At 44.0% G+C, this 58,821-nt stretch overlaps 2 protein-coding genes across 3 annotated transcripts; one reads left to right on the top strand and one right to left on the bottom strand.

The window, feature by feature from the left end:
* Window positions 1–4,451: 4,451 nt before the first annotated feature.
* Window positions 4,452–18,838, top strand: LOC114592748 (serine protease inhibitor Kazal-type 10-like). The gene is made up of 8 exons (XM_077923492.1): window positions 4,452–4,635; window positions 5,462–5,487; window positions 6,096–6,214; window positions 12,937–12,988; window positions 13,699–13,834; window positions 16,104–16,129; window positions 17,224–17,354; window positions 18,704–18,838. Exons 1-8 carry the CDS (start codon window positions 4,578–4,580, stop codon window positions 18,747–18,749), a joined length of 594 nt encoding a protein of 197 aa, XP_077779618.1. The 5' UTR covers window positions 4,452–4,577; the 3' UTR covers window positions 18,750–18,838.
* A 15,442-nt stretch (window positions 18,839–34,280) lies between these two features.
* Window positions 34,281–50,729, bottom strand: UBLCP1 (ubiquitin like domain containing CTD phosphatase 1). 2 transcript variants are annotated; one of them, XM_028718383.2, is made up of 11 exons: window positions 50,628–50,729; window positions 49,363–49,542; window positions 48,311–48,402; window positions 47,236–47,321; window positions 47,036–47,151; window positions 46,679–46,777; window positions 45,530–45,567; window positions 45,125–45,223; window positions 44,128–44,244; window positions 39,570–39,697; window positions 34,281–35,342 (listed from the first exon to the last, which is right to left on the bottom strand). In XM_028718383.2, the coding sequence occupies exons 2-11, from the start codon at window positions 49,514–49,516 to the stop codon at window positions 35,315–35,317; spliced, it is 957 nt and encodes a 318-aa protein (XP_028574216.1). In that variant the 5' UTR covers window positions 49,517–49,542; window positions 50,628–50,729; the 3' UTR covers window positions 34,281–35,314. The 2 variants fall into 2 exon arrangements, with proteins under 2 accessions (XP_028574216.1, XP_077780762.1); XM_077924636.1 differs by lacking the exon at window positions 50,628–50,729 and adding an exon at window positions 50,055–50,073.
* Window positions 50,730–58,821: the final 8,092 nt, after the last annotated feature.

Raw genomic sequence — 58,821 nt, 5'->3', positions numbered from 1 at the left:
GGGGCACAGACAGGGGCCTGCTGGACTTAGACTGTCATGCCAAGAATGCCTTGTGCCTCCAAACCGACTGGGGACTCCCACCCCGGGAATCAGACAAGCTCTGCATGGGTCTGCATCTACACAGCCAAGCATCCGGGTCCTGCACAGCATTCCTTGGTAATATATATTTCATCTGTTAACAATTCTCTTGCATTGTGCTTCAATCAGGGGCCAGTAACCTTTTTCAGCCATGGGCCAGTCCACCGTCCCTCAGACCATGTGGTGGGCCAGACTATATTGGGGGGGGGGGAGGGAATGAACAAATTCCTATGCCCCACAAATAACCCAGAGGTGCATTTTAAATAAAAGCACACATTCTACTCATGTAAAAACATGCTGATTCCCGGACCGTCTGTGGGCCGGAGTGAGAAGGCGATTGGGCCGCATCCGGCCCACGGGCCTTAGGTTGCCTACCCCTGTGCTTCATCTTCTGTTCTCCTCTCCTGAGGGCTTCCTAAAGACACACAGGAAAATTATTTTGAATTTTACAATCTACTCTGATTGGCTCAGATTTGATGGGATTTTTTATCATAAAAGTCTTGGTCCTAAGTTTCTTCTGAGCATCACAGCATCTCACCAAATGTTTTAAGAGACATTTTGCCCAGCAGCAATAATTACCGTATTTTTTGCTCTATAAGACTCACTTTTTCCCTCCTAAAAAGTAAGGGGAAATGTGTGAGCATCTTATGGAGCGAATGCAGGCTGCGCAGCTATCCCAGAAGCCAGAAGAGCAAGAGGGATTGCTGCTTTCACTGTGCAGCGATCCCTCTTGCTGTTCTGGCTTCTGAGATTCAGAATATTTTTTTTCTTGTTTTCCTCCTCCAAAAACTAGGTGCGTCTTGTGGTCTGGTGCGTCTTATAGAGCGAAAAATACGGTACATTTCAGAGAGGACAGGGGAGGACATTTCCCCCCTCTCATCCCTTGAAACCAACTGGGTGTGTATATATATGTGTGTGTGTGTTTTATATATACACAAGCTGTACATACATACACATGATGACATTTAAATCAGCCTATAGCTCCTTTCTTTCATCTTGTCCAGTTTGGGAACATGTCACTCATGAAGTGCTTGTTGCACATCAAACTGAATGACTGGATGTCTATTGTTCTCTTCTAAGATCATTGTTTTCCTTCAAAGTACTTAAAAAGTAGCATCAAAGCCACACCCTTCCCACACCTAACAACAGAAAGGTTAGATTTTCATCCAAAAGTAAGCAAGGCCATTTTGGGTGCTGAGATCTCACACAATTTCATGTTGATCTCTCTCTCCAGCCCCTGGTGCTTTTTCCGGGGCCATGATTTTGGTGTCTTGGTGGACCACAAGCTTAACATGAATCAACAGTGTGATGCAGCACCAAAGAAAGCTAACACTATTCTAGGCTGCGTCAACAAAATTATAGTGTCCAGATCAACGGACACTTGGAATACTGTGTCCAGTTCTGGGCACCACAATTTAAGAAGGATGTTGACAAGCTGTAATGTGTACAGAGGAGGGCAACCAAAATGATCAAGGGTCTGGAAACTAAGCCTTATGAGGAGTGCTTGAAGGAGCTGGGTATGTTTAGCCTGGAAAATAGGAGACTGAGAGGAGATATGATAGCCATCTTCAAATTTTGAAGGGCTGTCACATGGAAGAGCGAACATGCTTGTTTTCTCCTGCTCTGGAGGGTAGGACTTGAACCAATGTCTTCAAGCTGCAAGAAAGGAGATTCCGACTAAACATTCGAAACTTTCTGACAGTAAGAGCTGTTCAGCAGTGGAACAGACTCCCTTGGGAGATTGTGGACTCTCCTTCCTTGGAGGTTTTAAGCAGAGGTTGGATGGCCATTTGTCATGGATGCTTTAGTTGAGATTTCAACATTATGGGGGGTTGGATTAGATGACCCTTGGGGTCCTTTCCAACTCTAAGATTCTATGATCTCGTGTGTTGCCCCCAAATGCACTTTTTTTGGGCAACATGTGAGCACAGCTCTGGAAAAGCGTGTCTTTGGGCTCTGTGATCTCACGTGGGTCATGTGACACATGCGGGAATACAGGCAGGAAGTCATGCCTCCCTGTTTTTGGGACTCAGGATGTTGGAGTGTTTGCAATGGTCAGCCAGATATACTCAGAAAACCCACAGGTTCTACTTTGGCTGGGGGGGCAGTGTCCAGTGACAGAGCACGTTCTCCTTTCACAAGTTAATAAAAAGTGGGGATAGAGTGGCTGAACACACTCTGGAATTTCCGTGTTCATCTATGCAGAGTCCCTGAGTGAACAACTCTGAGATGATAAGAACTCAGCCTTACTCTTCTGAGCAAGCCATATTACCAATCGTAACAGTACTGAGTTGAATTAATTAAGCCTTTGGAAGTCAGATTTGTTCATTTAGGTGGCCCTCTTTGGCTTCTAGGCTCCTTGAAACATTACCCTAATATCAAGAAGATATTTTACCAATGAATTAAAACTGGCGTGGACACTATGAGCACAACAGGCTAGTAGTTCAGTGAATCTGATATGGGACAATTCGTTCTAGGTAACAGATCCTCCAAGGATCCCTATCTTCCAGGGACAGTCCCATATTTAGAGAAGCTGTTCCGGTTTCTGATTTGATCCCAGAATGTCCCACTTTTCCTTAGGATGTCCCTATTTTCAATGAAGAAATATTGGAAGGTATGAGGTAATGGTGGACACAGCGATGGTTTCCCTGCACAGTTCCAGCTGAAATGAATGGGAGATGAGGAAGGAGGCAGTAATGTTCTAGCACAGTTCCCATTCATTGCAGTGGAACTCAAGCAAGAGAAACTCCCAGTGGATTGTCCTCAGTGCCGGATTACCAAATAAGCGAGTTACCTATGGCTCCCACACCTTTTAGGGGTCCTACGACAATGGATCAAAATAACATTGATTTGATCTCAAAAGAAATTTACAAACACATATTAGGAGATAATTTGCAAAGGGCCCCCCAAGATTTCAACTGCCTAGGGGCCGCCACAGGGTTTAATCCTGCACTGATTGTCCTGCTTATGTACATGTTTTGCAACCTAGATTGTTTGTACATTTGCTTTTGAGCTAGGTAAGGTGAGCCTTACTTTGCAGACTGATCTTGCCGTCTAAGAACCACATAAAACACCTTCAGTGTCCTTGCTGTAATCCAGCTTCATTCATTTCAGTGTCAGTATAATGTATGTTATATGCAAAGTGTGCACTGCTCGACATCTGAGTCTCAGCATGAGTCTTCTGATCTGCCACAAGCATTACAATGGATATTCTTTGTTGAACAGGAAGGATCCATGTTAAAATTCACCCTGACAATATTTATTGAAAGGTTCGATTTTAAACAACCCTTCAAAAATAGAAGTCACCTTCAAATGTAGTAATCTCCCCCAAATATCTGCTGAAACCATCTTCCCAGGAGTGAAGATGAATCAGCCTTCCAAGTGCAGGGCAGTCCTCCGTAAAATAGGCCACCCTACACCTGACATAAGTCACACATCAAGATAACAAAAATGTGTAAGGGGAGTAAGGAGAGAGGTATTCCTTAAGTACCATCATGTATTCTTACACAACCTGGAGTCCTCCAGATGTTCTGGACTTCCCTCCCATCAGCAATGGTGCCTAGTGCTGATGAAAGTTGTAGTTTAGAACATTTGGAGAACACCAGGCCAGTGAAGGTTGCTGTGCCATTCTAGCCAGTGAGGATGCTGAGCTTCAGAATTTTATTTTATTTTAAACAACCCTACACTGTGACCATCCAAAGCATGAGTAGCAAATCTGGGTCTACAACTTACCATTTGTGGTTCCTTCTGAGGTTCCCTGCTGGACCACAGGGACTCCCTGTTTAGGAACAAACCTATAACGTCCTTTCATCTCTTTGTAGAATTGAAAAAACAAAACTGACATTCATAGTCTAAATAGTCCAAAGGAGTGTCAGCAGCAGCAGCAGCACATGTAACCTATGAGACTCCACAAGCAGCAATGAAGTCGTGCTCTTTTATGTTGCCTTCTCCCAACACTTCTCGTGAACAAATTTAGACTCTGCTTCCAAAATAGAAAGCTGTGTTGGAGCCATTATGTCCTCCAAATCTCAATCCTTCTATTATTATCTTTCCTGTGCCCATTAAGAAACAACTCATAACACGTTGAATCTACACTGCAAGGACTTGGTAAGAATCTCATGTCACCAGTGCTGTTGCCCTGCTGGGTGACTGGCTGGGAAGTTCCAAGCTGTGAGAAGGCTATGATTAGGGAGGAAATGGAAAGTAGCAATTGATGGATAAATTACAAGCTCCAAGGAGTGCCTCGCATAATTATTGTTGTAGTCTGGGCTTGTTGTGGATATAGCAGCATGCCTAAAGGATGTGACAACCCCATAAACATCTGCTGGTGTCTTGGGCCAATGGTTGCTCTTAAAAGAAGGTAAAGATGTTTTCTCACCAGGTGGGGCCTACTGTGCTGGGCATATAAATAAATGGAGAGTTTGATGGGTCAGAGCTTCCCCTGAGTTTCAGCACTGACAACCCATCCGCTTGACTTGAACCCAACTTATAGGAGCATTATGAAAACTGCAGGTGTCTTTGTGCTGCTGAGCCTGGCTGTATTCTGCTTCTTCTCAGGTAAGTGAGAAAAAAGGAGGACTCCAGTGTTTAAAAAACAGCCTCAGTCTCCATAAAAGACTGCTCCCAAGAGGGAGAGGTGCTATCCCAGAGTGTACCAGAATATTTTCCTTCTACCGCTTGTTGTAAAATGAATTGTGCTTCTGTTGACAACACCAGTTGGGATATTAAAAGATAAGACAATTCTTGCTTGAAAGCATCATCACCTGAGCATTTCACCTATATAAGACTGTAAGCTGTGTAAACTTCAGCTATCCAGATTCTGGTGTCCATATCTGACATAACTGCTGTTCCTCATTGTTTTCTTTTACAATACCCAATGAGTTGATCAGACAGATTGACATCCACGCACTCTTGGGAATACAAGTATGATTTATGCAGATCTGTACAACTTGGCACACACCAAGCCAAGTACGGTTTAGTGGTCACGTACGACAACATGATCAAACAGTTTTACTGATTGTACTTTTATATGGCTGTTTTAAATGGATTGTTGTTGTTTTAATGTTTATACCACCCTGGGCTCCTTTGGAAGTAAGGAGAGGATAAAATCTTAATAAAGCAAATAAATACATTTTTGTATAATATTATGTGTACCTAATAATGACAGTCTTTCTAACTTGAGGGAAACTTTGAGCAGCAATTGCAGTATTCTTTTCTTGCTCCTCTTGCAATTTTGTATGGTGTACACTGCCCTGTCATATTTTCATGAAAGTGAAGTTTATAAAGTGCAGTTTATAAATACATACAATATTCTGATTCTATTACTCCTTCGGTATTAGTTCTATAATATGTTAGTAAGCCTTGCTGTTCCTTTCTGTTACAGATGTTACCAGTCAACGTGAGGGAGAGGTCAGTGCAGCTGTTTTTATTTCCTCCTGGGATGTTGCTTGTATATGGCCCCATTTCACATCTAGACTTACTATTAGGTTGCTGTGAAGAGAAGAGGTCCTATCTTGACCCTGAAAGGGATTGTTCGCCAGTCCCATGGTCCTACACACCTGTCCTCTCCCTTTGTGTTAGCATCTGGGGAAGGGGCAAATAGAACATAGCTCTGCCAAGTTTTCTGATCAAGGCAAGCAATTTTAAGGGGCATGCACAACATTGGTTAGGCTATCCTGATTCAAAATTGGCTGTTATAAAACTGTTTAAGCTGGTATGTGGAATGGCCCGTGTTTCTGTCATGAGTACAAAATGGCAGGACTAATAGGACCATGGGCACAGATTCCTAGGGATCAAGGCAGTTTCAGGGGGGGGCGACTATTTTTTTTTTTTTAGGAAGCTGGCCCCCTCAGTGTTCAGATGGGAGTTGGCTCTGCCCCTAGCTCCATGCAACATTACATACGCGGCATCAGGACATCATGCGACATCCTGTCAGGCCCCCTCAGTCATCTTGAGAATCTGGCGCCTCTGAACTATAAAGAAAACTATCACTTAATGGCTGTTTCTTGTCCCTTTAGGCTATTGACTGCAGTGAGTTTGATAACAATGAACCATACTGCACCAGGGAATCTAACCCTCACTGCGGCACAGATGGCCAGACCTACGGAAACAAGTGTGCTTTTTGCAAGGCAGTTGAGTAAGTATATTGAAGAGAGCTCTATACGCACAGCGGATGAAAGTATAACTGTTATGTTGCTTTCATGGTCAGCTCCAGGCTTGGGGACTGAAAAAATGTCCACTGACTGATGTATGTTCTCTGTTGTAAGTTGGCTACCCCTATGCTACAGTTAGTGAAACTTATTTTCAAGATTTGCATGTCCTCTCCTTTTATGGAAGTTATGTTTCCACCAACTTTCTGCCCAGAGACCCCCAATGAATCCAGCCTTGCTAGGAATTAGTTTCTTGTTGAAGTCAGGAAGAAATTTGCCTCTATACGGTGTTGGAATAGGGTTTGCACATTTAAGCATTCAACAAGTGAATGTACCTGTGATCTTCTGAGACTATATTAGAGCCAAATCAGAGAGATTCCCACTGGTATTAAAAAACAACAACCAACCAACCTGGCTTTACAAGAGATTGCTGTTCTATGAGTTAAGACTTTACGAGGATGTATAACTATGCAAACAAGGTAGGGGAGTTTTCCCAGCATGATGCATCAGCTACAAGAGGATTAAAAGAGGGAGTTGTTTGGCTCCTTCCAAGCTGTTGGTGACAACTCTCCCTATCGTAGCAGGACTGAGAGACAGTCAGTGTATGATGTGATACAGCTTTCTGGCCCTTGAATGCACAGTTAAGATGAGGTGAAATGGGAGTCAAGAAGGCTTTCCAGTCATGATAAGGTGAGGCTCGGTGCCTTGCGGAGTTCTTTGCCCCTCACCAGAATTGGCAGACAAAATAATGCCCATTTCTACTATTGGTATCATTTTTGCACGAGTCAGAGTTTAGCTTTGGCACACAAAATGTGTTGCTGTGATGTAGAGAAAAAATAGATATGTGAAAGATGCATCTTTCAGATTGTGCACTGTTTGACTGGCATCCCTAAAAATGTCGCTGCCCTTAACAGTTGCTTGAGTTGCCTGTGGTATTGGGCCTGCACTGGTCCTTATTGACAGTCAAGGGGGTCTCCTGCTGTTAAATGGACTGGTCTGTTTTTACTTACTGCTATTCCTCTCAATAAACATATAGCAATTAAATCAGGACATCCCATTTTTGGGTGCCCTGCTCTCAGTAGGGCGCCCAAAAACGCACATTATTGTGATGTCACATGGACCATGCAGGAATGCAGCCGGGAAGATGCCCGTCCCAGTTTTTGGCCTCAACATGTTGGAGGGTATGACATAGGTACAAAATAAGACTATTTCAGCATCTCACAATCAGGATCCCTACAAATCAAACATGAGAAGTGAAGGAAAATTAAGTCAGGAATTTTCTCTTCCTTAAAAGTTCTGAACTTGGCCTTCCATAAGTAGACTGGTATGTCTACTTATCAGTTCCTGCCATGTATAATCCTGTTTCTTCACAGACTAATGGCTTTAATTTACATATGTAAATCCTATTTTTCTAGGAAAAGTAATGGGAGTCTCGGTCTCCTGCACATGGGAAGATGCTCTTGAAGGTTTCACTGTTGCAGCTGAACACTAAGATGTCATATTCTACGCTGTACTGGTGAACGCTTAGAGAAGCTCTATGTAGGGGTGTGAGCTGTCATTGCTGCTGTCCTCCCCTCCCCGCTTTGGGCTCCTGGTGATGCTACTGTCTCCAGCACACATCTTCAATAAAGCAAAACTCAGCAGAATGTTTTGGCTCTTCTTTGTACAATGAGAAGCCTCAGAATGATGCAAAGGATACGTTCCACTTAATATTCACTAGGGGGCTCCATTGACTGGTGAGTCCACATTCTTCCCTGTTTCCAATCTCTCTCGCTCTCATAAAATGTCTGTTGGAAAGGAGCAAACACTCTCCGTGCAAAAAGTTTCAGAGAGTATTATGTTGGGTGCAAGATAAAACTATGAATACTTTCTGTTATTTGGAAATTCAGGAGCATGGGGTTAATTGGGAGTGGGGCATGTTGTTCAGGAGACCATGGCTCGACACAGGTCTGCACATAATTCAGCGTCTGTGTTGCCTCTTTTTTCCTTTTCCTAATACACAGCCAGAATGATGATAGTGGCAGCAACATAGTTAAGACCCAAAAGAAAATGAGAGAGAGAGCGAGAGAGAGAGAGCGAGAGAGAGAGAGAGAGAGAGAGAGAGAGAGAGAGAGAGAGTTGTTGGAGCCAGGGGCCATCTTAATATCAGAGCTTGCTTTTTGAGCAGATCTGAAGATCCAAATCTGCCAGTCTAAACTAGTTTGAAGCTCCTTTTCCACTTCTTCTTCTTCTTGTTTAGTCGTGTCCGACTCTTCGTGACCCCATGGACCAGAGCACACCAGACACTCCTGTCTTCCACTGCCTCCCGCAGTTTGGTCAAACTCATGTTCGTAGCTTCGAGTTTTCACTATATATTACACACACACACACACACACACACACACACACACACTGTTCCGGATTCAAAGTGTGCTCACAGCCAAAACAAAACTATTTCTAAATAGCTTTTCTCTAGCACAAAAGTTCCTTTTCAGGTTTTCAACATCAACTGAAAATTCCAAAGTCCTCAATTTTGCAATCTCGCCCTGTAGGTGTGTTTCATATCCGTGGCATTAAACCCTCTTTGGTGACCCATTGAGCAAAGAAACTGCCCTATTAATCCTGCAGGCAAGATGACCCAGCACCATCGAACACAATCCTGATATTCAGATCTGAAAAGCAGATCAACAAGTCTTTCTCAGCAAATGTCAGAGACAGATTTATTATCTATTCGTTTAAAAGATTCACACACACCCTTTCCACAGCTGCTCAAGATGAAATTATATGAAATTATATGAGCTTCCAGCACATATAAAAAGACAATAAAACCCCTTGTAAGCATATATACAGCACCAGATTTTGCATTAATATATATCCCATGTCATGCATAGCTCATCTATGCTGATAATACCAAGGTTGCAGGTTTGATCCCCATATGAGACAGCTTCACATTCCTGCATTGCAGGGGGCTGGACTAGATGGTCCTCAGGGTCCCTTCCAACTCTCCAGTTCTATGATTCTATGCATATGATTGTACATATGCATGTTTCTCAGATAGCCCTATTTTATTTTTATTTTTTAAAACTGACTTTGGGCTAGATTGGATAGCTCCCATTGAGTCCAGCCCACTCCATGGAAAGAGAGAAAGCTGACTCCAGCTCCCCACTTCTCTTGCGTATCTGCCCTACTCTAGATGTCTCCCGATGCCCATGTGGGGTTGAAATACACCTTGTGCATGTAAAATCCAAAGGGCATAGGCAAAATAAAGTTGGTCTCCATAAAACAAATCCCAGTAACTGGCCATTGGATATTTGGCATGTTTGCTCTCAATTTTATATACACCCACACACACCCAAAGATGTGTAAGGACAATTGTAGACAAGTTGGGTGGGCAAGGAGAGCAAGCACTTTCTTGCACACTTCCAAGCCTATTGGGCTAGACCAGGGGACAAACCTCACCCAGTCCTGCTCATAACTTGAAGGCAAAGAGAATACAAGTAAAACCATTTAAACAATGCTTTCAATCGGAAGACTGGAGGTTGTGTTGTTTTAGTTGCCAGACGCACTGAAAACAATGCATAGTTTGGGCAACACGGGCAATAAATGTATGCAAAGCACTTGTTAAAGGAGAATTTTCGCCACAGGGTTCTCTGCAGTTCAGGTCCCACTGATATTAATTACATCAAGGGGGGGAAGAAAAGAAGCAGAAGCAGCTGGCTTGAAGTTCAAAAATCTTTTTGTGACTTTCCACTGCATCACTCTGCCAGAGAGGTGCCTTATTTATCATTTTCATCTCCCAGCTTCAGGCAACACTGGTTATATTATTGTAATTACAAGGGCATTTAGAAGATATCCTGGTGCCATTGATCTGAAGCCATGCACTCTGCCTCCATTCCCTTCTAATAAAGAAAGGAGCAGAAAAGACTTCAGACAGCAGTAACATTTTTAGGAATGTTAGTAATATTTCCCCCCCCCCCTAAAATGGGGACCACACAATGTGCAGCTGAATGTATGGTTGCATCCCAAATCTGAACACTTTTTTTAACGGTATGTATTCAAACATGCAAAATGTCAATGCTTGGTTCACCGTAATTTCTGCTTTAAACCAACTACCTGCTAGATGAGGAGGACGTTCTTGTTGTTACATTTCATTCTTCCTGGGGCAAAATATGCTTGGGATGGAAGTAGGTAGGATTATTATGTGGCTATCATGGGAAAGAAATTAATAATAATGTTATAATAATTTATTATTTATACCCTACCCCACTGGCAGAGGAAGAAGGGCGTGGGGGGAGTGCACCACCCCTGGCAGCGCGATCCCAGTAGGGTTCCATTGCAGCTGCCCCCCCCACGCGCGCGCTGGGCGCCTTGCCCTCAGAACGCACACCACGCCCCCAGGATGTGCACCACACTCCTGCGGGTGACACCCCCCCCAGGACGCGCGCCAGCCCCACCCCCACCTGCTCTTCGCTCCCAGTGCCAGAGCATTATGCTACGCCACTGCCCCACCCATCTGGCTGGGTTCCCCCAGCCACTCTGGGCAGCTCCCAACAGAATATTAATAATATTTTTTTTAAGCGATAAAACATCAAACATTAAAAACTTCCCTAAACAGAGCTGCCTTCAGATGTCTTCTAAAAGTCAGATAGTTGTTTATTTCCTTGACATCTGACGGGAGGGCGTTCTACAGGGCGGGCACCACTACCAAGAAGGCCCTCTGCCTGGTCCACTGTAACCTCACTTCTTGCAATGGGGGTACCGCCAGAAGGCCCTTGGAGCTGGACCACAGTGTCTGGGCTGAACGATGGGGATGGAGACACTCCTTCAGCAAAGAGTCAGGCACAGGACTCAAACACACCCAAATGTCACTGAAGGGAAGAGCTATAGCTCAGTTGCAGAGCATCTGCTTTGCATCAGAATGTCCCAGCTTCAACCCCAGCATCTCCAGGGAGGGTTGGGAGAGACCCCCCTCTGAACCCCCCTGGAAAGCTGCTGCTAGATGAATCAATGGTCTGATAAGGAAACTTCCTGTGCTAAATATGCTTAACTGGGATGATGCCCCATTGAACAGAATGAGAGTGAATTTTGAGTTAGCATGTATTGTAAATATTCAAAGGGGGGGGGAACCATATGGTACTGCCCATGTAGGTATGAAATCTCATGTTTTGGAGCACTTACACAAAAAAGACTTTTGCTTGGTGCTTTTTCTCCTGCATTCCAAGCCCACAGGCAAGGGAGCATTTGTGATGAAGCACTCGGTTTTTTAATTCCCCTCCTGCACTCTCAGCTGATTAGAGAAAGCTGTGCCTCCTTCTTTTCACGAACCACATGCTTTCTTGTTACTGCTAGTTTGCACACATGTTCAAAACACTACATATTTCTTAAGAAGTATGGAACCTGTTTTCTAGCAAGGTACACCATGCATGTTCTTTACCTAAACAGATTAGAAAATGTATGGGGAACTTTTGATCCACTAGATCAGAAGTTTTCAACCTTTTCGAGTCCACGGCTCCCATGACCAACTACCTTCTTTCTGCAGCACCCCTGTGGGGCTCAGGAGCCCAGTTATGTCACCCCTTGCCTGCTGAGCTGGCAGCCTCTTACCCTGTTTCAAATACCCTCCCTTGTGGAGTGTGCCCTCAGCCTCCTCTCCTCTCTTATTGGGAGTCCTCTGGCCAGCCACTGCTGCCGCTCCTGGTCTCTGAGCTTCCCCCCCCCCCAAAGAGATGGTCTTCCTCACACTGCCCAACAGGGGGCCTGGGAAGAGGACCCCCCCCCCAGCCTTAGTGGCCCAATGGAGACTGGCAGAGATGAACGTGAGGCCAGCAACTTACCTTGGGAGGCAGCAGTGGCAGCAGCGGGCACCACCAGGCCTGCATGGGGAAAGGCTCCCCTTTGGTCTGGTGGACTGGCTGGCTGGCTTGCTTACTCCAAGGCCGCCTCAGCTCCTGACAACCAGCATCCCACTGCCTCAGGGGCACCATTTGCCTGAGGAGCTTGTAGCCAGGGATGCTTCAATGAACAGCTGTGCAAGCCTTTGGGAAGCAGAGACACAAGAGGGCATCAGAGGAGGAAGGGAAGGAAGGAAAGAGGGATGGATGCCAGTGTTGCCCATGGCACCCCTGACCATCATTCAAGGCACCCCAAGGTGCCACGGCTCACTGGTTGAAAACCACTGCACTAGATTATGATGATGATATGTTTATTTATGCTTCACCTTTCCTCTGACGGGACAGAGGAAAACAAGTATAGCTAAAAACATAGACTATAAATTCATTACAAAACAATTAAACATTAATACAATTAAAACTATCTACAATACATTTAAAATATGCAAGTAATTACAATCAGTGCTTTTTTTTCTAGAAAAATAGGTGCTGGTTACTCACCATAAAGTTGTTATAGTAAGTGCCACACTTTTTAACAACAAAAAAGAGGTGTCGGTACTGCATACCATTGAGTACCTCCTGGGAAAAAGGACTGAATTCACCTAATGTTTTGCCGTGGCCCTTCCATCCAGCCACTTCATGATGTTACTGTGTCCTGACGTCCACACGTACCTTCTCCATGGGGGCAACAAGTCAGATGGTTTGTTTGCCCTGTGGGAACAGTACTCCCACAAGCAGGACAAAAGAAAGTGGCAGGCCTTCCCACCCCAACTTGGAAGGACAGGCATGTGCTTCACTCTCAGGCTAGGTGAGGTGAGAGTTCATGTTTTTTCCCCACTTAGCAGATTGGTTATCCATCTCCATATATGGCGGAAGCCCTCAAAAACACCTATGGTGAGCTCATTGCATCTGACAGGTGATTGCAAAAGAATGACGTGCAAGCGAATGTGGAGCAAACCAACACACTTTCTTTGCAGCATTTCTATGAAAAGCAGAGCCACTGTATTGGTGCAGTGGGGTGTGTGTGTGTGTGTGTGTGTGTGTGTGTGTGTAACGCAAAGTCAAGTGTCAGCATTGGGCCACTGTTCCAAGAGTAGACACAGCACCAGCCTTTAGAACTAATGCTCAGCTTGCTCTGCAACAGGCTTCCTAGGCAGGTTATTAGGTCGTTACTTTTCATTTATGGACATAGCACCGGGGAGGTATCTCTGACGCATGAAGCTGAGAGGAATGCATCTGTATAGCTTTCAGTCTTAATCAGTGTGTGTGTTTATGGTTCCTGCAGTCAAATGCTGTTTTGACAGGCCACAGCCTACGTGGCTGTAACTACTGTCAAGCAGTTGTTTCTTTCTGGTCTCCCTGCTGCGCAACATGGGAAGTGGCCAAGTTATCTCAGTTATGAGTTTCAGATGTTTACAAAGCAGCACATAATTGCCCCACTTGTTCCTACAAATTGGTCTGCAGCCAAACCTCTTTAGAAATATCTAAAAAGGCCGGGACCTTTGGAGTTCTACTATTTACTACAAATCATTAAGGCAGGGGGAGAAGATGTCATCATTGCAAGTGTGCATGGATTGAGACTTCTTGGATATATATAAATACAGGGATTCCATCGCTGGGGAGCATTGGGAGACTGGACACCACTAAAAGCATCAGCACCAAATCACACTGTCTGCATGATGAAGGCTGCAGCTGTGCTGTTCCTCCTCCTAGGACTCTATTGCTGCTTCTTTGCTTCAGGTGAGTATAATTTTTTTTTTTTTACTTCATGCTCAATGAAGATGTTGACCCAGTGTGCAGCAGCTATGAAAAGGGTAGTTGCTATATTATTTTCTGTATAATTATTAAGATTTCTTACCCACTTTTTGCCATAAGATCCCAGGGTAGGTTATAACAGTCTTTAAAAATACATTCTTAAAATCAGTTAAAACAATTTAAAATCAGAAGAGTAGAGTGGGTTACATATATATTTTCGCATGCATGCATGTATGTACGTACACACACACTGGATTAAATGTGCCTTTTGCCTGTTCTGGGAGGATCAGGGAGTAAATAGAGTTAAGCAGTCCAATGGGAATGCCTTTGCTCAGTGCCAGAGCACATGCATTGCATGCGAAAGGTTTCAGGTTTAATCCTAAAACCCTGGGGAGACACTGCCTGTCAGTGCAGACAATACTAAACTAGATAGATCAGTGGTCTCTTTCAGTTTAAGGTAGCTTCCTATGTCCTGAAGGACAACACAACTCACACTCACCTTGACTGTGATACACCCAGCTCTCTGAATGTCACCTGTCTTGAAAAGAATGATTCATGTCATTAATGGATATATTTTAAAATGCAGATTAATGGCAGATTAAATTGATGGATTATACCAAAATGGCAAAAATAACCAGAAGAATCAGAAATCAGGAAAACCAAAATTTAAAAAAAGAATGAAGTAAATTTATAATTTATCTTAAAAACCATTGTAAACAGTTAAAACTGTTAGCAGGATTGGAATAACACTTGTAGTTTAATGGTGAATTTTGGATATAATGGAGATGTAAAAGATCTGGATTATTATAAAAGATGCAGGAGGAATTTATATTAACAATAGGACCCACAAAGGGGAGGAGGGAAGTTCAGGAAATTCTATGGAATCTTGTCTTTATGTTGTATGTTGGATATGTGATTGTAAAACTGTAATTTGAAAAACCAAATAAATAAATTAAAAAGAAAATGCAGCCCGAAAGGTAACATTTATTTTTAGGTCTCAGGGCCAAAGGAGATAGCCTAGGGCTTCCTTTTTGCACAATAGGCCCATTGGGATGCGGGTGGCGCTGTGGTCTAAATCACAGAGCCTTGGGCTTGCCGACTGGAAGGTTGGTGGTTTGAATCCCGAGGGGTGAGCTCCCGTTCTCTGTCCCAGCTCCTACCAACTTAACAGTTCGAAAGCACCTCAAAGTGCAAGTAGATAAATAGGTACCTCTCTGGCGGGAAGGTAAACGGCGTTTCCGTGCGCTGCTCTGGTTCGCCAGAAGCGGGTAGTCATGCTGGCCACATGACCCGGAAGCTGTACGCTGGCTCCCTCGGCCAATAAAGCGAGATGAGCACCGCAACCCCAGAGTCGTTCACGACTGGACCTAATGGTCAGGGGTCCTTTACCTTTAATGCACATAAGCAATGTGAGCGTGCTAAACTTTTCTCATTACAAGAGATGTGCATTTGCTTCTTATACCAGTAGCCCCTTGAAAGGCCCGTGAGGGATGTCAGTATTCTCATCTCCATTTTGCAGATAAGGAACTGAGTATGACTGGTAGTGGCTACCCTGAGACCACCCAGTGAAGACATAACAAAAGTAAAATTTGAAACCTGAAATCCGCAGGTCATCATCCTAGCATCAACAAACCAAATGAACATAAAAGAGTGGTGACCAGTGGCAAAGGGCTGCCTGGACCACTGTGCAGTTGCCACCTGGGAGGGATCCTAGTTGTTTTAATTGGTGCAGCTAGGTGGCTATGGCCAAGAGAGTGTGATCACAGGAGTCTTTACAGAGCAGCAGAGGTATCAGCAAAGTTACACCATCTCCCTACACTGGCCTTCAAAGACCTCTACATAGGCACCTCCACACACAGTGGCCTTTTTGTGCTCTCCATCCCTCCCAGGCTTGCCACTGGCCAGGGTGACGTAAGGACCACGCACACAAACAATCACATAAGGCTGGTGTTGTGCAAATTTTGTGAACACTGACTTTTAGCACAGTGCTCTGAGTGGTTTGCCAAAGGTGTGCCAAAGGTGAATGCGTGGGTAGTTCCGCTCATTCATATTATTATCATAAGTTCCAGCATTTCATGTATCTTGATGAATTTGCATGTGTATTCCCAAGGGCAATGAGGATCAGGTTGTTTTATTTTTGCTTTCACACACTGTAAAAGAAAATATAAAATTAAGAAGCTTTTACACAATAAGCTTTAATTCGCTTTTTTAAAAATGGTTTTCATCTCTGTTGTTTCTTTGCTTTCTCTTGCAGATGCTCATCATTCCTATGAGCCACAGGTGAGTCCATCTGTTGATTGCTTCTTGTGGATATCTAGATAGCAATAACATTTTTGAGCAAGATCCCTTGTGTGGAAACTAAATAAAAAGCCCGTCATTACACCACCATGAGAAATGGAGATCCTGAAACAAATCTTACCATATTCTCTTAGTACAAGTCTCATAATGCATGTTCCAGACATGTGATGATCCCTTGCCTGAATTCACATCCATTGGACCTCAGTGAACAGACAGGAGGAGTGGGGGCAGCTTTAAGTATTCTGGCCTCAAGTCCTGCACCTCAAGTCACATTTCTTTGTGAATCCACAAAATATGCTTGTATGATTACGTATCCATCCAGACACTGGTCACAGGAGACATACTGTCTCTCAAAACATAATGAAATTCTTTCTGCTGAGAGCATAGTTCTGGGAGTCTGAAAAGTCAAAGTTCTGTTCATTAGGAAATAAATGATATCAAAGATGAAACTTCCAATACCATAATGCTGTACTCCTTAGAGTACTCCTCAGAATAGATCCATTGAAATGAATAAACATGACTAGCTTAGGTCCATTTATTTTAATGGCTCTACTGTACTTTGAGTTGAACTTCATTGGAGGCAACACATGACTATAACTTGGAATTCTGTGTTTACATGCTTGGCAAAAAAATTAAATAAATAAATAAATAAAAAGGAGGCAGTCATCCTGGGGGTATGGTGGGGGGACTTTGACAACCACCAATGCACCCAATGTGTTTTGATTATATATGATTTTGGCTTTATGTGCTATCCATGGAACACGTTGCTGGTCTACTGTATAGTTCTGCCACTTCCACTCCTTAAACTGAATACTGAAATAGGTGCAGAAGAGGGCAGCCAAAATGATCAAGGGTCTGATTTGACAAAACAGGACATTCTGGGGTTATGTGCTGTCTTTGCTCACAAACCTACTTGAGCTGATTCCATTTTCTGTAACCAGGAAAAGCACATATGCTTTGGAGTTTGCATAATTTCCCCAAGGCTAAAAAGGCGAAGAGAGCAATTCAGTCAGGATTTAAATTCAGCAGTGCCAAAGTGGTCATGGTTTTAAGAAGAGAAACTTTCCCTTTTCCAGGTTGACTGCAGTGCTTATATGAAGCTTTCCGACAGGACCAAACCTAAAGGATGCACCCTGGAGTACTTCCCAGTATGTGGTTCCAATGGCCAAACGTACACCAACAAATGTCTCTTTTGCAGAGCAGCCATGTAAGTTAGAAAATATCACTCCTGAATAAGTGAAGCAGAGATAAGCTACTTTTGTGAAGGGGGCACATGACTCCTATAATGTGATAGACTCATTCAGACATTAATGCTAGCGTTGTTGTATTTACAGCTGTACATAATAGTGCTCTCTCATGCCCATATAAGTAAATGCACAGAGTACAATAACACATTTCAAGGCAGTCATCCTCTGAGCCAATGCCAGCAAGCCTTTCCTCATATCCTCAAGGTTAGTGGGTGGTGTCAACACAAGGGATGAGAAATGATTTCAATTTTGCTTGCATTTTAATGAGAAATTACCTAATTTATACTTCTTAAACCAATATGTAAACTGAAACAACAATCCTTTGAAATTCATGCTTCTCTGAATTTTGCAACGTCATTAGAAGCATAGGCAGCTGCCAGATGCAGAATCGGTCCATTGGTCCACCTAGCTCAGTATAGTCTACACACCAACTGGCATCAGCTGTCCAGGATTTCAGGCAAAGGTCTCTCCCAGGCCAGCCCTACCTGCAAATGCCAGGGATTGGAACTAAAATCTTCTGTATGCAAAACAGGTTCCCTACCACCGAGCTGCACCCATTCTGCTAGCAGGCAATGCATATATTAGGGTGAAGTGTGCATTAAAATGTATACATTTATGAAAGTAACATACAGAAATGCATTCTGTTCAGGGAAATTGCTTGTAAAAAAGGAATGCACGTTATTCAAAACTGCATGCTAAATGCACACATTAGCGGAGATTCACATTAATATGCTGGCAGAAATGTGGAAAACTGAAATTAAGATGGGGAAAACAAGAAGCTGAGAGAAACCAAAATGGACATGTTTGTCCATCCCTAAAACCACAGAAATTTCATTTCTGGAACATGGGGGATCATCAAAGGCACTGAATCAAGGTTTTTCTCTAAGGCTATCCACTTAGGGCACTAGAGCTAGTGCAGCTGAACTCCAAATCAAGGTTCCTGGTTTGAAGGTTGTCTCTACTGTGAACTCACTAGGTGGCAATAAGCAAGCCACTCTCTGTCAGCTTCTATTCCACCCCATCTGCAGCATTTGGCCTAATAATGCTGACCTATCTGACCGCAAGGCTGGGGAACCTGTGCCCCTCCAGATCTTTTTGGACTCCCATCTGACCCAGTCAGTATGGCCAAAGGTCAGGGGTGATGTGAGCTGTAGTCCAGCAACATCTGGAGGGCCACAGGCTTCACATCTGTGTCCGATCAGATTGTTGTATGGATTGCAACCAAGTGCATATGTCAGACACTTAAAAACACTGTGCAAATGTTAAGTATTATTATTAGTTTTGTTTTATTTTCTTGTTTTCACCCTAGAGCAAGTCAAGGGAAGATCCATTTTAAGCATTATGGGAAATGCTGAGTCATTGCCGCACACGGTCTATGGAGGCGTGTTCCGTTCATCTCTGGCAGCTCTGCCTTGCTCTTTTCAACTCATCCTGCCACATCCTAATCCACTCAAGCTTTTGTTCTTTTCAAGTTTCTCCTGATCTGTTGATTTAAAATAAAGACCTCCCAGTCTTATGTGGAATGATTAATTTTTAAGAAACATTTGCAGTAGCACACTAAACCAGGACCTATGCTCAGTGTTAAGTGCTTTCACTGCTACTTGACACGCCCAGAATCTCCAGGGTCATATGGAGAGGTTCTACACCAGCAGCAGAGGCCTCCAGGAAATCTAGCACAGACATGGATACTCTTCTCATAAACTGGGGGAGATCTATGTGACAAGCTATGCTGAAGGTTGCATCTGTGGTGTAATGATCTCTGGCAGGCAACCAAGCCCCGATAAGAAGTAATAACTCTCCGGCAGTTTTATGTAAGTTTATTTACAAAAAAATACACATCCACAGCACGGCTTCTCGCCTGCTCGTATTTACAATAGTTGGTCAGTCTGAAATTTTGCCCCTCCCATAGCAGGAAGGACGCCAAACTCCCGCCTTCCCCCTCTTGCCCTTCCATTACCGTCTGATCTTATCCAGACTCCTAGCACAAGGACTGAGAGGCTGGCCTCCTCACTGCTACTCGACCCAGACTCAGACCTCTGCTTATCTGCTGCGCTCTGGCTACATTCAAACTCTTCTTCATCTCGAGAGCTAACAGAGTTTTCCCCAGGAAAGGGAGTCAAACTGCCCTTTCTCAACTGACAGCCAACTCTGATCTGCAGAGGCTGCCCCTCGTTCATTTAGTTCAATTTCTGAGTCTAAATCTCCTGCGCTCTGGGGGGGGGGGGGAGCGGACATTCCTGACATCTGGGAAGAATTCGCACATATACGTGCTTCTTGCCAAAGGGAAGGCTGACAGCTTATGCTCACAAAGTAGGAGCCATATAATAAAGGATCAGGGGCGTAGGAAGTGAGGGGCAGAGGGGGTGGTCAGACCTGGGTGCCACTTTGGGGGGGTGACAAGATGGCCCCTACCTCCCCCCAACTGTAGAGCAGCCCAGGGCGCATGCAGTCCATATGGGCGCTGCTCTCACGGCGTCCGTACGAGCTGCCACACGAGTGGCATCCCGTATAGACTGCACATGTGCAGCATCCCGTATGGACTGCGCATGCGCACTCCGTACGAGATGCTGCACATGTGCACTCCATATGGGCTGCCCCACCCCCATGGTTCCTCCGCCACTGTATATGATTTATAGTCGTGTAAGAACAAATTCAGATCAAGCACCACTAATTAAACATGTGGCACTCCAGTGTCAATCCACAAAATCCACGGCCACTCGCCCCATTTTTTGACATTGGAATTGTTCTCTGTTGCCTGACAGGGCAATATTTAATTGAATAGGGTTAAAAGAAAAGATGGTTTCAGCTGAACATTAGGAGAAACAACTTAGCTCTAGTAGCAGCTAGTTCCCTACATGAGCAGTGTTGGTTTCTCCTTAAGCGAAGGTCTTGAAGCAGAGGCTGAGACAGCCACCTCTAAGTTTCTTGCCTCAAGCAAGGGGCTGGAGTAGAGGGCCTACAATATCCATTTCAAGTCTGTGCCTTACCTAGGCTATTACTGTGTCATTCGGATCAGTACACACACACACACACACACACACACACACACACACACACACACACACCTCTAGTTCTAGTTTGTGCTGAATTTCCAAGAAATTACAAAATATGGATGTTTTTGTAGGGAGGGAAGAAATGTAATAAATATTAAAACTCATCCTTTTCCATCTCTGTCCAATGAAATCCAGTTTTGCAGAAGGGGGAGTTTCACACCAAGTTGGGCAACACTTAGATCTGGGCTTTGCTGCATCGCCACAGAAGGAAATTGTATCATTGAGGGACAGCGGTGGAAAAAAACCCTTCATGCTTCTAATCGCTCTTCAATATAATATTCAACATGGATGGTAATTTTTTTTAAATGTGGGGGGGTTGGTACTCTCAGAAATAGGACCTAGGGAAGGATACGGTCTGTGAGATTTGTGGAGTCCATGTATTTCCAGGCTTTACATATCATAACCACCACCTTGGGATTGAGCCTAAAATATACCGGTAATAGGGAGGCAGTATAAATACTAGAACAGAGGTATAATGAACTTATAACTATTATTGTTAATTATTCATTTGTTGCTCGCCACAGAAAAAAGTCTCTAAATTCTTTTTTTCAAGAACTTTCTAAAAAATTTAAAACATAAAGTCCAAGGTGCAGGAGGTTTAGCAATGCATTACAATAAAATTCATACAAAAATCCAAGGGCTCGGAAAAATTACAGCAAAATGTATAACTCATCAAAATCATCATAATCTGTCAAATGCTTACAAAACATTATCAAGGGCAACCCTGTGTAGAACACAGTAAAAGTCTCCAGCAATTGAGTAATGGTGGCCAGACACAAATTTGACAGAAGGGATCAGTCTTCTTAGCCTTTAGCTGCAGGTGTAACTTGGGCTTACTGGTGCAGCTTCAGATTCAGAAGCACCTCAAAGTTTTGATGCTGCACAAATAGAAGAGGATGAATCATATTGTTGATGGCAGCCCCTGTCATCTCTGTAGCTCACAAGACCTGCCAGATTACTTGCCGTTCCCCAGAAGGTCTCAGGGCAGGTCACAGGAATGTTAAATACAACATTAAAACAATTTAAAACAAATTACAGTTGCAGCTAAAGTCGGTCCTAAAATCTCTCTCTCAAGTGTCAAAAGGTAAAGAGGTCATATTCAGTACACAATGAAAGCTGTATAATGAAGGTGCCAGACACACTGGGCATGGAGTCCCACAATTTACGGGTTTCATGAAGAATGCCCTTTCCTAGGTTGTCCTCCCCTCTGAACCTCTGAGGGTGATAGAACTACCACAAGGGCTTCCTCTGCTGATCTTAACAGCCAAGAGGGAAGGAGGTGGTCTTTCAGTTATTTGGGGCCTAAGTTGTTAAGGGCAATAAACACTAGAGTGAGCACCTAAAATTGAGCCCAGAAACAAACTGATAACCACTGCAGCTGTTTTAAAACAGGAGTTGTATGAGTTCTAAATAGAACCCAATCAGAAATCTAACCACTGCATTTTGGACCAGCAGAAGTTTCCAAGTTGTCTTCAAGTCATCTTGGTCTACACCATAACCAAATCCTACACTAAGCAAGGACTGAAACCAAAAGAAACCCAATTTATTCCATCGCCCATGTACTCAGCACAACTGGAGGGTTCCCATGTCAGCTTTTTCTAAGGCAGTTTTTATTAGAGATAAACCTGCTGATCCCTTGTAGCGGAGATTTCCACTGTAAATCCAGGAGCAAAATATCATGAACAAATATTGTGACACTGACATTACATCTGTTCATCCTTTGGTTTAGCCATTACTTCATTATTCTGCCATCAGTTTAGCAGGGAAAGTTGAGCAACTAGTGTTTGCAGGAAGGGCTTTAGGGTAGCCTTTGATTAACTCTAACTTGAAATCACGGGACAAATTGCTAATTACAAAACACAGCTAGCAACCTTGCAGAAAAAGATGTAAAGGTGAACAGGACAAAAGGCAAGTCTGTTCCTCATTCTTCAGGCATCAGTACTTCTGCTTGGGTAACCTGCTTCTAGTGTTCACTGAGGATGATTCTGAGAAGAGGGTGATTTTTTCCATCAGGGTGGAGCTTCTGCCCCCAAGCATGTTGTCAAAGGCCTTCCTCTTGTCAGAAGACTTTAAAGGAAAACGTTCCTTAAGGCTGGACGGGGCAGTCTGGACAGCTTCCCCGACCATGAAGATGGCAGCAAGCCTCTCTCTGGTTCTTGTGGTGGCTATTTCCTGCCACATTTCAGGTAAGCAGCTTTCATCAAACTTCTCCATTGCAAGGCACGACTGCCTCCTCTGAAGAGGTAGGAAATAATGAATAGGCAGTCAAAGGCATAGAAAGGATTAAGAACATGGCTGTCCAGGAACTTAATGGTCCTGGAACAATTTGGGCCACAACCTGATTACTAGGCCTGTAGCCCTATTTAGGGAGGTTTTTAATGTTTTATTGCGTTTTTTAATACTTTGTCCAGAGTGGCTGGGGCAACCCAGTCAGATGGGCAGATGATGAAGATGATAACTACCACACTGGGCATAAAAGCCTTTCTAAGCATGGCCCTTCTAATGTATAGTTTAAGTGAAGGAGTGTTAGCAATCTATCTATGTTACCAAGTTTTCATTGTTGGAGAACAAGCCAAATATACAGTGGCACCTTGGTTTTCAAACGTAATCAGTTCCGGAAGACTGTTCAGCTTCCGAAACATTAGAAAACCAGGGTGCAAAGGGCAGTCTGCAAATGCAAAGGAGAAAATGGAAAGAAAGAAAAACTCAGTGGGAGCCGTTTGACTTCCAAGGCACATTTGAAAACGGAAGCATTTACTTCCGGGTTTGCGGCGTTCGTCAACGGAGTCATTCGAAAACTGAGATACCACTGTACTAAATTCAAAGAAACTAGTGAACTCTCCTCTTGCCAAACCATACACGCAGAGAGACACAAATAGATCTATAGATATACAACTCTAAAGATCTGTTCTCTAAAACATGATACATGGTGAGGAATCGGGCAGCAAAACTGCAAAAGATGCAATAAATTCCTCCCCCACCTCAATATCAATTAGCAAAACTTACTCCTAGTCCAGTTCATATAACAGAGTTGAAAGAGACTTCAGAAGGCAACTAGTCCACCCAACCCCACTGATGCAAGGAATGTGCAGCATCCCTGGTAGGTGGCCATCCTGTCTCTGCTTAAGAACCTCTGATGAAAGGGAGTCCAAGGCAGTCTGTTTCATGGTTAAATAGCTCAGGCCATCAAGACATTTGCCCTAAAATGTAGTCAAAATCTCCTCTCCTGTAATTTGGGTCCATTGGTTCAGAACCCAGCTTCCAGAGCATGCATGATACCAATTTGCTCCATTTGTTACAGAAAATTGACCTGATATTAAGGTGCCCCATTCGAGAGAGGTTTTCTCTCACCATACCTTGTATGTCTCCTTCTTATTCCAGGAGTCGCAGGACAGGGCAAACCACCGGTAAGTTCTTCTTTCCTATTTTCCCTTGGCTTTTCCCCCACCCCTTATGTCGCCCCATTGTTGCCTATCGTGTTTCATGTTTAGGAACGTGTGTGTGTGTGTGTGTCATGCATGATTCCCAAAACTCACAAGACGTGGGAACTCAGTAAAAACCTAGCGCTGTTCAGAAAATGTGTTTTAAAAGTTTCATCATGCCATACCAAAGTTTCTTTGGACACTTGAAAGTCTCATCCATTTATTATGTATTTTTAAAAATACTGAGAAATTGATCATGAGGATGCAGCATAAACATGAAACGACAGGTGCAATATTTTAACCCACTCATTCCTAGTCTAAAGAAGTAAGAGACCCTAAACTTCAACAGAAATGAAGTAGTGGAGTTATGAAACTCCTGGAAAATAGAGAGATTCCAAAGGTTTTGAATTGTGTTCCTGAAGAAGTTCTTACAGCTCTTAATGATATTATATATTGTATAAAGGTGTAATGTTGGGCATAGTAGGGTAAGGTGCAAGAGTGTGTGTGTGTGTGTGTGTGTGTGTGTGAGAGAGAGAGAGAGAGAGAGAGAGAGAGAGAGAGAGAGAGAGAAATTGGGGGTTCACCAAAGGTTAGCATCAGGAGTTTCAATGCTCAAGCCTCCTCTTAAAACTCATCAGCTGTGCCGAAAACTGAGTTACTCTTAGGTTTTAGGATGGAAAGAGGAAAACACCTTTAGGATTTTAGGAGGAAAACTCAGCAACAGAAATTCCTTACCTCTCGGCCTCTCAGTCTCGTGGGCACTGCTTCTAATAATAATGATGACTATAAAGATGATTGACTGAATGGACTTCCCACATAACCATGAAGACAACCATGCAGCATAGGCACATCTGGTAGAAAAGTTACATATTTTCATGTCAGAAGACCTTTCCTCGTTCTCTTTTTCATGTCAGCATTGGCCTGCTTCTTTTCATACACACTAATGAGACTAAAATATTATAAAGGGGACAGTTTTTAAGATGCTTGGTGTAAATTCCTGCATTTAGAGCAAACAATCTGTGTTTTACTAATTCTAATGTCTCATAAATTATTTTGGTTGACACCAGTGTCTGTCTGGAGGAAACAGAAAATTTAAAAATTACCAGTTTGTGAGCTTTCCCAGTATCGCCAAAGAATGCTTGCCTTCTTGCAGTTTCTGGAGACAGGAAGTCTGTTGCTGCATTCTGTGTCACACGCTAAGGCTACAGACAGGGGCCTGTCATCTTTCAAAGGGGGGGGGGCATCTCTGACAGATTTCCTCAGTAATTTTAATCTTTATGGCATTTCACATTCTCTGAGCTGAATATTTACATTGTGGTAAAGAGGATACAGTAGTAGGTGATAAATAGATTTCTGGCTCCCTTTCTTCTGCTTTTTGATTGAGCAAATAAATTGCATCTCATGTAAGAAGGGCTTGTCTTAAAAATGTAATAGGAGGAAATGATAAAATAAAGAGTATTTTTACATAAATAATATAGTGAAAAGCAGTGTGATAGAGATCGACCATTTCACATCTCTTGATGTTCAAATAGGCACAGCATCACATTACTGAGCATATTCTTAGGAAAGTAAAATTATTTTTAGGGGGAAAAGTTAGAAATGATCAAGGAGAAGGCTGTATCAGTCATGTGCTGTGTAAGTTGGGAGAGCATAGAAGCATGGCATGAAATGCACACCTGATTTTTCCTACATAAAATAAGCAAAGTTTGAGCATAAAGAACCAGCTGAGGAAGAAAAAGCAACTCCCGACACTGATTTGGAGCCTTGTTCTGTGACATCATTTCTCCCACAGGACTGTGCTAAGATTCTGAGAGAAGCTGTGGCCAATCCCTACACCTGCAGCGCAGAGACTGGTCCCATCTGTGGCACAGATGGCTAGCTATACCGCAACAAATGTGACTTGTGCACAGAAGCATCGTGAGTGGACTCAGCAAGAGATGTTTGAGATGGCAGTCTAATGATTAGGAGCTGGGAATGTAAACCCTTGGAAGTTTGGAAAGCTTGGGAGAGAAATGGCTCCTAAAGCAGGAATGAACAACATCTGCCCATGTTGTTAAATTGTTTCTGTGGGATCTCTCCTGGATGGGTTCACATGACCACCCACAAGAAGTAATTAGTCAGCATAGACTTAGTGAGGGATGTGAGTTGATGTTATACAAGGAGCAATGTACCATATTTTTTCATCTATAATACGCCCCCATTTATAAGATGCCCCCTACTTTGGGGGACTGTAATTTAAGAAAAAATTGTGTATTTTACTATCCGTGTATAAGACGCCCCCAAATTTTTGACATTTTTTAAAGGGAAAAAACCTAGTCTTATACTCGGAAAAATACGGTATATCATGCATGTTCCCTATCCAGAGGAAGAAATGGTGAAGAAGGTCATCAAGACACCTGCTGTAAATCCACCAGCATTAAGGGAAAATGCATATCACCACAGAAGAGCAGCTGCTTTTATTTATTTAGATATGGTCATCACAGCAAAGGCACCATCTGACTTGTTCACCGAGAGTGGTAGTATGCAGATTGAATGCCACCATTATAATTTGCAGCAATGGAAATATAAGAAAGTCTCCCTTCCCAACATCTAGGGACAACATCTAGGTCAGGTGCAGCCAACTGGACTACAACTCTCATCATCCCTTGGTGGCTGGGGCTGATGGGAGTTGGAGTCCAACAACAGGGATGTGTCTGGCTCCATCGTTGGTGAGGATGCACCTCCTTACTCTGATCTTTGACAATGTTGGTATGTTTATGGGAATCACCTTTTCTGGTTTTGTTTAACCTATACTGTGCTGCTTTTGTCTGGGATTATTTTACTTGTTTTTATAAGTATGGAACTGCATGTGGAATGGTAGGGAGGTGTCCTTTGTCTCAGGTAGCAAAATGTCTTGGGGAAGTTCTGACCTTTGTTGTTAATTTGACAGTGACTTGATCACTGAAAGTAACCTTACTATCTACTTTCATGTAGGGCAAGAGGGTCTGGTATTGGCATAAGAGATCGGAAACAATGCAAGATAAAGGTACTTGCTTCTATGTTTAATTTATGCATGCAGGCATTTATTTAAGTAAAAATATATCCTGCCCTTTTAAATTAAAACTTCACAATGTATCTATAAATATATGCAAAAATATTTCATTTTGTTCAATTGCACATTATGATGACTAGACCGGCTGAAACATAGGCTAGCTAAGGTGGTTTTAGAGGCGGTGAACTCCTTCAGAGTGGTTGAATCTGGATTTAGGACTGGGTTTGGCGCTGATATTGCCTTGGTCAGCCTGACGGATTATCTGTCTTGAGAAAGAGCGATGGGGAGTGCAACTCTATTGATCCATTTCTTCCTCTTGATCAACTCTTGATCTCTCAGTGAATTCCGAAACCATTGATCATAGTATTGTCTTGGAGCAGCATCATTGGTTGGAGGTACACCTCATATTGGTTCCACTCCTAGCTCCAAATGTGGTTTCGGAGGGTAGCAATGGGAAACTTTTGCTTGGCCCTATGGAAGCTGACCTGCGGCGTTCTGCAAGGTTTGTCTCCTACGCTAACCTTTACACAAAGCCATTGCCAGCAGTGATGAGGGTATCTGGAGCAAGGTGTTCTGTCTCCAGTGTGCGGATGGCATCCAGTGTTCTCCCTCTGTTCCACCTGAAGGAGGAGAGGCAGTACTACTGTTGGCATGCAGTAGTAGGCTGGATGTGAGCCAATACATTGAGGTTGATGGTCAGACAGACACAGACTCTCTTAATGCACTGTGGCAACATTTTATTGTACATATATGTTCTCTGAAGATAGCCACTCAAATGGATGGGATGCTATGGAACAACTTACTGAGGACAGATTGATATTTGACTATTAATACACACACACGCAGAGAGAGAGAGAGAGAGAGAGAGAGAGAGAGAGAGAGAGAGAGAGAGAGAGAGACACTTTCTCATACTCTACGTAAGCAGCCTTCTACCATTTCATGTTTTGGATTTCATGTCAGTTAATTAAAAAAAAATAAGAATAAGAGAATCCAGCCAAGACAGAGGTACAGTGGGTAATGGGTTTATGGGTCTGGGTTTTAGAGAGATATATCATAGAATAGGCATAGGCAAACTTAGCCCTCCAGATGTTTTGGGACTACAACTCCCATGATCCCTAGCTAACAGGACCAGTGGTCAGGGATGATGGGAACTGTAGTCCCAAAACATCTGGAGGGCCGAGTTTGCCTATGCCTGTCATAGAATCATAGAGTTGGAAGGGGCGCTGAGGATCATCTTGTCCAACCCCCTGCAGTGCAGGAATATGTAGCTGATCGAACCTGTAACCTTGGTGTTGTCAGCACCACACTCTAACCATCTGAGCTCTCCAGCTAAGATGTCCTGTTCCAGGTCAGGCTGCATTACCCTTGAAGGAGTGGAGGTCTGTAGCTTAGTGGGGAGGTGCTTCTGGAACCAACTTTGTCACTTGACACCTAGCCATAGTGCTCCATTATCTGTTTGGGGCTATTGTAATGTATTTCATGTGGGACTGCTGTTGAAAATGGTCCAGGGGTTTCAACTGGTGCAATGGGTATGGCTGGCCAGACGCATATAACATTTATTTTGAAAGAACTGCACTATTGCCCATTTTCTTCTGGGCCCAATTCAAGGTGCTTATGATGATATATAAAGCCCTAAATGACTTGGCGCCCAGATATCTGAAAGGATAGCTTCTCCCATACCAACCTGCCTCAATATTAAATAAAAGGCTTTTAAAAAGAAAAGAAAATGTGATTTTAGTTCCCTGAAAGCATTTGTTGATGTTTTAATAATGGGTTTTGTGTGTGATCTGTTTTAGTCATCATTTAATTGCATTTCCCACACTATGAACTTCTGATGGCGGGCAGGTTATAAAGACTTTAAATAAGTAAGCATCCTTACCTATGCCATTCCATCCTGCATTCAGTTACCACAAGGCCAGTCATTCAATGGGTGTGTTGAACACTCAATTACTATATTTTCAGGTTGACTGTTCCTGGTTCGTGCCACATTGGTTCCATAGGTCTTCCACCTGCCTCAAATTTCATTACCGATTCCATGATTCTAGGCCTGTCTGTGGCACAGATAATAAGACGTACAACAACAGGTGCTTGTTGTGTTCAGAAATATGGTGAGTGTTATTTGGCAGAGTGGGTGGGGAAGAGAATTGACACCAGTCCAATGGCCTGTCTCAATGCATGCAATCAAGTCAAAAGTCACCTAGATGATGAAGAATGTAAGAAGCTGCCTTATAGCAAGTCAGATCATTGGTCCATCTAGCTCAATACTGTCTAGACCAGGCCTAGGGAACATATGGCCCTCTAGATGTTGTTGTTCTCCCATCCCATGGTTGTGTTCCTCCAATATCTGGAGGGCCACAGATTCCCCACTCCTAGTGTAGACTGACTGGTAGCAGGTCTCTAAGGTTTCAGACAAAAGTTTCTGCAGAGACTTGAGTCTTTCTGTATGCAACCTGAGACCTTCTTCACGAAAAGCATGTGCTTTTTCCCTGAGCTGTGGCCCACATAATATAACAGCTCGTGAGTCCTATTGTATTATTATTAGCAGTGTGAATATTCCACTTTTAGCTCCATGCTGCCTCCTTTAACAACCTGTATTTTGGGGAGATGTTCTTTTTATGTACTCTCTGTCTCTTTCCCCCCAGGAAAACTAAAAACTTTAACCTTGGCATAAAGCACCATGGGAAATGTAAAAAATAGGTAAGCTCATATGTTTTCTGTATTACAACTTTAGGGTCATCTGATGATCCCCCCTTTTCCATAATACAAATTCTTATTCATCAATGTAGGGGGATTTCTTGTAGGAAATCCAAACATCTCAAGGTCATCACCTGGTTATGGTGTTGATGTTAGACTCCTTTAGGGTACCCTCACAGAGACAGAACCATTATGGTTGTCCACCCACCACATTCACAAAGACTGTGGATTCAGTCATTTCAAGAATGTTCTGAAGGACAGGGTATTTCCTCAGAATGAGGCATTCTGGGCAAAGGGTCCCTGGAGAGTGCCTAAGCCACCATCGATTTTCCTGTAAACTTTTAACTAAATTTCAGGATCATTTCTAGACACTGAGGGGAAGTGGCCACAGCGCAGGCAGTCTCCTAAGCCACATCACCAAGAACACCTTCCTCTGAGGAACGTCAATATTGCTTGGAGTGAAGCAGAGGGGGACACAGAGAGACGGCCAGCACTGCCACCAAATTAGCAGCAGCAGGGTTAGGTGTGTAGCCTCAACTTGCCCATTTCAGTGTTATTGAATGTTTCCCCTCAACACAAATTACTAAATCCGAACACCAAAGACTTGTCTTTCGTCACAGAAGCCTTGCACTTTTGGTGGATTCTAGATGTGTTTGTGCTGCATGGGAGGCGCTGGCCAGGGCTTAAAACACACCCAACCCTTTCAACAAGTTTATTGAATTCATGATGTTCCAAGGTTAGGTCTTTTCACTGAAAATAGATCCCACAGGTCTAAGTCCTGTTGAGTCACAGCTCAAATTAACTTAGGGGTGGAGAACTCCAACTTCCATTGACCCCGGTCAGGAATGGAAGTCCCACAACCATCTGGTAGGCCCCAGGTTCCACACCACTGAATTAAAATGTAAGGGTGGCATTCAAGTTTTACTCAAGAGCACACCCACTGAAATTAATGAACGTGATTAAGTTGGGTCCCATAATTTCAGTACATCTCCTCATAGTTGACTACCACCCTACATGTTCACAAATGTGGTATATTGCATAATGAGTCAAAAGTATGGGGGTGGGGGAGTAAGGTTGTTGGTAGGCCAGGGACATCAGAGTTTCATTACTTGTCTTCATTACTGTCATCCACACTTCACTTGTCCTGCGGTCTAGGCATGGGTCCATTCGCCCCACCACTTTCCCCGGGAAAAGCCGCTCTTTACCTCTCAATTGGAGCAAACATCCATCTGCAGAAAACCTAACTGACATTTGTTCCAATTCAGCAGTAAGGAATAGGTTCCCCAGGGAAAGCAGTGGGACAAGTGGAAGTGTGGAGCAACCCATTATTATAATGTACAGTAATTTTTCTTCTTTCTTCCTTTCCTTTCCAAGGCAGGCAATGAGAACAACTGGCATGCAGCATGTATAGCCATAAATTTGGTGTTTCCAAGAAATCCCACTAGGCTTCTGCCTGTTCACAAAGACAGGCAGGCTAGACCTAATAATCTCTTCTTATCTAATGTATTCTACCTCTCAGAAATAAACTGACACAAACTGAGGCAAATTTTTAATCCTGGCTGGTTTTTCTTTTTTAATCCAACCAGTTAATCATGCATGTGTTAGGGACCTTTATGGGGAGGGGGTGACAAGCAAAGAAAATGGGTGCTGGGCCAGTGGGGGGGGGAATCTCCAGTATCTGTATGTTATGAAAAGTACACAGTAGCTTCCATAACTAGTCACCCTCCTCCCCACCCAGCAGCTTCCAGTGGCGACATGGTGAAACTCTTAAGGCCTAGTTCTCTCAAAGCATCAGAGGAGTTCTGTGGAACCAAGAAAAGATTATCCTAACAGCAAGACTATTGACTGACAGGAGGGGAAAGCTGCTCCTCTCAAGTGGTCATGAGTCCCCATGGGGTAGGTGGGAAGGTGGGTGTCCCCCACACCCCACAGATAAGTAATAATCCCGATTTCCAGATTTTGTTTTTTTAAAATGTTTCATACATTTGTAGAAACTGAAATATGAGGCAAAAGTACAGGCGCAGTGATCCCCAAATTTCTGTGAGAATTCAGCCTGTTCCCCTCCCCTTTCATGCAGATGCCTATGCAATATTTAGGTGTCATCCTAAAAATGTTCCAAGTACACAACTTTACTTTCATCCATATAAATCAATGGATGGCATTCAAGAGAGGGGAGGAAGCACTTTTTCTTGGGAACACTTTTAGGGGCAGGGAGCAGCTCCGTCTCCCAGGAACTTGACAGTCCGACTTTGGCTAAAGTCAACCTATCGCTTGCCATTGTCGCCTTTGGAGTATGCTTAGTTAGGTTTTGTTTTTTAAGTTTTAAACTATGGAAAGGAGTACCCTCCATCTCCCAGTTTTAGTTGATTAGATTAAAATTATGTTCAGTGGGGTTGTACATTAAGAACCTACTTTTTAAAAAGATATCCAATTCCATTCTCATTGAGGCACACTATTAAACTGTCTCATTTGCTTTTAGAAAATGTTTTAAGACATGCTTATTCCATAAGGTTTAGCCTTCCAGCGATTTAATTCTAATTTTTTATTGAATTATTTTTGATGGTTTGATAATATTTTGAACAAGCTATACTAGTTTTAATAGTTTTTAAATAGAAAACCATGTCAGCCTCACATATAAAAATTGCAAAATCTTGGTCTTAAACATTGTGCTTTACTAAGACTAGAATGCACATTATTGCTTTTTGCTACAGTTATCTACACAGGCCCACATGGATGCTGAATATTCTAGGAATCAGTGTATATTTCAGTTGCGCTTGTGCCCTCTAGTGCCTTAAAAAAAGCAAAAGCAAAAACCATTCACAAATTTTCATCTTTCTAGCTTCCCACCTTTGGAAAATTCAGTTTGTGCACATTTCACTGTTCAGTTATCTCTGAAATAAATTGTCAGGAATATAAGAGAATCCCCCTGAGCTCAAAGATAACAAGGTGATCTTTAAAGGGAGGATGCCACCAGAATCAGGAAGCTGCCTTTTATCAGGTCAGACTATGGGATGTATCCAACTGTTTTACTTGGACTAGACAAACTTAAAATCCATGGACCTAAATTAGCCATGCCCATTAATTTCAGTGGGCCCACACCCCTATATGTTCATCTAAGCTAGAATGGAGGCTGACACCCATTGTGACTGGTAGAGTGGAAGGCATGGAGGTAAACAGTAGGCAGCCAGACCTAATGGCTCTGTGGATCCAGAACTAATCAGAAGACTAGGCAACGATTTCTGGTTTTGTCCCCATCCTTCTTCCTGCTAAGTTCCACAAAGGCAGCAGTAATGAGGCTGACATGTGCAACTTCTGCACTGGGTGTTAAGGAAGGAGGCAGGCAGTTAGAGGGTGGCTGAGGAAGAGACTTGAGTTTGGTGGGGCAGTGCTCCATTCATTCTATGGAACCACCTTCATTGTTGTCTACTCTGACAGCTGTCTTCCATGACTCAGGCTAAGGTCTTTCACATCACCTGCCTCCTGCTCGTTTTAGCTGGAAATGAATATTGTACCTAGGACCTTGTGAAGGCAAGCCATAGACTCCGCACAAAACTATAGTGGGATACTATTATGTCTACCACAGAGCTACGGCCCATGTTGCCACCATTCACAAGGAACTAATTTGTTAAGAGTGAATTTGGTGACAGCCAAATTTTGCACCAAGAGGGATTTGATGTCAAGTTTCTGATTCTGATTAATGTGCTTCTGGTTCCTCTGGCAGAACCACGCTGAAGTAGGCAAGAATCTGGCCACTTTAAAAAGGTTTGTGACTTCTGGTCAGGTCTAGTAGTTCTGAGAGACCAAGCAAGGCCTCACCACATGCTTAGAGAACTTGCATTTATGTTAAGGCATCCATGCTTCATGCACACGTGGAGGTCTCTGTACATACGCAGTACGAAGCATCTGCACTGCTAAAACCTCCAAAGCATTTGGATTTGCCACTGGAACAGAATGAGAATGGGATGTTTGGTGATAGTACAACTAAGCTCATTCCTCAAACATTTGAAGTGTCCCATCATAAAGCTGCCCAGTATGGTCACTGCTTAAGAATGGGCACCTGAATTGTGCATAACAAAGTTACTCGTTCATTGCTTCCAAGTAATTTCCTCACTGCAACAAAAGGATTCTCTTCCACCTTTTGCTAAATGATGCAAATTTGAGTTGAGCAAGAAACTGTAATTACTCTGTGAAGTTATCTGTTATTCCTGCAATGCCTATTGAATAGTCCTATAAAACACACCTTGAGAACTCCTTATTCAGCTTCTCAGTAGCTCTAAAGAATGGAACAGGCTTCCTCAACCTCGGCCTCCAGGTGTTTTTGGCCTACAACTCCCATGATCCTTAGCTAGGAGGACCAGTGCTCAGGGGTGATGGGAATTGTAGTCTCAAAACATCTGGAGAGCAGAGGTTGAGGAAGCCTGGAATAGAAGGTGAACATTTTTACAACTGAAGTGGGACTTTCCACCAGAGACGCTATATTAGCAGATATAAGGACTAAAATCCATTCCAAACCCTCTTAAACCCTCTGGATAGTGGAAGCAAACCACATACACACAGCATACTTTGTTATACATCCAATCAGGAATCAAAAGTGGCATAAGTACAGGGCATGGATAGTTCAGTCGGTAGAGAATGAGACTCATGGCCTTGTTTGTATTGAAGCTTGAGAAAACAATGGAACACAGGTTTTAAGAAAAGGCATTTATTATTATTATTATAATCATTATTATTAGCAGACCTGCTATAGTTCCTTAAGAACAATATATGCTATCTTTATTTGAAAGGAGCGATCTGCTTTCAAATACAAGAATGGCATGACAAGGGACTGTCGGCAATGCGAGACAGCAGGCGCATCACACTTCCACAGTGCAGGTTGAAGCAGCACAAGTGACACTTTAGAACAGCTGTGGCTGAATATTGCCAGTAAAAGAGCTTGTATCCTGACAAGATTTAACAAGAACAGAACAGCTAATGTTCATGCTTTAAGGAATTAGGCTCTTAGCTCTTTTCAGGTTTAAACCTTTACTCTGGTTAGATTTTGTTGTTGTTAAACAAAAAAACAAAAAGGGAATGCTTTTCAACCAAGCATTAAAAGGTTTTGTTTTCAAATCCCTCCTCTTCTCTCCAGTCATAACAGTTTTATTATCACAATCCACATATGAAGGCATCTTTGCCCTCTAGTGGTGCTTTCCATCCTTAAAACTGTTTTGTACAAAAGGAACACTTGACATACTAATACATAATTTGACATCTTATAGTTCATAGACTTAAATACCATAAACAGGGAAGGGGAAATGGTTTCTAGAACTGAGAATGCAGAAAAAACAAACTGGCTCCATAGTAAATATCTGGGTTGGGGGATTTTCCTCTTTTTTTTTGGTCTGAATGTTGGGGGGTTTCCACCCCATTTCCAAACAATGTGGTCTTTAAAGTTTTGGGGATACTACAGTAGCAGTACAAATGACATTGCTTTTTAAATAGTAACCCCAGAGATAAATGCAAGGGAGGAAGGGGAAAGCAAATGATTTTCCCTTTCAGTTGTTAGTGGCGATCTTCAGAAGAGAGACAGAGAGACCTAGAGCAAACCAACGGGAAGACCAAGTATAAGCGGTTGTTCGGGTGGTTAAGTCAGTGTCCAGCACTACTTTATTCTAGCTTACACAAGAGGAAAGGTCAAAGGGTCTCTATGTTCCGCCTGGTTTCAATGTCACAAAATAAAGCTACTGTCCTTGTTTCTTTGAAAGGTACCTGAAGAAAAAGCCAAAAATAAAACATTTATAACAGGATTCAACATACACAGGGTGTGCATTTAAAACATATGGAATTACTGGTACAATAGATTCTCGATGTTCTGAAAGCATTCATAGTACTATCCTAGTTTACTTCTTCATCTTTCAGCACCTCCTCTACTGAAATAGTTGTAGTCTTGAGGGGTAGCAGGAGTAAATAAATCAATTATAAAAAGAGTTAGGCAATATGCACTGCTCATATGCCCTAGAATTTTAAGAGAGCATTTTTCAGCAGTAGCACATATTAATATTCTAAAATATCAGCACAAATCTTTCATTCGTTGTTAAGATCCAACCAGTAAAACAAACCTTTGGGCATTAAAAAATTCTCTCAAAAGATCTGGACTGAGCTGTCTAAATAGCATTCTGAAATTTACAGCTGGTGGGGGAAAGAAGTACGCACTCAAAAAGAGGGCAAATTATTAAAGTGTCTAAATCATGTCCAAATTGCTCAGATTCATGCCTTGAGCATGTGTTATCAGGAGTTATCAGTTACTTTAGCAACTGTGGCATAAGAAAGTACGTTGTAAGATGAATGTGGATGTTCACACTCACGACTTTGAGTGAAGTGCTGGGCATTTTCTAACCACAGCCTGATTAAAATGTGCTAGAACCATCAAGTCCAGATAATATTGCTTTGCAGAGCAGGTGTGAGTCACACATCTACAGCCGATTACCCCAGATGCACTTTTAATGTCTACTGACCAATAGCAACTTCTTGCCTCTAATTTCTGAGCTTCCAACAAATAAATGTCGAAGTAAATATAAAATTTATCAGGAGGTGATCTCAATAGTGAACACAGCACACAGATCTGGACTGAACACCAGTCAGTTTGTAGGACTCAACAGATCAACCCCTTGCCGATAGCACAGATGCCTTCCAAACTACAGCCTAGTGCTGGTTTCATAGTCCTGAATAGTTCGTCTATTCACAAAGCCTTCTCCAACCTGGGATTTTATACTACACCTCCCATCACTCCTGTCTATTGGCCATGCTGGCTGGGTTTGATGGGAGTTGGAGCCTTAACATCACCTGCAGGGATGGAGAAGGCTGCATTACTTTACGTCAGGCACACCTGCTCTAAAGTAAAAATGTTGCACACTCCACCTACAAAGAGTCTTTAAAAAGTAGAGCTGGTTCACAATTCAACCCTCCTGTATACATAATAATGTGGCCCGCCTGACTAAACCACTTCTGGCGCAACAGAACACTGTGACAGAAGCCAGAGCGCACGGAAAGGCAGTTTACCTTAACTGTCCAGGGATCCTTTACCTTAACCTTTTACCTATACATAAGAATACAGAGATCTAACCAAGATCCCTAAGGTCAAATCCTTCACACCAAAATGGGAAAAGGAACAGAAACTTTGGTGGTCCAAAGTTTAGAAGCATTCTGACTTGAGGAGGAGCTATGGTCCAGTTCTCAAGGAAAATGCCTTAATGTTAGCTCCTTATGCAAGTGAAAATGCTTGGTATGCATTTTCATTGGAGTCAACTGCAGTTAAATCTCAAGTACAGAGCCAAGACTGCCAAGCCACGTACAATGCATGCAGCTAGCAGAATTTTGAGACGCCCAGACTTCTCTAGCCTGAGTCAGCAAGTAGATTCCACCAAGGTCATTGGGACTACAGTGGTGCCTCGCAAGAGGAAATTAATTCGTTCCGCAAGTCTCTTCGTCTTGCGGTTTTTTCGTCTTGCGATGCACGGTTTCCCATAGGAATGCATTGAAAATCAATTAATGCGTTCCTAGGGAAACCGCCTTCAGACCAGGTCCGGGGACAGTCTGTCCCCGGACCTCATCTGAAGGCTGGGGGGGGGGACAAGGGCTTTTCTTCCCACCCCCAGCATTTTAAAAAACCCCGGGACAGCGGAGGACTTCTCCGCTGTCCGAGGCGATTTAAAAGCCCCTGGGAAGGCAGGCAGGGGGGACAAAGACTTTCGCCCCCCGCCCGCCTTCAGAAGGTGTTCCCGCCCCCGCCCCGCTTCGGAACAGCTTTCCGAAGTGGGGCGGCTGGGGCAGGTGTCCCCGCCCCCCCTCCCCACTTCGGAACAGCTTTCCAAAGTGGGGCGGCTGGGGCAGATGTCCCCGCCCCCCCTCCCCACTTCGGAACAGCTTTCCGAAGTGGGGCGGCTGGGGCAGATGTCCCCGCCCCCCCTCCCCGCTTCGGAACAGCTTTCCGAAGTGGGGCGGCTGGGGCAGATGTCCCCGCCCCCCCTCCCCGCTTCGGAACAGCTTTCTGAAGTGGGGCGGCTGGGGCAGATGTCCCCGCCCCCCCTCCCCGCTTCGGAACAGCTTTCCGAAGTGGGGCGGCTGGGGCAGATGTCCCCGCCCCCCCTCCCCGCTTCGGAACAGCTTTCCGAAGTGGGGCGGCTGGGGCAGATGTCCCCGCCCCCCCTCCCCGCTTCGGAACAGCTTTCCGAAGTGGGGCGGCTGGGGCAGATGTCCCCGCCCCCCCTCCCCCCTTCGGAACAGCTTTCCGAAGTGGGGCGGCTGGGGCAGATGTCCCCGCCCCCCCTCCCCGCTTCGGAACAGCTTTCCGAAGTGGGGCGGCTGGGGCAGATGTCCCCGCCCCCCCTCCCCGCTTCGGAACAGCTTTCCGAAGTGGGGCGGCTGGGGCAGATGTCCCCGCCCCCCCTCCTCGCTTCGGAACAGCTTTCCGAAGTGGGGCGGCTGGGGCAGATGTCCCCGCCCCCCCCTCCCCGCTTCGGAACAGCTTTCCGAAGTGGGGCGGCTGGGGCAGATGTCCCCGCCCCCCCTCCCCACTTCGGAACAGCTTTCCGAAGTGGGGCGGCTGGGGCAGATGTCCCCGCCCTCCCTCCCCGCTTCGGAACAGCTTTCCGAAGTGGGGCGGCTGGGGCAGGTGTCCCCCCCCCCTTCGGAACAGCGTTTTAAAATGCTGGGGGTCGGGAGCGAAGCGCTGCCGACCCCCAGCATTTTAAAATCTCCCCGTGTCCCGGGAAGATTTTAAAATGCTGGGGGTCGGGCTGCCGACCCCCAGCATTTTAAAACTTTCCCGGGACACGGGGAGATTTTAAAATGCAGGGGGTCGGCAGCGCTTCGCTCCCGACCCCCAGCATTTTAAAACCTTCCCGGGACACGGGGAGATTTTAAAATGCAGGGGGTCGGCAGCGCTTCGCTCCCGACCCCCAGCATTTTAAAACCTCCCCGGGACACGGGGAGATTTTAAAATGCTGGGGGTCGGCAGCGCTTCGCTCCCGACCCCCAGCATTTTAAAACCTCCCCGGGACACGGGGAGATTTTAAAATGCTGGGGGTCGGCAGCGCTTCGCTCCCGACCCCCAGCATTTTAAAACCTTCCCGGGACACGGGGAGATTTTAAAATGCTGGGGGTCGGCAGCGCTTCGCTCCCGACCCCCAGCATTTTAAAACCTTCCCGGGACACGGGGAGATTTTAAAATGCTGGGGGTCGGCAGCGCTTCGCTCCCGACCCCCAGCATTTAAAAACGTCCCCGGGACAGGGGGAGATTTTAAAATGCTGGGGGTCGGCAGCTAACGCTTCGCTCCCGACCCCCAGCATTTTAAAATCTCCCCGAGACAGAGACTTCTCTGCTGTCCCTTGGAGATTTTAAAATGCTGGGGGTCGGCAGCGAACGCTTCGCTCCCGCCCGCCAGCATTTTAAGATCGCCCCCGGCAGGCGGGGGGAAGGCAGGCGGGGGGGAGCAAAGACTTTTGCCCCCCGCCGGCCTTCAGAAGAGGTCCTCTTCTGAAGGCCGGCTGTGGGCGAAAGTCTTTGCTCCCGACCGCCAGCATTTCCCTATGGGCTTTCGTCTTGCGATGCAAGCCCATAGGGAAATTCGTCTTGCGAAGCGCCTCCAAAACAGAAAACCCTTTCGTCTTGCGGGTTTTCCGTCTTGCGAGGCATTCGTCTTGCGGGGTACCACTGTATTTGTTTTATATGTAACTAGGAATGCCCTGGTTGCAGACATAAGGCTACTGTGTTTTTATGGTGATCCCATCCTGCCATGGTATTGTCTTTGTCACTTTGTCACTTTCCTAAACATTTGCATATGAAAAAATCGTACACAAAATGCTAACAAATTGAACCGACACTAATTCAGGCACCTCTGCTAATGGAGTTGCTATCAGTTCAGATTGGGCCAGCAGGAAGCAAAATTTGATATTGTTGAAGCACAATACTGAACAACAACAGCATTTCATCCTTACCTTTCCCAGTGTTTGTGGTTCAACTCCAAAAAGTCGTCTAATTTTGCTATTTCCTTGAGATACTGAGTAAGTTTTAGAAGCTCTTTATCCTTATCTCTGTTTAAATGTGCTTTCATGAAGGGTTTTATCTGTTGAGAAAGAAACCAGGTGTAAATGATACATATCTTAAAAGAGAAAAATAGAGAACATACCCAAACTTAACATGCTAGCATTTGTTGAGCAGATAATATTGCAAGAACCTGTCTAAGAACATGACCCTTTGGCTTAGTTCTCTGGTTCCATTCTACTTGCCAGGCAGGCTCCATCCCTCCCTTCTTGCAGAGACCTGCAATGTACTCTAAAAGCCCAAAGTATTATTTGCAAATGGACTTTGTCCTTCCCCCATGTCCTATTCATATCCACGCAGTAGCTCAAACAATCAACCTTTCAGAGTATTTGCAAATAATGTTTTTATGAACTACTGAGTTGCTTCTAGCAACTTACATCGCAGCATAGCAGCTGCTGAACTCAAGGGCAACATTCTCCTTGTTGCAGGATACTTACTGCTAAAAACAAACTAGCAAAAGCTCTTTTTAAAGAGCCAATCAGGCCTCCATGTGAACATGAACTCACAACACAGGCAAGCTGTATTTTGAGAATTTACATTATGGCTTCTATATATTATACAAGGAGGTTATTATATGGGGAAACATGAAGATGACTATTCACATACAATTATTCATACAATGTCACTTAAATGCAAAGCCACTCTAAAAGTAAAACATGTAATTTTTCTACTGCAGTGTCGCCATAGGCAGATGCATCAGTATGTCCACACATTTAAAAAGTCAGAGGGTGGTGAGAAGTGGTCTCACTTCACAACTGCAGATCTTGTTTCTTTCCCTCCCACCTCCTAATCCACTGCTGCCAGCAACTCCAGTCCTCCAGCATCGACCTCTACTCCTCTCCCTGCCATCATCATAAGAACTGTGCTGTGTTTCTACAAGGCAGGGCTGGCTTCTCGTTTGCCAGGAAGGAAGGCAGTCTCCCAAATGCAGCCCTCTCTTCTAGGGCCTATATGCAAAGAATGGTGTTTCTTCCGGTCTTAAGAACTACAGTCTCCCATTGCGGAAAGAAAATACGCACCATGCATTCATCCACTAAAAAACCCACTCAGCACTGTCAACTGCTGTTTCCCAATGGAGAGTACCCTGTCAAGTACCCTGATTGGAAGTTTGACTGTGACTAATCACTAATACGACAGTTAGTGAAATTTACACAGCAAACTTTAAAGCTACAAAGGCAACAGGTATGCCTTTTACCCAGTAACAGATCACGCACTTTGGGTGCAGAAGATCTAAGATCCAAGAAGATGGGTGCAGAAGATCTAAGATGGAGCATCCTCCATTAAGATTACTATCTATCTAGTTATCTATTTACAGAGTACAAGAACCTGGCCCTCTGCCCTGAGGAGCTTACAACTGAAAATGTGACAGAAACAGAAGAAGAGGACAGGGGAGGAATATGTGATTATCTCAGTTCTACATACTTCAGCTTAGTTACATGCTAAGACCCCAACCTGAAATCTTAGAAATTATATGGGTATCAGAAAGTGTGATACACTCATAACTTATTTTCACCACAGATAGCCTCTAAGCAGTTTGCAGATCAATAAAAAATGCACCTGTCATATAATAAGAAGCTTAAAATAACAACCACAACTGAAAAAAAAGTAAAATAGCACTCACATGGCAATCAAAAGCATGCTGGGATAGAAAGGTCATCAAGTGCCTGAAATTCAATAGGGAGAGGAGGACTGCTAGATTATCTCATCTGGGAGGGAGTTCCACAGTTGGAACTACACTACTAGGTGCATAGCTGCTGGTCGATATGAGGCATGCATCTGCATCATGGGGATCACCAACAGAGTCTCCCATGAAAATCTCAGGGATCAGGTAGAGATATAAGGAAACAGTCAGTCCTTAAGGTATCCTGAACCAAAATTGTTAAGGGCCATGTAAATTAATACAATATGCTGAGCTAACAGCAAAAATCCTAACCGTGTCTACTCAGAAGTCTTACTGAATTCAATGGTGCTTACTCCAAGGTAAGAGAGGCCAAAACTGCAGCATAACCTCTATTATCTACTCTTGAGTGGCAGTGGCTGCCAAAAGCCAGGGCAGTATTCTTCCACAGCACTACCACCTAAGACCCTTTTGACTGGAGAAGGCAGGGACTGAATTGGGTCATTCCATAAGCAAAGCATGCGCTCTGCCAGACAGCACATTGTTTCAGGCTTCAGTTTATCCCAGAACTCTGTCCAAAAGGAAATAAAGAGCACTCTGTGCATACTTGATTGCTAGGTACACAAAAACTAAGCTGGAGAGACAATTGCTGTTATCTTTGTCACCGTGGTCTACAGTGGGGACCACGTCCTTCTGAGAGGCTTCTAAAGCTCATTCCAAGCACCACTTGTCACATTTATCAAAGGCCTGCGGACAATAAGTTAATCCCATGTGGAATGGCTGATTAAATTCTGTTGCCTCTGGTAGAACATCTGATCTCGATTCCTTTTACAGCAGCATTTCTCATAAACGGTCACCTCCAATTTGTCTTGCTGTCAATAAAAGTCTGAGCTGCAGCACACCGGCTCTCTTTTCCCAGGGGGAGGCAATGATACCGCTCTGTCAGCGGTGCACTCCATCAAGCCACCATCTAGTTGAACAGCACTTTTAAAGCAATTTCCACTCATCTGTCACCATTTCTCAAGAAGCAGAGAGACTTTACAAAGGGCAACGCTTGTGCCACAAGAGCCAGATGTCTTTTCCAGGACAAACATTTTCCAAAAACACTGAAATGTTTGGGAGGCAGGGGCGGAAAAAGAAGAGACACTGACATGTAACTTTCTTGACAACCATTTCAGAATGGGTACATCCTGTCCCTTCATTTCATTCAGGCCACATTTCTCTCATGGTCTTTAATACTTCTGACAGGTCCCTACAGAGGCCTCTGCCACTGGTGCATTACAGCAAAAGCAACAAGATTCTGCTGCCACCTTGTATATGCCCACTGATGTCACAAAAAGGGAAAATAGTTACCACTGGCAACACAATGGTATAAATAGGAAGGCCACTGCAGATTAGCTGTTAAGATGCTATGGAGCAAGTTCTATTGGTCTAAATACCTACGTCTTGCTATGGAGCAAGTTCTATTGGTCTAAATACCTACGTCTGAGTAGGCATACACAGGGCTCCTCAGTAAGAGGCTGAGATGCGAAGCTCCTTATTTAACTCTTGCCTGTCATCAACTGACTGGCCTTAGACAAGTGGTTATGTAAGCACATGTCTGCTTGCAATATGGGGATGACAGTACTACCTGGCAGGAATCAGCTACTGAGATAATGTGAAATGCTTTGGACACACCCTAAGCACCTTATAGTATGAATGCTAAACACTATGTCTTCAAATTTCCATTATTTTACATTATACCTTTAGTCTAGGTACTAAAGCACAAATTGCCTACATTTTTGCAGACAACTTATTTCTAGCACTCTTAAATACCCCATCAAAACTTTGATAAGCAACTGCCAGATCACTACAAAACATCTTGTCTTCACATGCACTGGGGGCATGACGAGGGGTGGGGTGGGGTGGGGAAGCTTCCAAAGACCATTGTAGCTATTATGAGTGCTTTATCATAGGAACGATGCGGTGCAGTGGCCAGAGTGGCAGGGCTGGATAAGAGAAATTCAAACACTAACTTGGCTTTTAACTTTATCTAGTATCTTTGGAAAGTCAGGCTCTCTCAGTTTGAGCTGCCTCATAGGCTGATTGTGAAGCCAGAAACATTGGCTCTCAGCTCCTTGCAGGATGATCTAAGATCACAAATATATGATAATCCCAAAGGGTGAGTGGCACAACTTCCGAGGTCAAAGCAATTCCAAATAATGGCTGAAATCCAAAAGCTGAAATGTGTGCATGGAGCTGTGAAGAAAGGGAAGGTCTGCACAAACAATAGAAAATATTCATTCGAAGAGTAATTCTTTCCATACAACCATGTGGGAAGTGCTGCAATCAAGATGGGGCGCAGTGAGGAATACAGATACTGGCATGTTGGTACAACAGTGACCTGCCACCCAACCAGCAGTAGTGCAAACAGGATCAAAGACCCATTCCATTGGCACCATTTCCCAAATTTCAACCCACTTGAGTTTTCTTCCTCTAGGCTGTTAGCATCCTTCAATCTCGAGAGGGAATGGACCCACTCTCAGTCTCATCCGCTCAATCGGCCACAGCCTGTCTTCATATGCAGGGGAAGTCCCTAACTCACTGAGGGTTTGAGACCCATTGGCTACCTCACCTGGTTTAGCCAGCCAGTCAAGACATTAGCTGGGCTGTGGGCACTGTCACATGCGGACAACTTCAAGGAGCCACAGGTGAGAGTTGAGTGCGGAGTGAGGAGCGAAGGTGGATAAACAACCCCAGAAGGAGCATGACCTCTCCCCTACCAGACGTATTCCCCCTCCCCTAACACCCCATACTAGGTAAGCTGGCATTTATAAAAGAACGCTAAACATTACCTTTAGTCCGTTTTGTGGGTTCATAAGAAAATTTCGTCCAATGTCATCAAACATAATAGTATTTTTCTTGCTGTAAAACTCTGAAAATTTGCCCCATATGACACCCAAGGGTTTCACCTGTAGATGTAAAGTTGTAAGAAAACCTCAAGTGAAACAGCATTTCAACAACAGAATTTACCATTAGTATTCTGCTTTTACGGTATAAAGATTATTTGCAGAAATGTGCTCCTGAAGGATGGGGAACACCACAGAACAGATTTGGGAGAAGGTGTGGGAGCACCCAGGAAGAAGGGAGAAAGTCCTGTAGCATTGGGGGAAGCTCTTGAGTAAACAGGAGAACTTCACTGGATACAACCCATTCTGGTGCAGAAAGTCCTTGTTTCTCCAGCCAGCACAGCAAGCAAGCCAAGCTGTATTTCTTTTATATGTATGGCTTGGCACGCTTACTTCTTAATTTTGTGTATGAACCACTTCCTATGGAGTGACTCAAAGCAATTTCACAATTCAATAAACCCATATAACAATTGCATATATAAAAACTATTTCAAATCGAGTGCAGATACCAATTGGGATAAAAATATCTGGAACGTTTGTTGAAAGAGGAGTCTTCAACAGGTGGCAAAAAGCCAATCGGGTCTCTTAGAACTGTTGCTCTTACTGTGATGAACCTATTCCATATTTTAACACACAGTCGTCTCTTGGTTTTCGAACAGCTTAGTTCTCGAACGTTTTGGCTCCCGAATGCTGCAAACCTGGAAATGACTGTTCTGGTTTGCAAACTATTTTTGGAAGCTGAATGTCCGACGGGGCTTCTGCAGCTTCTGACTGGCTGCAGGAGCTCCTGCAGCTAATCAGAAGCCGAGCTTTGGTTTCTGAATGTTCGACTTCCAAGGTCGACTGTACTGAAATCTGAATTGCATACACTGATCTTTAGAACAGGGTGCTGATGGGTGGGTGCTCCTGCCTTGAAAAAAGAGGTCGGTGAGAGGACACTTACATCAATTAATCCTCGTCTTGGTGTGTGCACAGTTATCATGGCCGCACTATCCAACATGAAGGTTATCTTGTAGTTTGCATTGGTGCTCACTCCCAGCTCCTGCAATGAAAAACGATACCTAAGGACATTTTGCACACAGGTTCATCGCTGCTGTAGTTTACCAATCTCCTATAATTTGCCTCTCCTTCTGCATGTCACCAGTAGGAGCATTCCACAAGAGGAGGGAGGCATTCATGGGAACTTAGGGCCAAAGCTACAGTATTAATCATGCCAATTTTAGCACTTGTAACAGAGTTCCATGCTATGACTAAAATACTATGAATCATTTTGTGAAGCAGATCACACAAAGAACATTCTAAAACACCAGAAAATCAAAACACACACAAGCTTACACATCGGGCTTACTTTCATTTTAGCTTCAATCCACTTCATATTGGTAGCAGCTGAAAGGGAATAAACAAAGTATTTTCAAGTGAAGTATTTTCAAGGCATCTTTTAATACCGTGTCATCCTATTCTGGGTATTAGCTAATTATTCATGAATGCAGGCTCCAAATTAGTTTTCAATGCAGCAAGTCCCTCTCATCTGAAGTGTTTTTCAGTTTCACCTGCATTCGCATATTCGTGGCAAGCAGCTCATCCAACAATTGCATGAATCTGCCCAGGGAGTCTCTAATCCCAATGCTACCACCATGTCACTGTAACAGTGTGTATTCCTATTTATCTGAGCTCTGCTTATCTTAGGTATCTGGATACCTTGGGGCTTATTTTAAGTGTGGACTACTGTAAAGATGCTGAAACAAAAAGCACACAATGTTTAATATATCAACAAGAAAAAGCTTTTAAAATACAATGGGGGTGCAATACAGCATTACGATGCTCAACCACTCAATTTGACACAAGGAGAAGAGGGGAGCATTAGATCTACTTCTGCACAACAAAAACACAAACAAATGGGAAGTGTCAAATAAAGTGGTTCAACAGCTGGCATTAAGTGTGTTTTCCTTCTCATGTCCTAGATCCCAGGGACCATGCAATGAGTTCTGAACACTCAAGGGAGACTTTGATTTGAACTTCTCCTACAGTAGCACACACAGTCCCAATGCAGCATGACAAACTTCATTTAAAGCAAGGCAAAGTTTCACAATCACTCTACTGGGCATCCCCAAGGCTTTGGATTACCTAAGTAGGTCTTTGGATCCTAGCCCATGTTTACGACCAACAGGGATTCATAACCCATTTTCTGAATCAGAGTACTTGCCCCAGAGAGTATTTTATCAAGTTGTTCAGGAGGGTATTTTAAATCAAGTATTGATTTTCGTTCACACAGGGGTTCTGTGCTGACTGTCCCGCAAGGGCTAAAGCCTCCATTAAACTACCTCTCATGATTGCTGGCTTGAGAGATGTAATACAACAGAAAGGTTCAGCATCAAGCACTGCGTAAAAGATGCAGATCAAGTCCACAACATCTCCAGCAGAGATCCCTACGTCACAAATGGCAATGCATCTCTAGGCATAATGAAAACACTTTCAATTTGTGAAGTAAATAACTTACACCAAATTACAATATCATAGTCTTCGTATGCAGATGTCAGGAATTCATGCAGATACGGCCTCATCAGCTCAAGCCCAGTCTCTGCACATGATCTATGGTCTAGAAGAAAGTCAGCCAGTTCATATTAGTCATTTAAAACCTTATTTGAATGCCAGCATCTTTTCTCCTTACTTGTGCTCTGGCATACGCCTACACTCCATTCAAGGGACCATGTGCATAGCACCCAGGACTGCAGTGGAACCCAAATGAACCTACCTATACCCAGAGAGCAACTCTCTGGTCTACTGCCAAGAACCATGAGATCAGCAGGTACCAGGCCCAGGGAATAATGTCTTGAAAATGAAGTTCATTACTTACCAAACAGGGTATAATCAACATCCAGGACCAACAATTTCTTCCCTTCTCGCGGAGGGTTCAATATTTCCACTTTATACTCCTTAACTCTGCGGGAGATTTTCAGCAGATTCTCTTCCCTAAAAACAAACAATATAAATGACATGCAGCTGTTGCATATTTATAAGCCAGCCAATTATTTCTCTATTCAACAACAAACTCACCTATTCTCGACTTCAACCACTTCCTCTTCAATGTCAAAATCATTGACTACATCTTCATTATCAGGCGGTGGCCCAAGGACATCTTCCTACAACAAAAGTAAAACACCGAAAACTTATTTTATTACAATCATACCTTGGAAGTCGAACAGAATCCGTTCTGGAAGTCCGTTCGACTTCCAAAATGTTCAAAAACCAAATTGTGGCTACTGATTGGCCGCAGGAAGATCCTGCAGCCAATCAGAAGCTGCAGAAGCCCCGTCAGATGTTCAGGTTCCAAAAGAATGTTCGCAAACCAGAATAATCACTTCCAGGTTTGCGGTGTTCAGGTGTCAAAATGTTTGAGTTCCAGGGCGTTTGGGATCCAAGGTACGACTGTATTTGAAAGTTCTTGTACAGAAAAACAAAATGAGATATACTTCTGCTTCCATCCCCTGACCTTTAAAAGTACTTTTGCTTTTTGCCAAGGCATTGTCTAAACAAAGAGCAACATTCAGAATTAAACATCACACACTGCTTAAAGCACCAGTTTGGATACTTTTTACAGAGGATACATAAAGAGAATAAAGTGGCTGATCAAGTTGACAGCCCACAAAAATGGAAAATATAAACATGAGGAATCAGTGATGAAGCAAATTAAGAAAATGTGAACAACCTATACATTCTTGGCTGCTTTGGAAGAATGCAGTTATTTTGGTGGCAAGAGGGTAGAAAATCAATTGGTTAAAGGAATTTAAGAAGGTAAGAAGAGCCTGCTGGATCAGACCAATGGCCCATATAGTCCAACATCCTGCTCTTGGCAGCCAACCAGATGCTGTGGGAAACCTGCAATCCGGATTTGAGCACATGAGCACTTTCCCCTCCTGGAACACCTTCAGTTCACACCACATATAGACCAACCTCTGGCTTGAACAACTTTTTGTCAGTTAACATTTAATCAGAAAATTAATTACACTGCTTGTTCTCATACATACACATGAACCCTACATTATTTCTAGGCAATTACATGTCTTTATTATAATCATTTTTTCTGTAATTATTAGTTTTTATGTGTTTTAAATAGAAAAAAGTATTTTACCAAGCTTTCCTCACGAGTCCCCATCATCATGATTTTAGTATTTGGTTTCAATTTTAGTGATCCAAGCTTAACATCATTGTCTGCTGGCTTGCCTGCAATATAAACAGATTACAGCTTCCTCAGCAAAAATGAGCGATTTCTTCTGCAGCTGTTCCTTTCTCCTTTCACCTGATTTGTATTTTAAAACACTAACTTATGATCTTAGGCTACGATCCTATGGACACTCTCCTGTGAGTTAATTCCACTGAGATCAATGAGTGTTACTTCTGAGTAGACGTGTATAATATTATGATATTGGCAACCTAGAGTAAGATTTTCTCTCCTGCTCCCTGATGTAACTTATTCTCCTTCCCCTCCCCAAATGTGTTCTAGGGGTTCCTGCAACCCACTGGAACAGATTTAGCATGGGCACATGTAGAGAGAAGGAGAGGAAGTCCCACTGAGCAAACAGAAGTCTTTCTGCTAGCAGGACGACTTTGCTGGTTACAATCCAGAGTTCTTTCTTTCTTTCTGCTTCCCACCCCCCTCCTGGAAGTGCAGTGTCAACAACAAAAAGTGAACCCCCAGCCTATTTTTTTAAGGTCACCTAATACTTGCTGATATTCATAAAAAACATTAGAAGAGTGTGCTGAATTCTAGTCTCACAGTGGCCAACCTGATGCCTGCAAGAAATTCTTGCAAGAAATTCTGGACTGGGGGAAACCTTGGCACCTGCACACATCGGATCATTTAACACAGATTAGTTTTGCATATTCTGATTCTCAATTCTTGCTTTGTAAGTGTGTGTAAGCACATGAGTGGGTCATTCTAGAAAAAGAGAGAGAGAAGGAAATTAAGGACAATGGAAGCCTTAAGTTGACCCACTCCAAGTGTAGGAGTCAGTCTTCTCTCCACCATGACAATTTTAACACATGGACCAGGCAAGAAGAAAGTGTGGATCTGGGACAAAAGGCAACAGATATGCCTTAGCAGCTGGCCAATTTGACAACCACATCTGTTTCTGCAACCCTACTAAACAGTGAAAGAAAGGTGGAGCATGAAATAAATATTACCTTTTACTTTAAGTCCAAGAAGCTTTTGACGCTCTGGGAGCACTCCAGTAAGTCCTTTGAGGGACTGCTTGAGATCCAGCACTGTGTCTTCTTCTGACAAGGTGGTTATCAAAAATTCCTGCCCACCCCATTTTATAATAAGAGAGACAGCCATATTTGTAACATATGTTCAAAATATACCTATAGGGAAGGAAGAAATGATTGTCAAAAGAATTCTAACATTTTAACTTCTTTTCACTTCTACTTGGAAAACCAGACAAATACTGCTGCTACATTTTGAACAAATTAGTGGTCCACATCTGTGGCAATTTTGTATAAATTTGGAAGAGATTGTATAAATTGGAAGATATGTCAAGAGACTTCAGCAAAGGGAAAAGCTGCATAAGTCAGTAATATATTACATTACTAGACACCAGTTCCCAAGGGATACCTGCTCATGTCCACACCAGCCACCTGACTGGATAATCTGCAAGCTTCAAAAACCGTGTGTGCTGCCTTGTTTCAGAACACTAGAATTACCAAACTCTTAATGGGGGGGAGGGTCTCCTGCATATTTAAGAGGTGCGGAGACCAGAACTCTGCCAACTGCAGCCTTCCACTTCAGTAAGGAGCCACAGCTCAGAAACAGAAGCACAGTGCCTTGAACGCTTCAATCCCTGGCCTCTCGAGGCAGGGCTGGGAAAGCCTCTTGCCTGAAACTCCGCAGCACTGCTGCAAGCCGGCCGTGGGCGACTGGCCTAGATCCTCCAGCGGCATGACTAGGTGTTACTTGCTTTTCTGCACGTGGACTGGAGAAAGGAGCCGGGCCAGGCGTCGGGCTTCCCTTCGAGGAAGCTCATCGCCCCTTTCTGCGTAAAACGGCAGGCGCTGCGCAATTCATATAGGTTAAGGGACGCAGACAGGCTCCTGCTGCACCGAGGGCTGCGTCCTAAACGCTCCCAGCAGGTGTGCACGGGAGGGAGGTCTGGAGCGTTGCATTAGGTCCCCTCCACCATCGCCGCCCCCTCTGCAGGGTCCGGGCCTCGCGCTTCCACTAGCAGACCCTTGGAGGTACTGGGGGGGGGCGGTTGTAGGGCGCTCCTTGCTAGCCATGTTTACCCCCCGAGTGCCACCCACGGCCTTTGGGGTGCCCGAGAGGGGCGGGGCAGGGGGAGAGGGCGCCCCGCTCTGGAAGACTTGCGGGCTGCGCCCATAGGGGCTCCCGCAGCCCCGCCGAGCGCCGGCCGGACCATAAGGAAGAAAGAGGAGCAGCCGCCCCGCCTCACCCCCAAGAGAGCGTCCCAGGAACCAGCCGCGCCGGAAGCAGAACCCGGCGACCGGAGCTCGCGCGCCGCGCGAACCGGAAGCACTTCGCGCTCTCGGAACCTGGACGTGGCGAGGGGGCCAGATGGCAACACAGAGATATAGCGAGGGGAAAAAAGTAGAGCGGACAGCCCGGGTTTCGCGTGTGGCTCCCCCCCCCCCACTCCACCCACACAGACGGGATTTCCGAGTTCCCCTTGCAGGAGTGAGAGCCTTCGGAGCGTGTCATGGCGGCTCAGGGAATAGGGCTGCTTGGGGAGATCAAAGAGAATGAGGGGCTCCCGACGGCCCCGCAGTATAGGTTGCGACGGTGCCGTGGCAGCACCAGGGCTTGCAGGGTCGCTCCCTATTGCCTCCAGCAGATCCTGCTCGTTTCACCCTCTTGCGTCTTAGTCCCAGACGGGGTGGACCCAAATTATAGCCTACATACACACAAGCAGACGGACACCCTACAGAGAACCAAGGTCCCGATAGCTTCCGTGTGATCTTGAGCCCCTTTAGAAGTTTCTATATCAGCTTCCACCAGCGATTTATTAATACCCAAGCAGGTCATATGCAGGTTTTGCCAGAAACTTCGCTAGGATGGCTGCCTTCGTGTGATTATGCCCTTACTTACAAGTAACTTTCCATATGCTAACCCTGCAATGTAGTCCAGAGTTAGTAACCTGGGACGTGGGTCAGGTAGAATGGTATGGATTTCTGTCCCAAAATCGCTCATGCAAAACACCCAGTCTGCTTAAATTTCCCTCACAGATGCCCTGCCGGTCCCAATCCATAAAATAGGATAAAGAGAGCAGGATCTTGCCTTTGCTACTACTGTTCGTTTCAGGGTGGATGCTGTTACTCAACCAAGACAATATTAAATCTTTGATATCTCCATTTCTAGGAGCAGTCCTCATTGGTAGTTCCAGGATGAAAAGGGCTTCATTCAGAAGTTAGGTCTGAAGCCTATTGTCTGTGGAACACAATACAGGTCTGAGAGAAGAGAAGCACAATCACTACTTTGAATACTTTCCTCCAGGTGGTGTAGGGCTTTGAAGTTCAACACCAGCCGTATGAATGATGCCTGGAAACTATTTGAAGCTATTTGTGGAATAGATCAAGGTTAGCCAATGGTATGCAGTGATGGGAGTTGTTGTCCGACAACATCTGGAAGCCAGTGTGGTTGCTTCATTCTAGACCAGAACATTCCTGGACAGCAACAATAGTTTACACATATTGCTCTAAGTTAGAGGTATGGCATGAATGATGGAGGAGGCAGGGTTCTTTTTACTCCTGTAAGGACATACCAGAGGAGGGACAAGGGGGCCAATTGGCCTGAACCCAAAGCTCAAAGGGGGCCTCAAATTTAGACCCTTGTGAATTTTTTGACACTTGATAAGTTTCACAATTTGTTTGTATGTACATAGGACCAAAATGCAATACACTGTCAGCTTAGAGCTGCAAATTCAAGCAAACAAGGTATGTAATTTGGGGAAAGGACACTGGCATTTTTGGTTAACTGATACAGATTTTATCATATTAATGAGTTTTAGATTTTCATATTCATCAAAATAAAGTTTTGATAGCACAATATTAGTCCACGGTGAATGTATCCTCAAAAGCATGAATTAGCCCAGGCCTCTCTGGACCTCTGAGAGGGCCTGCCTATTGGACAGAGGTGACTATCCAGAAGCTGTTGGATTCCATCAGCCCTAGTCAAAAAGGCTGATGAGAGTTGCAATTTAACAACATTTGGAGAGCCATGGGTTCCTCATCTATGTAGTAGATGAGTGTGCAGCTGGTATGCCAGAACTAGCTGGAAAAGCATCCCTTGCCACAACTGCCACTTGAGAAATCATCAGCAATATTGTGTTCAGGAGCACTCGCTCTTCATAGGGAGCAGTACCTGTTCAACAGATTGTCCATCTACTCCCAAATCAACAGGTTCACCATCTCTTTATTAGCTGGATTGAGTTTTAGTGGACAGCTAAAGCCAGTAACGTTAGAAATTCAAAACTGATAGCCCTGGGTACAATTTGCACCATTGTATAAGTGTAGCAACTGAGTAGGTATGACATGGAGTTGGCACCTGGTTTTATTCCGTGAGTGCAGTTTTTAGAGTTGCCTACTGTAATGTAATACAATGCTGGAATCTACAATATACAGGGGTGCCTTGGGTTAAATACTTAATTCGTTCTGGAGGTCCGTTCTTAACCTGAAACTGTTCTTAACCTGAAGCACCACTTTAGCTAATGGGGCCTCCTGCTGCTGCCGCACCACCGGAGCACGATTTCTGTTCTCATCCTGAAGCAAAGTTCTTAACCCGAGGTACTATTTCTGGGTTAGCGGAGTCTAACCTGAAGCGTATGTAACCTGAAACGTATGTAACCCGAGGTACCACTGTATATCTCTTGCAGGCAAGCTTATTGAGTATTTGGATGTGATTTCATAAAGTTTGTGGGGAGGTAAGATAAAAGGCTCTTTATTGAGCATTCATTCTGAGTTGTTTGCAATGGGGTCACAAAAAGTTGTGCTGATCTGTATCCTACCATTCCAGTACATTTTGCCATCACAAAAGTGTCAAATCAACTTGAATTTGCTGGTATGTGACTGAGTATCACCTGAAAACAGTGACAGCCTGGCCTAGTTTTGACACAATAGCCATTAAAATCAATTTCTATCCCTTTCACTTACTTTTTGACAGTGGATTGGATCAGGTTCCAAGTTAGGCATGAACTGTTTTATTCATGGTGAAGGTATAGGCTAATTTGAGTATGTGTCATGGCATATTAGGGTCCCTTTCGTGTATCTCATGATCAGCCTCAAAATTGTATGACTTACAAGAGAAAGCTGTTCTTCCAGTTATGACGGATTAAAGTTTTAGATCACTGTTTAAATTGCTACTGCTTGCCCTCTGCACCTTGGGAGGTGTCCAAATCTGTCTCTCTGCTGACAGAAGGAATTCATCAGTAGAATGGGAAGGGAGGCTATTTTCAGCAATGCCTCTCCTTTTCTGCAGCTTGCCCGCCCCAGCACAGCAGTTGTAGGCAATACAGATGTGTTTAACACTGGTTGTGCTAGTGCTTTGTAAATGTCAGCACTGTATTATCTGTCTGTAAACAAACATCATCGGATACTACCCTTACCAATTCAACACTTTAAATGCAACTGAAAGGTAAAAGGCTATATTTCCCCCTTTCTTTTCTTGGGTAGATGTCATTTTCATCACCACATCTTAAATATGTGTTTCCTTGGTTTTACTTAATACAGGACCACAAGGGACTATCCAGACCTGTATATAATGTGAGCTGTACATGGATTCAGCAGTGTAAGCATGGATGGGAAACTAGTAGCCCTCCAGGTGATGTTGGACTACAACTCCCATCATCCCTGATCATTAGCCATGCTGTCTGGGGACTAATGGGAGCTGAAGTCCTACAATATCCTAAGGGCTGCAAGTTCCCCATGCCTAAGCTAAAAGGTTCACTTTCCTTAGGAATCTTGTGTTGGAAGAGATGAAAAGAAAAGAAAAGAGAGAATTCTGAGGGAATTTAAGTACATCGTAAACTTCTGCCCTTCCCTTAAGCATGAAAAATGCATGTCTTGTCCATGTACATTTCATATTTTATGTGGCTGGGGGAAACGTGTTTGGCAAGGTAAGGCTGTTGTTTTTGTAAAAACCTGTTGGTGATGAGAGCTGTACACTGACAAATTGCCCCTGCACTGCAATGTGTTTATAAAATGTTATATACAATGCATTACTTTGGCATTGTATATGATTACCTCATAACTATGCTAATAATGAAGCTATTCCCCTCCCCTGATTTACTCCAGATTGCAGTGATGGCCATTACCTTTGACAAATTGACAGACAGTTCCAACAGTAGCTGATGTGCTAAATGGAATGTCCCTGTCCAGAGGCAGTGTGCTGCCCAGTATCATAGCTGAATGTAAACAACATGGACTGGCCGTCCCTCTGCTGGTGAGCTTCCAGAGGCATTTGGCCAGCCACTGATGTAAACAGGATGCTTGACTAGAAGGTGATCCTTGAGCAATTTGTGTTCCCAGGATGAGGAAGGGGCAGGGCTAAGCTGAGTTGCTCCAGATCCCAAACTGATGTCATAGCCATCACCAGCCAGCATCAGGCCTGATCCAGACCCTATCCCTGAGCCACCCTGGAGATGGCACAGGGATTGGGCCTGACCATCCTCCTTCCAACCCACACATCCACACCCTCCATCACAGGGATGGCTACTGTTGCTCTACTATCCTCTGCAGAACCCCAGCAGCGAGTTTAGATTTAGCTCATGTTTTGTATTAGGGTTGTTTTATTGTGTATTTTAATTGTGAATGTTTATTTTTTAATACTTGTGTTATGGGTATTTATAATTCGTATGCCGCTTAGGAGTCCTTTCTGGCATTAAACGATAAATAAGCCAATACCACCAAATGAATAATAATGATTGCCTGTATGTGATTTTTCCTCTGTGAAAAACTGTTCTAACAATTAAAAGAAAATGCAGCGAATGGAAAAGAAGACACACAAATGCTAGTCTGTATCTGTGATTGAGCAGTTAAAGTGCAGAAATCTCACTATATAGATTTTTTAAAAAAATACTTTCTGCTAGAGTAGGATTCAGCTTTACAAAAGCAACTAAGTCAGAAAGGAGAAGGCTTTTCTAGTCCAGAGAAGTTCAAAGTATTTGCCATGTCTGATGATTCAAACACCAGGGTAGATAGGAAATTCCCCATGGAGTTCAAACTTGTTTACTGTTAGCACTTGCATGATGACTATGTACTGCTTCAAGTATCAAAGGCAATGTGCCTTTAATTACCACTGCTGGGGATCATGAGTGTGGCTGTTTTGCACATGCCATGCTTGAGGGCTTCTCAGAGGTATCTGGCCATTGTTGGAAGAAGATGCTGTGCTAGATATGCCTTGGGTCCAATCCAGCAAGGCACTTCTGGTATTCTATCCACAGAGTAAACGATGTTTTACACTTCTGATGTTTCACCCTTGGAAACTAATTTAATAGCTTAAATCAGTCCTTCATATCCTATTCCCTTTGTTTTTAAGTACCTAGTTCATGCCATGAAGGGCTCTCTACCGTGCGTAAATATTCCATATTTTAATAACTGAAAGGAGAGCTCAAACTTTCTCTCCAGTGATAACAGTTACAATGGTGCATTTTCTTCCATGACATTTTTCTCTGCCTCTTTCAGATGCCCTCAAAGGAATTTCCTTTCTGACTAATTTAAGGTGATGGCTTTTGTCCAGGCACTGTCATCAGACCTCCACATTATCTCTCAGTTCTGAGGAAATCTTTGGAAACTTTTAATGAGATTCCTCTGCATACTGCAAGCTTTTATTCTTCAGAAATCAACAGAGCTTTTGTTTCTGAGAAGGAGTGATTCTTTTCTTTTATCGTATGCTGAAAAGTTGAGAAATCCAATTTATATAAAGCTCTGTTAATAATGGGGTAAATTATAGCTGCAAACATCATGGCAGCAACAAATTAAAATTGCAGGAGGCCTTTGAAATGTTTGACAAATAAATGATTCTTCTCAAATGATACACGGCTGCAAATCTGTGTGCCTGGTTTCCCTTTTGAAAGATTTCCGCATTTCTAAACAAAAACCTTTTCCAGAAAGGAATCCTGACAAGTTTCAGGTTGGGAAATATTAATTTGCCTTCTTGCCAAATATGAGAAGATGATTTGTTATAGCACTTGGAAAATCATACAAATACTAATACATCATGAATACAAAATGCATGAGAAGTAGCTAGCTGGTCACCCTTCTGTTATCAAAGCCTTGTGGGTGGGTGGACGGGCTCATTCACACTTTCACTTGCCCCATTTTTTTAAAGAATCAGAATGTACACCAATTAATTCCCCTGAGTCTGAGAGCTGTTATTGTTCTGCAGCTGTGCCTTATGAAAATCCAATCTTACCCACTTACTAAGACACCCAGTAATCAAAGTATCTTTTTTAAAATTTTCCGTGCACCTGATAATATCTGATTCAGCAGGTAAGATCTGATTTTTGCAAGGCACAGCCACAGAGGAACAATTTCTCAGATCCAGAGGAATTAATTGATACACAGTATGTTCAAAATACAGGTCAAGCGAAAGTGTGAATGAGCCTTAAGTCACATGAAGAAATGCCCTGTTATTACAAATAATCTCTCCAGATTTGGCAAGCGGGAAAATTAATATTCCCCAACCTCGAGCCACAGGTGTGGGAGAATTCAGCATTCCCCTCCCCCACATTCCTCTAAAAATGAAGGCGTTCGTATTAACTTTGTTTTGGGGAAATCATTGATATTTGTGAACGTGCATGACCTCAGATTAGCCTGATCCTCCTGGCTGGCTGTGGATATTTGTTTGTTAGTGCAATTTGCTCACATATTCATGTATCTGAAGCCTCTGCTTTGCCCTAAAGCCTGCACAAAGGGTGCCTGACATGTGCAATACTGGCGCATCCATGCAAGCAAACTGCATATGACTTTAAGAAATATTTGTGTGTGTGTGTATGTTTAGGAGTGACGGCAGTGCCTTCCATCTTTGCAGTTATCCTTGCACTAAGACTCCGTCCTCCAGCTACAGCATGACAACTGTTCAAACACAAATGGTTGGGGGGGGGGGGAGGAATCTGACTGCAGGAGGTCTATTCTTGCTGTGGGAGGGGAAGTCTGTCCGCTCCTTTAAACAGCAACAAATAGAAAGGAGAGCCACGCATTCCAATGCTGGAGGGTTTTTGAAAAAATCATATCCTTCAAAGGAAAACAATGTATTTTTCAAAAGCTTATGACAGCACTTCATTGCTGCCGAAGAGGAGCACAGCTTTGCTTTAATTTCCTACTTTCCCCTTCATTGTAATCTCCTGCACCAGGGGAGTCACTCTGGCCTGAGAGTCATGTGGCTCTTCAAGCCTCTCTTGGCAGAGGATCAGGAACAGCCTAGGATGTGGTGCTGCTGTAGGCGAAACACCCCTCTGCCAATGGCCTGCCAGCCTCGCCACCACAACTGCATCTTCACCCACAGATGCTTCACCCACGCATGCTGCCAGAACTATGCAGTAGCAAGGGCACAGTGTTAACGGCAAAGGCAAGAGCTCTGTGGCATAGTTGAAGCCAGGGAGGGGCTAGCAGCAGTACAATGGCAGGGTCGGACCTGCTACTGGGGCAAGTTGCTTTGCCTGGCCTCATGGAAACGCCGGCCTCCTTAGAACTCTCTCCAGGCCACACCCCTCACTGGTCCCCTGCTTTACACCCTCCTTGAGTGTTTTTGTCTGGCTGAAATGTATTCTTGAACTCGGATCCTGCCCTTTGCTTTCCCAGATGGAGGATAAAGAGGAAGCAGCCTACCATGCAAAGTTGGTTATTTATATTTGTTGCTCCACCCACTTTTGCTGGTACCCCTGCCCACTACTGACGTGTGGCCCCTGGAAGGTTGTCCAAGTGGAGATCTGGCCCTTGACCTGAAAAATAGATGAGTTGTGTTAGCTTCTATTAAGTTCACATTGTCAGCAATGTAGAAAATACTGTCCATGTGATAGGGCACTGGTTATTAAATGGGTGCTTACCAAGTATAGAACATAACATGTGCACTGGATGTATGCAATACAACTATATGTTTTAATCTTGATTTCTGTGATCTATCTACAGTACAGTGGTACCTTGGGTTAAGTACTTAATTCGTTCCGGAGGTCCGTTCTTAACTTGAAACTGTTCTTAACCTCAAGCACCACTTTAGCTAATGGGGCCTCCTGCTGCTGCCGCGCCGCTGGAGCACGATTTCTGTTCTCATCCTGAAGCAAAGTTCTTAACCCGAGATACTATTTCTGGGTTAGCGGAGACTGTGACCTGAAGCATATGTAACCCAAGGTACCGCTGTATCTTCTTTTGGAGTGTTACCCTAAAATCTGGGTGCGAGGCTGCTCTGCCACCCAGCTCGTCGGACTAAGTCCGCGGGTCCCTGCGGAGGAAAATGAGCTCAGCCGGAGACAGGAGCAAGATGCAGAAGATCCAAGTTTATTGCGCAACAGGTTCAAGGCGAGATTGAACAGCGAGGAAGGGGTGACATGAACTTTTAAAACTTCCCTCCATGTCCCAGAATACAGTGCAGAATACATCCCAGTTACATCATGAATACATTAAGAAGAGGTTGGGTTA

The sequence above is a fragment of the Podarcis muralis genome, chromosome 2, assembly GCF_964188315.1.
Source record: "Podarcis muralis chromosome 2, rPodMur119.hap1.1, whole genome shotgun sequence".
NCBI lineage: Eukaryota > Metazoa > Chordata > Lepidosauria > Squamata > Lacertidae > Podarcis > Podarcis muralis.
The sequence above is the reverse complement of the archived record's forward strand: the minus strand, read 5'-3'. Positions and strand labels throughout refer to the sequence as shown.

Bases quoted from the DNA above. Each gene is read 5' to 3' on its own strand.
- LOC114592748 (XM_077923492.1), top strand. From the start codon at position 4,578: ATGAAAACTGCAGGTGTCTTTGTGCTGCTGAGCCTGGCTGTATTCTGC. The intron at 12,989-13,698 runs GTGAGCTCATTG...ATATAAATACAG, and splicing joins AGCCCTCAAAAACACCTATG to GGATTCCATCGCTGGGGAGC. The intron at 13,835-16,103 runs GTGAGTATAATT...TTTCTCTTGCAG, and splicing joins TTGCTGCTTCTTTGCTTCAG to ATGCTCATCATTCCTATGAG.
- UBLCP1 (XM_028718383.2), bottom strand. From the start codon at position 49,516: ATGGCTGTCTCTCTTATTATAAAATGGGGTGGGCAGGAATTTTTGATA. The intron at 47,152-47,235 runs GTGAGTTTGTTG...GTTTGTTTTTAG, and splicing joins GTGGTTGAAGTCGAGAATAG to GGAAGAGAATCTGCTGAAAA. The intron at 39,698-44,127 runs GTAATGTTTAGC...CTTTCTCAACAG, and splicing joins ACCCACAAAACGGACTAAAG to ATAAAACCCTTCATGAAAGC.